Genomic DNA, 72,089 nt, shown 5'->3' on the forward strand with positions numbered 1-72,089 from the left:
CTAAAGATAGAAATCATTAAAATACTGTAGTCTGTCTTAAAATGTTTATTATTTTATTACAACCATGAAAAATATATTGAATGACTGTTAATATTCCCTACCAAGGATGTCGTGTACGTTTATTTTACCTTCCCAGACATTTTAGGCTGTTTTCACTTTTCCCCCCATGAACGCATTTATAATCTTTAACTGAGGGTTTATTTCCTCAAGACAAAGTTCTAGAAGTGGAATTACTCGATTTAATCCGTTCCCAGACACCGGTAATGACGTCCATGATATCACTCCCCCCAACCACCATTGGCAGTGTAACACCCCATAGCGCCTCCAACCTGTCCCCGACAGAGGGACTGCAGCACCCGACAGCTCCCACAGCTCGGCCTCCACGGCGGGTGGTGCATCCCCAGACAGTGCCCGCAAACGCCCCACCGCCGCTGGCAGTGCAGCTCGGGATAGTGCCCCGACCCGCCCCCAGCCACGACGAGCGCAAACCCAGCTGGCGCCCGCAACCCACTCCCCTGCGCGGGCAGCGACGCCCCACAGAGCACACAACCTGGCCCCCAACACAGGCAGTGACGCCCTCGGTAGCGCCCACTGCCAACGGCAGGGCGCCCCCAACCCGCCCCCTACGCAGCAGCCGGTGCGGCCTGCGATGGCGAACCTGTCCCGCCACCTTTTTACCTTTCCGGCTGCGCTGGAGTCTCCCTCGCCACCACCAACCGCAACAGCCAGGCCAGCCATGACACTGCAGGCTGCAGGCTCCAGGCTCCAGGCTCCGGCATGCGGGGCAGCAGGCTGGCTAGTTCACCTTCTGCTGTAAACTAGGCACCAACCTGAGTATCTACTCAGGCCGACCGAGAAAAGCCTGGAACGGCGGAACCGCACCACTTTACTTCCTTTATAGACCGCGTTCATGCAAACGAGGTGCTTGGACTACTTGTTCTGATTGGATGAGAGAAAAACCTCTAGGTTTACTCTAATTGGGCCTTATTTTCATGTTCTGACTGGATGAGAGCAAGTCTTAGGCTAACCAATCAGAACACGAGAAACAAAGAGCAATCAGCGTAGAGGTTTCTCTCATCCAATCAGAGCATGTAGTCCGGAAACTTCCTTTGCGTAATCTCGGTATGTGAAAGTTGCTAAGGGGAAGTTTAATCATTTCTGGCCCTTCTGGGTCAGCGCGTCTGGCTGCTCCGGGCTCCTCCACGCTGGAGGCCGGAGCCTGCAGTGCCGTGGCTCGCCTCGCTGTTGCGGTTGGTGGCAGCGGAGGAGCCTACAGCACAGCCAAAAGGATAAAAAGGTGGCAGGATAGGTTCGCTATCCCAGGCACACTGCCTGCAGCGTTGGGGGCGAGTTGGGGGCGCCCTGCCATGGCCAGTGGGCGCTATCCAGGGTGTCACTGCCCGTGTTGTGGGGACTGGTTGGGTGTGTTATCTAGGGCGCTACTACCCGCGAGGAGGAGAGAGGGTTGGGGGCCCTATGGGGAGGGGTGCGCTGCCAGTGGCTAGGGGTGGGTCGGGGCACTATTCCAAGCTGTACTGCCAGCAGCAGTGGGGCATTTTGGGGGCACTATCCAGGGATGCACTGCCCATGGTGGGAGGCTAGTTGGGGCAGCTATCAGGTGCTACAGTGTCCTGGTTAGCGACAGGTTGGAGGCACTATCGGGTGTTACACTGCCCACGGTGGGTGGGGGGTGTGATATCCAGGGCATCATTGCCTGCTTCTGGGAGCCGGCTGGGGGCACTATCCATGGCTGCATTGCCCACAGCAGGGAGCAGGTTGGGGGCACTATAGGGTGCTACATTGCTGGTGGCGGGGAGGGGGTGTTGAGGGCGATATCAGGGACTACACTGAGGCAGAGGTGGGGGTTGTTGGGAGCGCTGGGGGCCAAACTGCCTGTGGAGAGGGGATGGAGGGTTGGTTGAGGGCGCTAGTGGGGCTGGATACACTGCCTGAGTTGGGAGGGGTGGCGGGCAGGTTAGGTGCTATTGGGGGTCTGCACTGCCTGGCAAGGAATGGGTGAGTGTGCTATTCGGGCCACATTGGTTGTGGAACCGGCAGGTTAGGTGGGTGTGCTGTTGGGGGTTACCTGCACTATCCGTGGCTGTACTGCCTGAGGTGGGGAAGGAGTTTGGGGTGCCATCTGCACTGTCGGAGGCAGGGAGTGGGTTTGAGGGTGCTATCCTGGGCTGCACTGTTCCCGGCGGGGAGCAGGTTGGGGCGCTATCCCGGGTTGCACTGCCTGCGGTGGGAGCGGGATGGACACCATGTGGGGACATCTCTCTGCCTGCAGCAGGGGTCTGGTTGGGGGCGCTATCTGTGGCTACACTGCCCATGGCAGGGAATGGGTTGGGGGTGCTATCCCGGGCTGTGCTGCCCATGGCAAGGGGGAGGGTTGTGGGCACCATCGGGTGCTGCAGGGTCTAAGGCAGGGGCAGGTTGGGGGCTGCCGTCAGGTGCTACACTGCCGGCGGTGGGGGACGGAGTGTTGGCACTAACCTGGGGCTAAACTGATGGTGGCGGATAAGAGACTCTTTTGGGGGCTGCACTGCCAGCGGCAGGTGGCGGAGGTGTCAGTGACAGTGGTGGTCTCTGAGAGAGGAGTGGTCCTCCACTCGCCAGACTCCGGACTCTAGAGGGCCATCTCCTGTGTGGCGGGCACACGTTTCCATGAAAATCCTGAGCACAGCAGGGCGCCGAGACCCGCCATGGTTCCCAGGCCCGTGCTCTCTCTGTTTTGTGGAGACCGTCTGGGAACCCTAAGTACACAGTAGCAGACAGCATGGGGTGACAGGGCCCCGTGGTGGAGGCCTCTGGAATGGGAACCTGCACTTTGGTGGGGAGGGCTGGCTGGGGCTGAGTTTCTGCTGCTCCTGCTTCCAGAGCGCAGCCCGGTGGGCCCAGCAGTTCCTGTGGAGTGGGAAGCCCAGGCACCAAGGTGTCTCCAGGCCCCAGTTCCTGGCCAGCTTGGGCCAAAGGAGAGGCTGGACTTTGGAGCGTGGGTGTGAGTGCCTTAGCTGAAACCGGCCCCTGCCAGCCAGTGGCCAGCATGACAAGGTAGGGCTCTAACACTAGCACTCTTCGCCTCCTGTTCTAGCCTTTTCTGGCTTTACCCATCCAGCTGTTCCTTGCCGGGAAAAAAAAGAGCCACCTGCCGTATGCTGGAGGCTGGATCCTGTGGCACCACGGCTCACCTCGCTGCAATGGTGGCAGTGATGGACACTGCAGAGCACTGAAGACGTAGGAGGGTGGCTGGCTGCCACCAGGGCAGGGACAGGGCTGTGGCGGTGGCCAGGTGGTAAGAGCCTTATAGGATGGGCCACTGCTTTGAGAGCAACAGCAGTGGTATTGGCATCAGCGGTAGTGGTGGCAGCAGCAGCAAGTCTGGGGGCCGTGAAGGCTGGTAGGAGCACTGCGGGTTGGCCTGGCTTGGGGTGGGTCGGAAGCTGTGGGTGCTGTTCCGTGGGCCTCTGTGGCAGCAGCAGATTCGCAGCCAGGACAAGGAGTCTTCCCTGCTTCTCCTGCAGAATCTGGAGGGCGCCCTCCACCTGCTGGAACCTAAGCCAGGCATCAGTGGCAGCATTGTGTCATTAATAATGTTTGGGGGGTGACTGTATCTTTTTGCTTGTTTTTTTTTTTTTTTTTTTTTTTTTTTTTTTTTTATTGAGATAGTCTTGGACTTCATCAAATTTCATGAATCAGTGAGAGGTGGAAAGGTATAATAGGCCTCCTGATTCCCTTACCTGTTCTTTTTCCTTTCCTCCAGTCTAGTTTTTCGATTCCTAATCGTTTTCTTGTCTTCATTTCTTATGCAACAGCATCTGTTCTTGCTTCTCTTCCTCCTCCCTTTGTTTTTGGTATCCCAAGCAATGGCCTTCACAGACAACAATCCAAAACTGAGTTAAAAATAGGAGGACTTTTCAGTGTGTTGTATTCCCCCCAGATGGAGTCTTGCTCTTTTGCCCAGGCTGCAGTGCAGTGGTGTGATCTCGATTCACTGCTACCTCTGCCTCCCGAGTTCAAGCAATTTTCCTGCCTCACTCTCCCGAATAGCTGGGATTATAGGCATGTGCCAGCCAGCTAATTTTTTGTATTTTTAGTAGAGACAAGGTTTCACCGTGTTGTCCAGGTAGGTGCTGGTAGCTCTGCTTCCTTACGTGTCTACACAGTGACCGGGCCAGTGTGAAGGCATGGGTAATCCACAACTGTCATATGGAGATTACTAGTTTATTGATATCTTGCAAACTCCACCAGCCAAAAAATTTAAGTTATTGAGATCTCAGATTAAAGAAATGTTATTTCATACATTTTCCAGAGGAATTCTACTTTTCTCTACCCTTCCAAACAGCAAAATCTAGAAGATACTCCAATGGGGGGTTTCAAACTGAGTGGTAAGTTTTAGGTGAGTTCAGATTCAACCAAAGCCTTATTAACCTTTAATTGCAGCATTTAACATCTTTGAGGTGTCACCGTACATATGAAATCTGATTACACGGCACAAGACTAGTCAACCTGTCAACACAGTGCAGCTGTTAATGTCACAGCTTTGGTCGTTTATAATGCAACCATAAAATGTAAAGATACTCGGTCTTATGTGAGAGTTTTCTGCTACTGCTGTGCAAAACTTAAAAAAAAAAATTATCCAGGCCTAATTAATGAGATACCAGCAGATGCCATGTGGCAAATGAGCAGAAACCCTGCCTCCTATTAAGAGTAAGAAAGGCAGCAAGGCTAGGAAATACCATTCTGTCGTTGTGGTCCCTATTCCTTACACCTCCACATACCCCCTCTTCAGTGTGTGTCCCACTGCTATTCATCTAACAGCCCGATTAAAACCCCCTGGGTGCTCTCCAAGTAAGAGGGGTATTTAAGGTTTTGCTCAGTGCAGGGGTGATGTCTAAATGGGTGGATGAATGGACAAACTGACAAAGCAAGGGACGAAAGGGAACATTCCAAAACCATATTTAATAGAACTTTCTTCATGACACCTCTCGGAATGTAAACACAGCTTGGCGTAGCGAAGTTCCATCTGATGGCTAAAGAGTATGACTGCGTAAGGCAGTTTCTTGACACCTACCCACCCCTAACAGATTTTCCTAAAACTCTGTGGAACAACCAAGGAGAAGGTGTATTCCTCCCTTTCCAGAGGTTCCTCTTCCTGGAAGATTATTTCACAAGCACTGGCTCCTGAAAGCAGCAGCCTCCCCGTCAGCCATTTTGGCACGAGCAGTTACAGCAGCACGCTTTGGAACCTGTCCTGACTTGAGTCTGAGGTTTGGAAGGGCATGTCCGTCTACTTCCATTTCACAGAGGGTCAGTGGTGTCTAGTGGCCCTGCTGTCCAAGGTTCTATCCTTTGATCACAGCGATTGGTCTCAGTTTAATGGCTTTCTTGCTGATTCCAGCATCATGGCAGGTGTTCACCACATCAGTCACATTCTTATAGGACTCAGGAGCCTGCAGGAGAGGAATTAAACATTGTACAAGTCCACTGAAAATGCGGTCTTTGCAAGCACCAAACTTCACTTGTGATTAAACAAATGCACACTAAAATAATACAGGGAGTTTTTTTGCCTATCAAATTAGCAAACATTTAAAAAATGAGTAGGCCTGATGTTGGTCTGTGGTAGCTTCCAGAACACTTTCATCTTGTTTTATATTTTTTTGTGTATTTTTTGAAACATCTCCAAAGAACATGTATTACTTGTATAACTAGAAAATGTGTAAATGTAATTAAATAAAACACACACCGGTACCTGACTGGAAGGAAATGCACGAAACCATCATATGTTAGGAGTAATTATCTCTTCATGGTGGAATTACTGGCAATTTTAATTTTCTTTCTTTATATATTTATGCAGTTATCAAAAATTTTTGGAATGAACATCTGGTACCCTCAAAGTAAGTTATAAAATTCATATATGTATAAAAAACTGTATGTGTGCATGTGTATATGTGTGTATATATGTGCAACTACACTCACATACAATTTCTGTGACTTTCTAGTCACATTCCCAGCCTTCCATCCTACCCATACTGCCTTGCCACCGTTAGCACTAATCTCCTCACACACTCACTTTATCTTTATTCATGTCAATTCAAGCTTAGGCCAACCAGACTGATTCCCATACTGTTCTGTACATAATTCCCGTTTCTATCCCATCTCCCATTCCCTTCCAATGTCTGAAACCTTCCCACTGTGGCCTCTGGAACTCCTTCCAGAAGGAGCAAAATCCCCTCCTTCCCTTTAACATTCCCTTCACCTTCTTGTTTTACTGAAACATGGATCTTTCTTGAGGATATCACTTTCACCTCCAACTTTCTGAAGTGGCAGCTGTTTTCTCTCCCAAACCAGGTCAAGCCATTGGTCCCAGACGTGAGACAGGTGGCTGTTTTTTGGCTTGTTTCTATTGTCCCTTTCTCCCTAGGCACTCCCAGTTTTGAATCTTGCAGTCATTACATCATACCACAAACTATCTTTGGCTACAGTTATCTGTGGGAGCCTCAATCACTCCCTAGCATTACTTGATTCTAGCTCCTGGCAATCAGATAAAATTCCACTGGGCCAATGACTCTCTCTCTCTCTCCTAGATGAGTATTTCATACCTTTTCTCAGATCCTTACTGTCACTTGCTGACCTTACTATGTAATACACAGAAAAAAAAAAAAAAAAGCCAGAATATTCATAAATGTGCTCACTTTATCTTCCCCACATATCTGTATCTATACCTTCTCTCCTTTTTTGACAGGGTCTTATTCTGTCACCCAAGGTTGAGTCCAGTGGCACAATCACAGCTTGCTGCTGCCACCAACTCCTGGGCTCAATCGATCCTTTTGCCCCAGCCTTCTAAGTCATTGAGACTACAGGCTAATTTTTTTATTTTTATAGAGATGGGGTCTTGCTTTGTTGCCCAGGCTGGTCTCAAAACTGCTGGCTTTAAGCAATCTCACCTCAGCCTCTCAAAGTACTGGGACTACAGACGTCAGCCACTGTGCCCAGCCTCTTCTCTCCTTTTATAAAGGATGTATTATTTGTGCTCCTAGCAAAGACCAGCCCTATTAACTTGTACATCAGACCCTATCTCTATTCAAGGACACTTCTCCAGCAATTTCCTCCCTCTTTCCTGCATCATTAATTTCTCTTGTAGATTCTTCTCATTAACATGAAAACACGTTTGTCAGATCATGTCACAGGATTTCTGTTCAAAATCCTCCAAAACTTTTCATTTTAATCACAGTAAATGCAAAAGTCCAAATGCTCTGGCGCCCCCTACCTCTCTGACCTCATCTCCCTCTGGCTTGCTCTTGTCATGCCTGGCCGCCTTAGGCTGCTTCGGCATAACCTCGGCGCACAGATTTTGTGCTTGCTGTTCTCTCTGCCTTGAACGCTCACCACCAGATACCCTGGTAGCCTGTTACCTCTCTCTCTTCAGGTCTTTGCTCTCTTGTCACCTCACTGAAGTCTGCTCCAACCATCTGTTTAAAACTGTCCCCCTCCCCACCTTTCCTTACCCCCTTTCCCTGCTTCATTATTATTTCACAGAACTTGTATGGTCGTTAACACACTGTATATTTTGTTATTTGGAAAGCTCCACAAGGAAGGGATTCATATTTCTTTTGTCCACTGCGTTATCTCTAGCACACAGAAAAGTACCTAACTATAGCAGATGTTTACTAAGTGTTAGCTGAATGAGTGAATGAAACAATCGTGTTGCAGGTGAAAAAAACAAAACCAAACAACCAAAAATCCAAATGTGAACTGTAGTCATTCTGGCTGATTGAATTCTAAATGTTTTCTGTTTTCTTCTTTGCATTTTCCAAATCTTTTAAATTAAACATGTATTATTTAGGGGAAAAACTAATAAGTTATTTAAAAAATAAGTCTTTGTCATACTCTGAGTCAGTAGTTCACTTTCTTTCTTTCTTTTTTTTTGAGATGAGTCTTGCTTTGCCATCCAGTCTGGAATGCAGCAGCACAATGGCATAGCTCACTGTAACCCCAAACCCCTGGGCTCAAGCTATTCTCCAGCTTCAGTCTCCTGAGTAGACAGGACTACACCTGCCTAATCTTTGCCCAGACTGATCTTGAACTCCTGGCCTCAAGAGATCTTCTTGCATTGGCCTCCCAAAGTACTGGAATTATAGGCATGAGCCACCATGTAATTCCCATTTTTGAGACTTTGTTCTAATTACTAAAACAACTGGAAAAAAGCTTCATGCATGAAGATACTCATTAAAATTTAATTTATAGTAGCAAATATTTGAAAGCTACTTAAATGTCTACTACAGGGAAAAAGATACTCTGGTAGAATATTCCGCAATGATTTTAAAAGGTGGCACAAACAATTTCATAATATTGTTGCTAAATTTTTAAAAGAACTACAAAATGTATATTAATTATAATTATGACTAGCTTTAAAAAAAAGCATTTAGGAAAAAAGTATGACAGTAAGTATTTCTTTTTCTTTTTGAGATGGAGTCTTGCTTTGTCGTCCAGGCTGGAGCGCAGTAGCATGATCTTGGCTCACTGCAAGCTCTGCCTCTTGGGTTCAAGTGATTCTTCTGCCTCAGCCTCCTGAGTAGTTGTGATTACAGGCATTCACCACCATGGCTAGCTAATTTTTGTATTTTTAGTAGAGACGGGGTTTCACCATGTTGAGCAGGCTGGTCTCAAACCCCTGACCTCGACTGATCCACCTACCTTGGCCTCCCAAAATGCTGGGATTATAGGTGTGAGCAACCACACCCAGCTGACGATAATAAGTATTCTAAAAGATAAGGTAATAACTATGTCAGGGCACTGAGTTTCTGGAAGGCTTTCTTTTCTCTTAAATCTTTAAGAAAGAAATGATGTTGCTTTTAATTTAAATATGTACATATGTATACACATATATACAGAATTTAAACAAAATCTGTTCTCCTGTCAATAAAACTTTCCCCAAACATTTATGCCTTCCTTTTCAAACTTGCTTTCAAATTGAAACCTAGGTATACAACTGTATAAAAGCAAGAGTTAGCTCAAACTACTTTTGAAAAGGTTAATATGGAGATGGAGATTATATATAAATAGTGAAAAATCATTCTTAAGGACTTGGCTCGTAATTTAACTCTAACCAAAAGAAAACAAAATATAAAACTGAAATAAGATAAACCAAAAAAGATATGCCAAAATTGAGGTCATAAAAAAAAATTACAACCCAAACAATTTCAGTTAGTAATACCCCAAACTGCTATCTCTGTAGACTGGCATAAATTACAAATGGGAAATAATGAATATTTATCAAAATTTCACTTACCTCTTCCATAACCAGTTTGGGTGAAGCAACACGGATTGCAATTCCCATATCTGCCAATTTGTCTAAGACATCCTGGAAATCTAAATTACGTCGAGATTTTGCTCGGGACAATGCACGGCCCTAGAATGGGAAAGGAATGAACTTTACCTGAAACCCTAAGATTATATGCCCTTTCCTTGATGTTCTCTTAAACTAAAAAGGAGCTTAAAAACCCATCTTTTTTTACTTTATCAAACTGATAACATGCCTTTTGTTTTAAGCCTCCTCATATCCTTTTGGATTTTGGACCACAGAATTCTGTTGGGAGGCTGTCCTGGGCAGGGCAGCATCCCTGGCCTCTATCCCCTAAAATGCCAATAGCAACTCCCACTAAACCGTAACAATAAAAAAATGCCTCCAGAAATGGCCAATGTCCCCATGGGGGTAGGGGGTTCATCTTCCTGTTGAGAACCACTGGGTTAAAATTAGGAGTTGGGAGGCAGCTAGAAATGAGAAACAGAGAAAAAAGTAGGGTTAAGGTACCTTTGTGAAGGTCTGTCCTACGAGAAGGTATTCTAGACAGTTTCTCTTTCCCATTTCAACACTGGGTCAACACTCTGGATGGCTTAGAAAAGGGGCTGTCAAACTACAGTGGATGAGCCAAATTTGGTCTACCATCTGCTTTTTAAAAGAAACGATTTCATTTTTTGAGAAACGGTCTCCCTATGTCAGCCAGACTGGAGTGAAGTGGCATAATCATAACTCACTGCAGCCTTGATCTCCTGGGCTCAAGCAATCCTCCTGCCTTAGCCAGGACTACGGGTGTGTCACCACACCTGGCTGATCAAAAAATTTTTTGTAGAGACAGTGTCTCGCTAATGTTGCCCAGACTGTTCTTGAACTCCTGGCTTCAAGTGTTCCTCCTGCCCTGGCCTCCTAACGTGCTAAAATTACAGGTGTGAGCAACCATGCCTGGTCTAAAAGTTTTAAGACAACACAGCAGTGCCCATTTACACAGTGCTTAAGGTTGCCTCTGCACTGAAATGGCACAACTGAATAGCTGGTACAGAGACCATCTGGTCCCCAAAGCCAGAATATTCATAGTCTGGCCCTTTATGGAAAGAGTTTACCGACCCCTGGGCTTAGAAGATGAGAGGCAGTGTTTTGAAATGCGTGTGTGTGTAGACTGCACATAGGCTCTAATTTGCAAACAGGGCCTATCCTTCCAATCCTGAGTGGACCTACACAATAGGAAGGGGTAAATTAAACAAATGAGCAGGTCCAGTCAATCACTGAGATAAACTGTGCTATTAACATCAGTTAAAGTTCCATCACTTTAAACCAGTTACAGTAAGCTCAGCTAGTGTGATAATTTCCCAGTCTGGATTTTCCAGACTTGCGGAGGTAAGAAACGGTCCCTAACCCTACCAGATATCACTTAGGTAGAGACACTAGGTGGCCCTGTCAGTTCACTAAATAGTATACATTATGAGGAACAATTTGAAGTACAAGACAGGATAGACCCAAGTCTCAATTCTGTTAATGTTCAATCGGCTACGTTTACCAGTCGAAATGGAAAACAATAGCTAAACTGAAGAGAACATTTCTAAGGAAGTTTCTGTTTTCCTTACCGCTCCATGACAGGTTGTTCCAAAGGTCTCAGTCATGCCCTGTTCAGTGCCAGTAAGAACATAACTACAGGTTCCCATGGTGCCACCGATGAGCACTGGTTGTCCAGTGAGCTGAGGATGCACATAAGCCAAACATGTTAACAATCAGAAAAGCATAAGCTTTTTAGTCAAAAAATTTAAATTTTCTTCTGCACTGTAGAATTGCAGGAGAAACCCAGACCTCTAAACATGCAGCTTGTAAACAATTATTAAGATAGTACTTTGATAATTCAGAAGTGAAGGAAGAGGACAAGAGTGAAAATGTGAGGACCAGTAAAAATGCAGAAGAGTCAAAATAAGAGCAAAGCGAAATCCAAAAGTGTAGGGAAGTGTTACTAGAACAACCATCCTGAGGAAAGGGATTTTCTTCTCTGTTTTGGGTTTCTCATCTGTAAAAGGAGCAAGCAGACTACGGAGTCTGACTCCACCACAGGCAGACACCAAGAGGATAGGAGGAATGAAACAGGCTGAGTTTACTCTGCCTTCTATAACTGAGTTACTCCCGTCTTCCACTAATTCAAAGGCCTCAATTCACAGCAGTGGAGTGATACATACTTCATGAGCACGTTGTAGTTAGCACGTGGCACCACTGCAAGCACGGACGGGGGAGGAGTTACTGCTTCAGAGAAGACTGGGAATCGCTGTTCTCATGGGTGACACAGTATTTTACTTTCACAATTGCTGCTTTTCGGCTTAAATGTAATTTACATTTGCAACAATCTAAATCATACTCCCGCTGCTTAAAACCACAAACACAGGGCTACATACTTGGTAATCAACAGCAATGAGTGGATGGTGAGGTGGGAATGCGCGGGTGGATCCCTTCCTGTGTACCAACAGTGTCCGTTCCTTTCCGTCCACCACATGCTGCTCCACTTTGGCAATGTTGTGCGAAACATCATAGATCACGTGGAGGTCCAAGTCATCAGGGGTTGTGTTGAAGACCTTGGCAAAAGCCTAGGAGAAAATGTAGAAGTTAAAAGCAGCCAGAACTTCAGACTGATCTTCAGCTCTTTGTGACTTACCTTATTGATTTCAGGTAGTCTGTTCTGAATGGGGTAAAAGATTTAATCATTCAAAAATAGCAGTAAGATTATCTTTACGTAAAGGACAAAAGTTGTCTTTTAGACCACACAGCAAATGCTACCACATCATTTTCCTCTTTGGTTAAAAAGCTGCCTGGCTATATTTGATCCCACCCTTCAAAGTTGCTTCTTCCCCAGCCTTCTGAATCATAGTCAGTGGTACTCCTATTCTCTGTGCTGTTCAAGACAAATTCTAGGAGTAATTTTGATTCTCTTCTCTCATTCCTTATGCCTGATACTCTGATTATTTGGTTTAAGAAGACACCAAAACCAAACACCATAGGCTTTGATTGAACTGCACTACGTTTTAGAGCACTTAACTTCATCATGAATGACTCAGACAGAAAAGCAACTTCAACTGTACCTGCCGGGTTAAGAAGGTCATGGAAGAGCGGTTGACCCAGGCATAGTTCCCAGCTGCTGCCATTCCCTTCAGGTAGTCTTGACCCTCTGGGGAAGCGATTCGAGCACAGGCCAACTGCCGATCATTGACTATAATCTTGTCTCTCTTCATGGCCTTCTCCATAGCTACCAAAGCATCTGGAACGAGAGCAGCAAAGTCCAAACCAGTTAGGTTTCCCTTAAATGAAGAGTTCAGATTTACTGCAGAAAGGCAGGCTACATTCAAACTCATTCCACAAAAAAACAAGTGAAACACAACTTTCCCTTTGTTTCTGAGTTCATCTATTTGCTCGGCCAAGATGAATGTAAGGATCTCTTAAGAGCACAGTGATAGTATATGGGACACAAAGTCAACATTCGTCCTCTTGGAACTTGAAAGAGAATGGGATGTGTAAACAAATAACCACAATATGATCTCAATTACTCCTTTCTCAGTATGCGAATGAATGAGAATAGTAGTAGTAAAATACATTGTGTCACCATCATGGTTAACCAAATTCATGACAAAGTGCAGAGAAGCACGCAGTGGAATGCTCTGGAATACCCTGGAATACCAGTGGACACTTCATACATCTGCTAGATTAAGTAGTCTAAAGGGTCAGGCTGGCACAAATTATTAAATTCTCACACAATAAAATGGACTAGAGGCTGATCTGTAACATGACATTTAAAGCTTATAGCAATTTCCAGGTGTCTATATACCTTTTCATTGATACATAAACTCTTTCACACATCCTCCAAGCTATCCGAAAGGACCTATCCATGATTTCTCTGCTTCCTGCTTCTGTTCATGCTGCCTTTTTGTCACCAATGTTCTTTGTGTATAATTGTCCAAACTGTTCCTAGCTCATGGATACCATTTGTAAACTATGAAAGCTCAACACTGGATCCATGAAGCCATCTCCAAAATCTTTTTCCTAAATGTGTTTTGCTTGTCTCCCCTATATTAATTGCCACCTTTTAATATTTACTTTTCCTTTTAAATGAACATGACATGACAATGTCATGAGACAATGTGAGTACAAAGTATCTGCCTATTTCGTCAGCAAATCCACCGTAACACCTAATGTTGCAGAGCAGGTATATAATACATACATCATTTGCTAAATGAATGCCTACTTCATAAATTCCACTGTTTAAATATTTGCTTGCTCTTTCTTGGCCAGATAGTAACCCTTCAGAGTAAATGTAACGATAACTGCAACTAACGTGTATTGAATGCTTACTGTCAGACACTGATTTAAGTGCTTTACATATATTAACTTTCCATGATAATCCCATATAAAATAATTATTATACACATTTTTTTTTAAAAGAAAGTTATAGCCCAGTGAAGTTAATTTGTTTGTTATTTAATTGTTGAGGACTCAGGATAAAACCCATGCAGTATATTTCAGGGTTTTTGTTCTCTTAAATTTCTATCTGGTTGCCCATAAAATGCACATTTTGGTATGAAGTCTAGAATCTACCTGTGGCTACTTGGTGGCCCAGGCCTCTGCTTCCACTGTGGATCATCACACACACCTGTCCCTTATGGTCGATGCCCATTTTCTTAGCAGCATACTCATTGAAAATCTCATCCACAACCTGGATTTCTGCATAATGGTTGCCTGCTCCCAGGGTCCCCAACTGCAAATGTAAAAATGATAACATAGTTTTTATTCTAGTTTTTGTTTTAATCTATTTAAAAACCAAAAAGATAAAAACAAACTAACAGCAGAATAACAAATAGCGTTCCAGTAACAAAAAAATTCCTAAGCTGTCCAAGTGCCTCATTTACAATAGTCTACACAACAAAATAACGTAGACTAACTCCTGAATTTTATTATATCTTTATATGCTTGGTATACACATATAAAAAAACACAGAAAACCAAACACTGCATGTTCTCACTCATAAGTGGGAGCTTAACAATGAGAACACATGGACACAGGGAAGGGAACATCACATACTGGGGCCTGTCGGGGGATGGGGGGAAAGAAGAGGGAAAATATTAGGATGAACACCTAAAGCCTGTGAGGCTTAAAACCCATATGGTGGGTTGATGGGTGCAGCAGACCACCAGGGCACATGTATACCGATGTAACAAACTTTCACGTTCAGCACATGTATCCCGGAACTTAGAGTAAAACAAATTAAAGAAAAAAGCTTCATTAAAAAAACAAGCTTTTAAATGGTTCATGGGATATTTTAAACATCACAAAGAGTCAAATTTTGGGATAATGTTGGTGAATGTTGAAACTTAGACAAGATCCAAGTTCAAACGGTTTTTAAAACACCTATGAGTTCATGGACATCCACCATGAACATTATCTATAACTGAAAGAACATACACGACAACTAGAGCTGATATCAATAGATGATTTAGAGAGCCAGAGAATGTCAGTTCTGGAAGTGTCTTTAGAGGGTGCCTAGTTTTTTTTTTGTTTTTTAATTGCATTTTAGGTTTTGGGGTACACGTGAAGAACATGTAAGATTGCTGCATAGGTGCACACCTGGCAGCGTGATGTGCTGCCTTCCTCCTCTTCACCTGTATCTGGCATTTCTCCCCATGCTCTCTCTCCCCAACTCCCCACCCTCCACTGCTGTCCCTCCTCTATTTCCCCCTAACAGACCCCAGTGTGTGATGCTCCCATCCCTGTGTCCATGTGTTCTCACTGTTCAACACCCGCCTATGAGTGAGAATATGTGGTGTTTGATTTTCTGTTCTTGTGTCAGTTTGCTGAGAATGATGGTTTCCAGGTTCACCCATGTCCCTACAAAGGACATGAATGCATCATTTTTGATGGCTGCATAATATTCCATGGTGTATATGTGCCACATTTTCCCTGTCCAGTCTATCATCGATGCTTTTTTTTTTGAGGTTGCCTAGTTTTAACCATCCCAGTTTTCTAGAAGAAACTGAGATCCAGAGAAGACAGTCTTGCCCATGTGTCACAGTGAATTAGTGGCAAAGCCTTCAGAACTAGCTGTAATTTCAAACATCTAGTATATTCTTATCTCATGGATACCATTTGTAGACTGGCAAAGTATATATATATATAATTTTAACATATAAACCTTATAAATATATTCTATTTTTCTCCCATTCACTTCGAATTCATTATTTATTTTATGAAAATTTGCAAGCTCCTGATTGCTCTGTCACCCAGGCTGGAGTGCAGTGGCGCGATCACAGCTCACTGCAGCTTCAAACTCCTAGGCTCAAGTGATCTTCCTATCTTAGCCTGTGAGCAGCTGGGATTACTGATATGTGCTTTTTTTTTTTTTTAATTTTTTTAGAGACAAAGTCTCCTTACGTTGCCGAGGCTAGTCTTGAACTACTGGCCTCAAGCAATCCATCCTCAATGGCCTCCCAAAGCAGGTGGGGGTCACCGCATCCAGCCCTGATAGTTTTTTTTTTTTTTTTTTTTTTAATATAAATGAAGCATAAACAAATTTGTATTTTTTGATATACCATAAAGAAACCTGGGAATATGTTTGCTAAATGTAAGATATAGATTTTTTTCCCCCAACAAAAACAAAATATGAGAAAAAAATGAACAGGTTGCCCCTCCAAAGTGCGTTACCTGAGGAAGGCCTCTTTTCTTAGCCCTTGGAGAGACCTTATTGGGGTCAGCTTGCAGCATCCTTCCATACTCCTCACAGTGCTCCTTGTCTTCAGCCCAGGCATACCCTTCTCTTAAGGACCAGTCCACCCCCATCTCCAAGGCCTCCTCCAAGTCTCTGGGTGAGTATAAAAGGTGCTAGTCACTTCACAGCAAAGGCAGATCAAAACCTAAGGATGACCACATCTTTAAAGGGCAGAGGAAAACTGGACATTTACTATCTCCTGTGTTCCTTAAGTCAGATACAAAGTTTAAGCTCTCCATAACTGGTTTTTTTTTTGAGGAATGCAGTCACATAAATAATTGCAATATAAAATAGTAAATGCCTTATTAGCTATGATTCTAGTTCTACTTGACACTTATATGGCTCTTTGTTAATTTTCAAGTCTTTTTTATATTCAGTTTGCCTCTCTGATCCTGAATTCCATGAGGCAGTGATTAAGCAGACAAAAAAACAAAAAAACAAAACAAAAAAACCCCCAAAACTTTGTAACCTTAACAAGCTATCAATCTCTACCACTAATTCGACCAAGTACACAACTTGATTAATAATTTATAAAGAATTGTGGTCAAATAAATGAAGGTATCTAGAATTCCTCAAACAACACAGGTTAAATTTTTTTTTTTTTTTGAGACTGAATCTCTCTCTGTTGCCCAGGCTGGAGTATAGTAGCATGATCTCGGCTCACCACAACCTCTGCCTCCCAGGTTCAAGCGATTCTCCTGCCTCAGCCTCCTGAGTAGCTGGGTCTACAGGTACACCCCACCACACCCGGCTAATTTTTTGTATTTTTAGTAGAGATGGGGTTTTACCATGTTAAGTCAGGATGGTCTCGATCTCCTGACTTCATGTTCCACCCACCTCAACCTCCCACAGTGCTGGGATTACAGGTGTGAGCCACTGCGCCCAGCCAACACAGGTTAAATTTTAAGCTCTATTCACATCTTCACAAAAGTTCTGAGTGACTTACTGCACCTCCATTTTGAAGCTGAGGTACACATACATTAAACCCCTAGTGGGAACAAACTTTAATCTTCATCCAAGGTCCAGCTGTCTTCTAAAACACTGGCAGGAAAAACTAGACTTTTTCAGTGTTCTCTCCCCACTACCCTAGATGACAGCCCATTTCAATATTATTATTTTTATTATTTTTTACTGTTCCTTGCAGAGCCACGCTACCCCATAGGCAGTGTGCCCAGAGTAGCCTCATTTCAGTATTATTTGGACAAAATTCCTATGTAAAACGTTTGCAAAGATGTCTGAAATTTATTTGTGTGTTCCAAGTACCAAGTATGCTTTTAAAACTGGGGCTGCCTGTCAGGGATAATGCGAAATCACAGACCAAGTATCTTTCAAGTGTATCGATTATACTTCGTGTGTGTGTGTGTGTGTGTGTGTGTGTGTGTGTGTGTGGTTTTGGTTGGGTGGTTGGGAGGAGTTTGTTTATCTTTCAAATTTATGTGAATTTTGCATTTGAATCAAATGTGTACATAATCGGAAAAACATGTTTTTAGCTGTTACGTAACATTTTAGCTGTTACGTAACATTTAGCTGTTACAAGTAACAGCTAAAAACATGTTTTTCCTATTATGTACACATTTGATTCGAATGCAAAATTCACATAAATTTGAAGGATAAAGCAAAACATTAAAGAAACATACCTAGCATACTATTCTGCTATTGAAGTACTCTGCAAAATTTAGGGTACACTGTTTTGCCTAAGCTATGACACAGTAAAGTCTATGGCCATCTGAGAGATACACTATAGCATTATATTTAATTCTCTACTTACCCAAAGAACACATTTTGCTATCATTCAAAAAGGAAGGTTGTGGTTAAATAGGCTAATGACAAAAGGCAGTGGGATTCAGAATATAGTTTCTGAAGTCAAAGTATCTTTGGTTTGAATACTGCTATCACCTACTAAGATTAAAAAAAAAAAAAATGGAGACAGAGTCACTCTGTTGCCCAGGCTGGGTTGCAGTACTGACATCGCAACACACTGCAGCCTTGAACTCCTGGGCTCGCAAGGGGTCCTACCACTTCAGCCTCCTGAGTAGGTGGGACTACAGGCGTAAGCCACTTGCCCAGCTAATTTTTTTTTTTTTTTTTAGAGACAAGGTCTCACTATGTTGCCTAGGTTCGTCTTTTACTCCCGGACTCAAGCAATCCTCCTGCCTTGGCCCCCCAAACTGTTGGGATTCTGTAAACCCAACCACGCCTGGCACTAAGCTTATTACCTCTCTAAACCTCAGTTTTCTTTCTTGTAAGTTAGGGAATATAATAGGGTTATTGTCTACATGAAGTGATACAATCAATGCTCAGTGCCTTACACATAGAAAGTGCTTGATAAACGTTGGTGGATATGATTTTATTATAAATACTACTCTAATGTCAAAGGCTGTTACAACATCAGTTGAATAATGTCTCCAAAAAATGCGCTGAACCTCCTGCTGAGAAAACAGTTCTTACTACTTCCTGAAAAGTAACGGAACAATCCTCATCTCTCCAGTGTACTGCACTGGAAAGGAAGCTGAAGGTCATGTGGTTACTATCTCTCCCATTCCATTTACTGGAAATGTGTGCTCTTACTTGGCATTCATTGGGATGACACCTTTTGATCCTACCCCAACAGGAATGTGGTCAAACATAGCTTGGGCAAGTTGCTCCTTCACAGGCTGGACATCACTTTCATCTAAATTGGTTCTTAGCAAGCGGACACCACAGTTGATGTCAAATCCGACACCACCTACAAAATAGAGAAAAGTTCGCAAAACCAGGTGGTCAGGCACTGTTACCTTCAGTTTCTCACCATTAATATGGGGCTGGAAAGATACCCACTCTTTTAAAGATAACTATGTTTTAAAGTAGACAACAAAGTGGTTCTCTGTAAAGCCTGATGACGCCAAGATAATCTAAAGTAAGATATACACTAAAGGCACTTTATGGGCCAGGGAGGCGGCAATGAACAATGAGTAATATGTAAAACAAGAGATCAAAATGTGCTTCTCTTTTTTCCTGACTACTGCTATCAGGGATTGATGAATTTTTTCAGTCTTTACAAATAATCAACTTTTGACTTTGTTGGCCCTTTCTATCATATATCTTTATATTTCATTAATTTTACTCCTAATTATTTCCATCTTTCTACTTTTTTAGGGTAGAATTTGTTGTTCTTTCTTTAACTTTCTAAGATCACTGATATTCCAGCCTTTCTTCTTTCCTAGTTTGCGCATTTAAGGCTACATGTTTCCATTCAAAAAGGACATTAACAATAACCTCAAATTTTTAGACATAAGGACTTTTATTTTTTGAGGCAGAGTCTTGCTGTCACGTAGGCTAAACTCTTATTGCAGCCTCTACCTCCCGGGCTCAAGCAATTCTCTCCCCACAGTCTCCTGAGTAGCTGGGACTACAGGTGTGTGCCACCACACCTGACTGACTTTTGTATTTTTTGTAGGGATGGGGTTTCACCATGTTGCCTAAGCTGGTCTCAAACTCCTGGGCTCAAGTGATCCTCCTGCCTCAGCCTCCCAAAGTGCTGGAATTACAGGTGTGAGCCACTTTGCCCAGCTTGTAAGCATTTTTTAAACCATTTACCCCCAGCTTGAGAGATAAATGGCAAATAAAAACTGTATATATATATAGGTATACACAATGTACGTATATATTGAGAAATAATTACCACAATCAAACTATCACACTCATGATCTCACCGTTACCTCCCTTCTGTTTTTTCTGGTGAAAACATTTAAGATCTATTTTCTTAGAAAATGTCAAGTATACGTGTGGGGGAGGGGATGAAGATGGTGTTCAAAGAACAGGACCCCAGACTCAGAGCTTCTCAGAAGACAGAAGGTGGGCTTCTCCCTCTTGGGATCAGGCACTGGAGCCCTCTGCAGGTCACTGGCCACCTGGCCTCACACACTCCCAGGCTGGGCCCTGTGGGTCTGTCCCATGAGTGGTTCTTTAGTATGGGCCAGAGACCCTGGGGTGGGAGTTAGGGGGAAGACCATTTCAGGTCTGTAAGATTCATTTTATAATACTAAGACATTATTTGCCTCTTTTATTCATATTCTCCCATGACTGTACAGTGAGATTTTTCAAAAGCTATACGACATAACATCTTTGTTCTAATGGATAATGAAGCATGTACTTATGTATTCCTGTCTTAAAATTTTTGTTTTAACTTCTAATAAGGTAAACATTGATGAGTCTTTGAGCTCAATCCTCAATAATTTGTTTGAGAACTGCTGGTCTATATGACTTCAGGGCTTTGAAATTTGACACCTGCTTTACGGCTCAGCATGTGGTCAGCTTTGGTAAACTCTGTACTGCTTGGCTGCATAGCAATGCATGTGCACATAAACATACAACCACACATATATATTAGAGGTCAAGGTGTCAAGTTTGTTACTGGATCATTCAAATAACGTATATTCTTACTGACTGAAATTTGCAGTCACCTCAAAACAGCCCTACATGTAGGGCTCACCTATCTGGACCTTTTTCTTCTTTTCCTCTAGATCTTGACCATGCAAATTCTTATTGCCTTAGCAGATTTTCTGTCTTCAAACAGATTTAAGAAAAAATATTTTATCTAGCCTTTCTCATTATTTTCAGCAAGGGATTGGTCTGAAACAACCTAGTCCACCACTGCTAGAAGCAGAACTCTCAAGATGTCATTTAAACTTCGTTCATAAATTGACACTCTTTAACAGCAATTACTTCTGGTATAGAATGTTTTCATTGAAAGCACCCCATAACCACAACAGAAGGCGTATACAACCTTCTGTACATCACTGAATTACAACGATGATATTACTGAATATGTTCTATGTGCTTAGCACTGTTCTAAATATTTTAGAGCTGAACTCATCTACTAATAATGTGTGGTCATTAACGCAAACCTGTCCATGAGGTAACTGAGTTATAAAGATTAAAAAAACTTGCCAGTTTGCTTAATACTGTGACATCTGGTAGAAGCCTCCCAAAATTTTCAATAAAAATATGCTTTGCTTGATGTTTTAATAGCCTCTCAGTATCCACAATTAATACTTGCAGTAAATGTCAAAGAAAAAAATGACAGAACATGATGAGACTGACTCATGCATATGGGAAGAAGTGCTCTGTTTCCCAAAGGCTGTGGCCCATAGAGAAAAGCTACACACTTAACAGCAGACATGCACAGTGACCTTACCTGGGGATACCACTGCTTCAGGGTCATTCATATCAAAGGCTGCCATATTTCCAATGGCAAACCCATATCCTGAATGGACATCAGGAAGCCCAATAGATCGCTGAAAGAGAATTAGAAAATAAATATAGCGGTTTTGAACTGCCACCTGGTTGCCTGACGGACCCGACACTGATTCTCAAGCTGCAGGCTGAAGCTTCCTAAATCAAGATTGTTTTCACAAAATCTCTATTGATGGAAATCATTAAGAACACCTAATCACAAAGCTAAATACAGTGAGAAAAAAACCTTTTTATAAGTTCTAAATGTTAATTAAGAAAATCCAAAACAGAAAAGCCTCAAAAAAATATGATACAGGAGTAACAAATACTAAGCTTAATGTACTATTACATTAAAAAAAAAAATCTTAAGACATTGACAAACTGTGGTTTGTCAGCTTATGAAGGGGAAAATTAACTGATTTATGTAGGTCATTAGTTCAAGTAATCACAGACATGTAATCCATTTGATGGGATAAAGGCTGTAAACTTTCTACACATAAAGCCTAGAAAAGGTACCTGACCCAGGAAGAATGCAGGTCAAACATAGCATATATGAAGATACCAGACCCTAACAAGTTCCTTATATGCACAAGCCATACGATTTCATTCCCCCTACCAAGTGCCCAACATGGTAACTGGCATAAAGAGGACCTCAAAAATGTCTGCTGAATAGATTCATTTTCAACATCCACCTCTAATGATAGAATATGAGTGCTAGACTGTGGTGGGGGCTTGTGAATAGCTATTGTGTCCTCTCTGCCTCCCCTCAGTCTTCACCCTTAAACTTCTTTCCATTTCTTCTTCAGTGATCCTCTTGATAGAGCCACAGTGAAACTTACAATGGTGGTACACTGATCCAGGAATAATGATGTTACCATGATAAAGAAACAAGAAAACATAAAAACGACTTCTAAGGTTCTTGAACACTTATAGATTCTAGCCAAAGGCATCCAAAACTGAAATGCCATCCAGATTCAATTATTTCTTTAGGTCCATGGTTATTTCTTTTTATTTTTTATTTCTAGAGACGGGTCTCGCTGTTGTTCCGGCTAAAAGGATAGTGGCGTGATCACGGCTCACTGCAGTTTCAAACTCCTGGGCTCAAGCAATCCTCCCACTTGGCATTCTGAGTAGCTGGGACTAGAAGCATGTGACATGGCACCTGGCTAATTTTTTTTTTTAGAGACAGGGTCTTGCCGTGTTGCCCAGGCTGGTCTTGAACTCCTGGGCTCATGCAATCCTTCTATCTTGGACTCCTAAAGTGTTGGAAGTGGATAAGCCACTTAGCCTGGCTTCATGGTTATGTCTGGCTGTCCAGTGGTCATTGTCTAAATGACATCACTATCAGGTATGGCCACTCATCCATTCAATGGACTTTGAGAAACATAAATGATTAAAGCTCTGAACTCTGACTCACATGAACAATTCCAGGCAGGGCTGCCACATTGCCAATCTGTTTCATGGCTGGCAGGAAGCCACCAACACCTGAAGACAAAAATTGAGTGTTAGAAAAGATGACATGATTTTTAGCATTAATTATATTCACATTTCTAGACTGTAAAACCTGAAGAGGTAGTCATTAGGGCTACTAAGACAACAGAGGCTAGAAGGATGTTTGACATGCAAGATGGAAGAGAGCTTCTTCAAGAAGGAAGTACATACACAGAAAAGATAGTCACAAACATGCTGTCAGTGTTCTGTGTATACCATGAGAAAGTTGCTTGCAAATGTTGAATTGGGAGATGTAAAATATAACTACCAAATTTTACGTTATTAATATTCTAAAAAATATTTCAGTAGTTCACAGTATTTATAAAGAAAATCAATGCTGGTTTGTTCTAAGTGACAAAGGGCTATGTGGAAGAGCTGCAACACTGCACTGAGAATCAAGGAATATGCGGCTGCAGTCCCATTTCTGCCACTTGGCAGCTGTGTTATTTTAGACAACTGAGCATACCCTGGTTGGGGAGGGAGGGCTTTAGCCTGCTGATCTAGAAAATGAAAGGGCTAACAGATGATTTCTGTATCATCACCATTAGATTATCACAAAGCTTTACGCATTTTATCTTTAAACTTTGCTGCAGCCCTGCAAGACAGATGTAATGATTTTATGATGAAATAACTGAAGTTCAGTAATTAGTGTGCTGGTTAAGAACACTGTCTTTGAAATCAGACACTCCTGGATCTGAATTCTGGCTCTGTCACCAAAAAGCTATGTGACTTTGGGCAAATTAAAATTATTTAACGTCACTGAGCTGTGACTTACACATCTGTAAACTGTAAATAATATCTTCCTTTTAGGGTTACTGTAAGTATTACATGAGATAATCTATGGAAAGCACCTAGTAAAATGCCTGGTACATAGTAAGTGCAAAACAAATGGTAGGTTGTGCTATTACTGTTCAAGGTTAGCTGAACTTGTTCAAGAAAACGAGTTCCACCCTGTTTCAAATCGTTCTATAACGCCAACCGTCTAACAATGTGATCACAAATAAGTAAGTTATTTTGGTCTTATATTAAGTTGTAATCACCCCTTGATAAGATTTTAAAATTACAATTACTTGAGTTACCACTGTTCAGGCCACAGGAAGGCACTACTACACTAACACAAGGGAAAATCTAATGCACTTACCACCACCTCGACAGGCATTCCTTAATTCCTCAAACATCAGTTTCTCCAGAGCATCATTCACATAGAAAACGCCTTCAACCTGGTACCAAAGAAAGTGAAAAACAATGTTTGAATACATGTATGGCAAGCACAGGTACTGGACAGAATATACTGTATGTAATATTTTCTGTACTTTATGAAACACTTTCACATTACTTTAAGCATGTAGAAAACTTCCTATCGAAGACTATGAGCTGCTCCCATCTTAAAATACACCTTAAGAAAAATGTTGCAATGTTCAAAAACTGTTTTGTTTATTCTCATAGTCTCAAAGCCACATTTAAGAATTTAATAGATCAAACATCTTTCTGTGTGATTAAGAAAAGCCTTCCAGCTATGCTCTCACACAGCCCAAAGGTCTTAATCCTCAGGCTTCTAAAACATCAATGGATTTTTAAAAATAAAAACAGAAACAAAAAAACCCAGATGAATAAAAAACTCAGGTTCTCATGAAGTCATCTGACCGTAGTATACTTATTCTGTGTTTAAGTCAATAGCAAATTACACTTTATTGTGCTCTAGTGATGACTTACAAATCTCTAGTTAGGTTAATAGTGAGAAGAAAAATTTAACATGCAGCTATGTAGTTGTGAGCTTAGTTCTATTAGCTATATAATTTAAAAAAATAATCTATAGGCTGGGCGCGGTGGCTCACGTCGGTAACTGCAGCACTTTAGGAGGTGGAGGCAGGTGGGTCATGAGGTCAGGAGTTCGAGATCAGCCTGACCGACATGGTGAAACCCCGTCTCTACTAAAAATACAAAAGTTGGTCATGGTGGCACGTGCCTGTAATCCCAGCTACTCAGGAGGCTGAGGCAGGAGAATTGCTGAACCCAGGAGGGGGAGGTTGCAGTGGGCAGAGATCGTGCCATTGCACTCCAGCCTGGGCGACATAGCAAGACTGGTCTCCAGAAATAAATAAATTTTTAAAAAACTATGTAATTTTAAAGCTTGACAATAGAGGTGGAACACAAAAGGCAACGGACGACGTACTTAAGTCACCCGCTAAGTAACAATAAAGAGCAGAACGTTTTTCTCACAGGTCAGATATTTTGAAGCTGTCCAGTAATAAAGAACCAAAAATTTAACACTTAATCAACAGAATGTAGTTTTTATCAGAAAGATGACTTTATCACCGCTGCATAAATAACGATACCCATTGATGGAAAATGTTTCCAGTACAATTTCTTAGGGGTCACATTTATTAATTCACCAAACATTCACTGAGAATTTACTATGCGTGAGGCACCGTCCTGGGCACTAGGGGAGACACAAAGGATATGACAGGATCTTGCTTTCAAGGAGCTTCTAGTGCACAATACAGCCCTTATACTCAGATAAGAATATCAGAGTGTAATGAGACAAGTGCCATAATGTAAGTACACAGTGCTATGAAAAAGTCTGATGAGGATGTGGCTCAACTGTCTAGGAGGAAGCTGGGAGAGGCTTCACAGAGATCCTGCCGAGCTGGCTCTTTAAATACAAGAGACATTCACTGGTGCAGCAGAACATCTAGGAACTGAACACAAAAATGACATAAAGATGGGAGGGGAGCATTTTAAGGGAACAAAAAAATTTTTAGTGCAACATGTGGGTCTTGGGGGAGAAATGAAGATTTAGTAACAGAGATGATTATCAGTGTGAAATTCACTGCTCCCATGAGGATGAACGCACAATTCATTCTTAGACGTCAATTGCGTTTTAAGAGCAATGCATCAACATTTCAAGTCTCTATTCCCAAAGGATGGGTGGTAGTAAAGTGCTGCATACACACTTAACCCAGAACTGCCAAGCAAAATTAGACTTGCCCCTAGATAAAATGAGCAGCACTGTGAGCATCAAAGGTTCAGTCAGAACACCTGCCAGACAATGACAGTCTGTTATTATATCGTACAGACGATCATGTCATGTGTGGTTTTTTTTTTTTTTTTTGGAGACTCACTCTGTCACCCAGGCTGGAGTGCAGTTAGCATGATCATGGCTCACTGCACCTCAGTCTCCCAGACTCAAGCAATTCCCCTGCCTCAGCCTCAATAAGTAGCTATGACTACAGGTGTACACCAACACGCCTGGCCAATTTAATTTTTTTTTTTTTTTTTTTTTTAGAGACGGAGTCCCACTATATTGTCCAGGCCAGTCTCGATGTCCCAGGCACAAAGGATCTTCCCGCCAGGCCTCCCAAAGTGATTACAGACCGTGAACCACTGCCAGGCCTCCCAAAGTGATTACAGACCGTGAACCACTGCGCTGCCCCCAAGTTAGATTTTCTATTCCTTCCTTCAGGGTAATCGGTTTCCATACAAAGGAAGTGGCCAAACAGGAAACAGAACATGTATTCATCTCTGTGGGCTTTTTCTACCCTCAGTGTAAGTGACCTGCCAACAAGGGAAACTCAATACACTTTGATTCTGAATGAAAGAGTGGAGTGGCTATTGGGAACCGTTTACCAAGACGGACTTGGCACCTTCGGGGATTTCAAAAACTGTTTAAAAATAAGTTGCGAAACTTCACAAATGTTTTCTTTTTTCACATTAATAAAAAGTATGAACACAGACGGTGATGAAGCCTGAAAGGCAACAGAGCCCAGGCTTTCAACTATCTGATGATCCTGAGCCCTCAAGTCTCCATCTGGGACGTCAGAGGAAAAAGTAGTGAACCAGGCATCAAGTCCTGGCTAAGATTCTTCCTAGGTGGGTAGAGGAAGCTGTGTCACTGACAGATCCTCGAGGTCCTTCTGTGAAGCGACTATTAAAAAAAATCCCTGCCCTGTGCTACTGCAAGAAATGACATGGCTTTATTAAAAACCAACATGGAAGACTGAATACTGAAAACTTGGTTCAGTGACCAAAGGTCCGTAAACGTTGTATAAATAACCAGCATGACTCAGAGGAGGTGAATTCCAGTCCCAGCAATGGGACCCGGGGCTGGCTGTCCCACCTCGGGAGTCCCACCTGAAGTTTCTGAAGATCAGGAACGTCAACGAAGCGTTTACGCGGCTGATCTATGAAAACGCTTTGGAAACCCCAATTTCGTATTTATTTGGCTTCCCCATATACATCGCTCTTAGGCTGTCCTCGTGGTTCGGGGACCTCTCCTGGCGGGAGGTCCTGAGCCCTCAAGTCTCCATCTGGGACATACGGGCTGGGCGGTCCCAGAACTGTGAGGGGAGAAGGAGGGGATGAGGTAAACTTTGCAAGGGACGGGGGCGGACCCAGTGGTCGAGAGAGGTCCGGAGGGCGCGCTGGACGCTGGCCGGGCGGGAGAAGGAGCAGGGAAGGCCCAACCGTTTGCTCTTCCGCCTCACCTGCATGTTGGGCACGAAGCCCTTCTTGATCCTCCAGCAGTTTTTATTGATTTTTTCCAAGAACTGCAGCTCATCATTATAGTTGCGACTCATGGCGGCGACCACGGTAGCTAAACGCGCTCCGCTTTGAAGAGCCGCCGCCGCGTTGTCCGGCTTCGCTGCTTTCCAAGAACCACAGCGCAGGCGCGACCGGCGACGCAGCAGGATGAGCGACGGCAAGCGTCGAGGCTCGAAACTCTTCAGGCCAATGTCGTTCCTCTGGTTAAGTTACACTGCCCTCTAGTGTTTCCCTTGGGGATCTTATTTATTTATTTATTTTGGTTTAATTAAATTTAGGTGCGTACTGTATCTGGCATTTCTCCCCATGTTATCTCTCCTCTCCCTCCCTTTGCGATCTTTATTAGTCAATTTCCCCTAAGCTACAGCTAAGCGAAATCTAGGGGTTTTTAGTTTTGTTTTGGAAATGCTTTTTAGCAGCTTATGAAAATACCTTGAGTCTGGGTCAGGTCCAGTGCACCAGCTTGGAGTTTATACCCCGGGCAGGGAGGGGAAACAGATAAGCCGGCAGCTAAGAAAGAAAACCTGTTTGAATAAATACCATAGCTGAACATTTATGTTTCAGAATGAATCTGGATATACATCAAATAACTTTTTTTTTTTTTTTTTGTCAGAAAGAAGCATCCCAAAGAATGAAGTATGATAGCTTATCATTTATTCCAACAAACACTTGTGGGTGCATCTATTATGGCCAGCTATGTAATACAAAATGATCAAATCACAGCCCTTCTGGATCACTAGAACTCCCAGTCTAGCCTCCTTTAATGATCAAGACCTCTTTGATCATGCTTGCATATGCCATGTCTCTTGTTCATAGTGATAAGCGAGCTTTAAGTGATTTCACTTTCGAGTTCTGCCTCACGTAAACAACTGCAACTTCGGGATTAGAAAGACTTGGATTCAATTTCTATTTGTGCCATTTATTGGCTTGGTGTGATTAACCTCTCTTATCTCTGTTTCGTCATCCCTAAAATGGGATCATAATTCTTTCTTGAGTAGAAGACTAAATGAAGTGAGACTGGAGGGGTAATCAGCACAGGGCTTGGCACATGGCAAACACTCCATACACAACGCTCCTCCTTCCATTCCCCCACTAGACTGAAAGTGCTGCAAAAATAGTTTATGGTTGCCATTCATTTCTTACATTATCTACACTGGTTCTGCTTTTCTTCTCTTCTGCCCCGATTTCTCCCTGTTGATTAGGTGCTTTGACACATTAATATCATGATCAATTATGGATCGTTTGGGTTTAGTACTCTGCACTGCCATTTCATTGAATCTGCTGAGGGTGAAAAATCCTAAAACTTGAAGTGATGCAACTTCGAGAGTTTCCTGTAGTTACCCTGTTTATTTTTGGAAAGATTTCAGAGGTAAAGAATTCTCTTTGAAAATCAAGCCTTGACATCTGTACAACCTCGGTCTCTTTGCTTTTTTTATGTCTTATTGTATTTTTAAAAACTTCAGGGCAGGATATTTATCAAATTTAAAAAAGCAAGATTGAAATCGATAGAAAACAATTTTAATTAAACACATAAGACAGTAACAGTGAATACAAAATGTGAAATCCAATATGTAGACAGGGGAAAATCCACGGAGGGCCTAAGGGATCTCCACTGAGAATGACCAATACAAATATAGGCTTACAGTTTCTTACCTACCTGGTCAGAAGTACATGCCTAGCTCTTGTCCCAAACAAACGAACAAACACAAAGGCACACACAGCATACTTACACTCACATTCAGACACCTCTATTTAGCCCTTTAACACAGTCTGCCTTAATCTAGGTTCCTGAAGGCTTGAGAAAGAAAACTTTCTGCTTAAGCAATTCACAAGGGCTTTACAATTCTAGTGTGTAGTGTCTTCCCCTTCTGGGTTTACAGTAGTTGTGGGATTAAGAACCATTTACTGCCTGGGGTGAATCGTAAACCAGCAATCAAGGGGCTGACTTCCCCCTCCACCATCCACTTATCAGGTTCAGACCTTCCCAACGATGGAAACTTGGATGCTGCTTTGAGGATGTTTCATACTTCAGGTCGGTGGAAATCAAAAGGAACCCCTGAAAAGAATGTGGCAATGAAGATAATGTCAAACCTTGGGCATGTCAGGGTTTGTCTGAGGGGTGAGGAAGAGATGGTTTCTTTTTCTGTCGTTTTATTTTTTATTTTTGAGACCAAGCCTCACTCTGTCGCCCAGGCTGGAGTGTGGTGGTGCAATCTCGGTTCACTGCAACCTCCACCTCTCGGGTTTGAGTGATTCTTGTGCCTCAGCTTCCTGAGCAGTTGGGACCACAGGTGTGCACCACCATACCTGGCTAATTTTTGTATTTTTAGTAGAGATGGGATTTCACCATATTGGCCAGGCTGGTCTCAAATTCCTGACCCCAAGTGATCCACCCACCTCAGCCTCCCAAAGTGCTGGGATTACAAGTAGAGCCATCATGCCCGTCTAAGAGATGGTTTCTTTACCGGATCCTACAGAGTCAGGCCCTCCTCTACCCTTGCCCTGCTTTGTGAACACCCCAGACAAAGGAAAGGCCATTTTGGAGTACTGTCACCTGATGTGACTTAGCTATTTAGAAGCAGGGAGGTGAGAGGGCATGCACAGTAGCATAGAGCAGCAGCCCCCAGCCATTTTGGCACCAGTGACAGGTTTCATGAAAGACAGTTTTTCCACCGACTGGGATTGGGGGTTGGTTTCGGGATGAAACCGTTCCACCTCAGATCATCAGGCATTAGTTAGATTCTCACAAGGTGCGTGCAGCCTAGATACCTCCCATACGCAGTTCACGGTAGGGTTTGTGCTCCTATGAGAAGCTAATGCTGCTGATGATCTGATAGGAGGCGGAGCTCAGGCGGTAATGCTCGCTCCTCGGCCACTCGCCTCCAACTGTGCAACTGGATTCCTAACAGGTCACAGACCCAGACAGGTCCTGGGCCTGGGTATTGGGGACCCTTGGACTGTATGGGATTGGAGAATTTCTTTAGAAACATATTTCCACCTCCCTAAACAAACAACAATGCCAATAAGAAAGAAAAAAAAAAGGTATTCTGAAGTTAATTCATAAGATCAGCTAGAAAACAGTTCGATCCCTGAACTCAGAGGTGTGTCTTTGGTTCAGGAAAAAGTCACCTGACTGGGAGAATCAGAAGAGCCAGTCCTGTTCCCAGCCACGCTCCTTTCCAGCTGCCTGAGCTGCTTCTCTCTGAGTCCTACTTTCCTCATCTGTAAAATGGGACTAATAATCCCAGCCTTACAGGTTGTCTTATGGAATAAGTAAAATAAAGCATGCTAAAGGGCATCTTCTTATACTGTGAATTTGGCTGCTAAGTGAAATTGATCTTGGTCTGATTTTTAAACTCAATTGTAAATGCTTTCTGTTAATTGTTATTTAAGAGTTAAACATGTTTATAAAATTCCTTCGTCTGGGAAAAAGCAAAGCAGGGCAAAAATAAACAACAACAAAAACAAGCAAAACAGGAGCAGGCTTAGTCTACTATGAAAAGAAATGGGTCAGTTAAGAGGCGAGATTTGCATTCTTACCTCAAGAACTTCAATATCTGAATTGACGAATGAAATTTTGTGTGGATTGGGCAGTGGAAATCCTTGCTGCAATTTTGCTGAAATGTAGAACAAGATGTAAAATAATTGGGGACAAGCACAGAGGGTTTTTTTTTTTTTTTTTTTTTTTTTGAGACGGAGTTTCACTCTTGTTACCCAGGCTGGAGTGCAATGGTGCGATCTCGGCTCACCGCAACCTCCGCCTCCTGGGTTCAGGCAATTCTCCTGCCTCAGCCTCCTGAGTAGCTGGGATTACAGGCACGCGCCACCACACCCAGCTAATTTTTTGTATTTTTAGTAGAGACAGGGTTTCACCATGTTGACCAGGATGGTCTCGATCTCTCGACCTCGTGATCCACCCGCCTCGGCCTCCCAAAGTGCTGGGATTACAGGCTTGAGCCACCGCGCCCGGCCTCAACACAAGAGGCTTTATAAAGCTTTTTAGAAAGAGAATGACTGATAGCTTTTTTTTTTTTTTTTTTTAAGACAGAGTTTTGTTCTTGTTGCCCAGGCTGGAGCGCAATAGCATGATCTTGGCTCGCTGCAATCTCTGCCTCCCAGGTTCAAGCAATTCTCCTGCCTCTGCCTCCTGAGTAGCTGGGATTACAGGTGCCCACCACCATCCCTGGCTAATTTTTTTTTGTATTTTTAGTAGAGATGGGGTTTTGCCATGTGGGCCAGGCTGACCTCAAGTGATCTACCTGCCTCGGCCTCCCAAAGTGCTGGGACTAAAGGCGTGAGCCGCTGCGCCCAGCCCAGACAGCTTTTTAATAGTTGATCTTTTGATTGTCTCTGGTTCCACATTTGCATTCTCTCTGATAATGTCCTTAGAATTTTCCTGGAAGAATTGCTCATTAATCCTTGATCAATAAAAATGCACCTACAATTATGTTCATTTGGACAGCAGAGAAATGCTGTCCATTTTTAAACTGCCCAATGTATGTTGTGAAAATACCTGATTAGTGAGTCTTAAGAACATTTGGTGTCTAATATAAAAAATATTTTCACTGGCCAGACTCAAGATGCTACAGTTTATGAATAACTGCTGTGCAAGGAGAAGGCCCAGGATTGTCATTCATGAAAACTGTGTCTATCCAGTTAGGGGTCCTTGCGTAAGAACGACATAAAAATCCTGTAGGGAAAATGATCTCATTTCCAGTTGACTGGAAGGAGATTCTTTACTGCCTAAGGAGCGTGGTTTCAATCTCCTTAACTTAACCAGAGTTAGCCAATCTTGCTGAGTTTGCAAATAGAATTGCTAACTGGGCTTGGACCTAGAATAACTAACTGTGCAACCATGTCATTGATGGTACAAACTTTGGCTGGCCTGGATTCATTATAACATGATAGATGTACAAGCTTCAGGCTGGAAAGTCCCAAACAATCCACAGTGCAGCTGATGCAGATGTTAGATGTGAGCCGATGTTAGTCACATTGTTTCCCAATAATCCCTTACCATTGGCCAGTGGGAGGACTCCAAAGTGAAGAATAGAGGACAGAATATTTTCAAACCTCAAGACCTAAAATAAAAGAGGAAATAGAATCAGTTGCCAAATCGGGCTTTTTTTTGCTCTGTTACCCAAGCTGGAGTGTGGTAGAGATTCTCTCCAGCCTTGAACTCCTGGATTCAAGCGATCCTCCTGCCTCATCCTCTCAAGAAGCTGGGACTACAGGTGTGCACCACTACAACTGGCTAAGTTTAATAAAACAATTTTAGAGGAAGAGTCTCACTGTGTTGCCCAGTCTCAAAGTCCTGGGCTCAAGCGAACCTCCCATCTTGACCTTCCAAAGTGCTAGGATTGCAGGTGAGAGCCACCACGCCTGACCAATCATGGGTGTTTCTAAAGGACTATGCCTGGTTTGGATGTGCACTTTCCCAGAACTTATCAGGATAGAAAGCAATAACTAGGATCTTCTCAGAGGGATATACTAGGTTTGTAGAAAATCATATTACAGGGTTTTCTAACTTTTTTCCTCTTGAGGATGGACACTTCTGCTTCCCTCTGCAGTGGATTTTGGTGATAGTAAATTCAGAGGGACCACATGGTGGCAGCAAACGTGGCAGCTCAGATGTCTACCAAGACAATCAAGAACAACTATTAATTTCTCAATTAGCAATCTTCCTTTTACTTACTGGGAATCTCAGCACAGGAGTTCTCTTGTATTACATCATGCCCAAAGCTAATGCCATCCCCAGAACACCCAATTTATCTTTTTAAAATTATTTTATTTTATTTTATTTTATTTACGTTTTTGAGATGGAGGCTCACTGTGTCACCCAGGCTGGAGTGCAGTGGCACCATCTCAGCTCACTACAACTTCCGCCCCCTGGGTTCAAGCAATTCTCATGCTTCAGCCTCCTGAGTAGCTGAGACTGCAGGCACACGCCACCATGCCTGGCTAATTTTTGGATTTTTAGTGAGACAGGATTTCACCATGTTGGCCAGGCTGCCACAAACTACTGACTGCTGATCTGCCCACCTTGGCCTCCCAAAGTGCTGGGATTATATGTGTGAGCCACCACGCCTGACCCCAATTTATCTTTAATAAACTATGATAGTCGTATAATGTAAGCAAAATGTTTGATCTTGGGAAGATTCAGGTATTAAATGGACTACAATGAACACTAATTCATCAATGAACATTTTTTGAGCATCATATACACTTAGCAATAATAAGAACATCTTTGCAGCTTAAGGGTGTCTTTAAAGTCAGACTTCCTGGGTTTACCTCTCGTTTTACCACTCACTAACTATATGATGTTGGGAAAGTTACTTAACCTCTCTGTGTCTTAATTTCTTCAACCATAAAATAAAGATAATACTACTAATCTCATAGGGTTGTTGTCAGGATTAAATAAGTTAACATTATGTGAAACGCTTGATGTATACCATCGTCATTTTTTTCTAAAATGCTACAGCACACTCTGCTGTTGATACTAAGCAGTTAAGCTGGATCTTCCTGGAAGCCCTGGGCTCATTTTGCCTCCTCTCTGGACTCAGGAAGTACTATTTGTGAGGCAGTCAGCTATGCATTCCCATGGACGACAGTCTGTCATCTGTGAAATAGCTATGCTCTGGGGTTGCTAACCAGCAGTGCACTAGTCAATAATATTTTAGACCTCAATGTCTGGTATGAAAGGTATGACTTATTTTCAAGCTTATTAACATTGTTACTCCTGGCTCCTAATCTTCTCAACCTAAAAATCAGGATGCTTTCCTAAAATTAAACAAGGAAATATCTTAATTTTTTTTTTTTTTTTTTTTTTGAGATAGGTCATAGCTCACTGCAGCCTCAAAATCCCAGGCACAAGGAAACCTCTCGCCTGAGCCTCCTGAATAGTTGGGGCTATAGGAGTGTGCCACCAAGCCTGGCTAACTTGTTTTATTAGAGATGAGGACTTTTTGTGTTGCCCAGGTTGGTCTTGAACTCCTGGCTTCAAGTGATCCTCCCACTTGAATAGTGCCCATTAACTAGGCACTAATCTACTGAGACATATGTACATCTCATTTGGCTTCTTGGTTAAATTCTCTTTTTGGCTTTTTTCTCCAGATCTATTCCTGTCTTGTAACTGTTTCTGTTGAACATGGCTGAAAGGGACCAATGTAGAGCTCAGGCTGTGGCTTCAGAGGGTGGAAGTCCCAAGTCTTGGCAGCTTCCAGGTTGGTATTGAGCCTGTGGGTGCCCAGAAGTCAAGATTTGGAGTTTGGGAACCTTCGCCTAGATTTCAGAAGATGTATGGAAATGCCTGGATGCCCAGGCCAAAGTTTGCTGCAGGGCGGAGCCCTCATGGAGAAACTCTGCTAGGGCAGTGCAGAAGGAAATGTCAGGTCAGAGCCACCACACAGAGTCCCTACAGGGCACTGCCTAGTGGAGCTGTGAGAAGAGGGCCACCATCCTCCAGACCCCAGAATGGCAGTCCACTGACAGCTTGTGCTGTGCGACTGGAAAAGCTGCAGACCCCCAATGCCAGCCTGTGAAAGCAGCCAGGATGGAGGCTGTACCCTGCAAAGCCACAGGGGCAGAGCTGCCCAAGACCATGGGAACCCACCTCTTGGATCAGCATGACCTGGACGTGAGACCTGGAGTCAAAGGAGATTATTTTGGAGCTTTAAAATTGGACTGCCCCACTGGATTTTAGACTTGCATGGGCCCTGTAACCCCTTTGTTTTGGTTACAGGTGTATTTGGAACAGCTGTATTTGTCCAATACCTGTACTCCCATTGTATGCAGAAAGTAACTAGTTTGTTTTTTATTTTACAGGCTTATAGGCAGAAGGGACTTGCCTTGTCTCAGATGAAACTTTGGACTGTGGACTTTTGGGTTAATGCTGAAATGAGTTAAGACTTTGGGGGACTGTTGGGAAGGCATAATTGGTTTTAAAATGTGAGGACATGAGATTTGGAGGAGCCAGGGGAGGAATGGTATGGTTTGGCTGTGTCCCCACCCAAATCTTAACTTGAATTGTGTTTCCCAGAATTCCCACATATTGTGGGAGAGGCCCAGAGGGATGTAATTGAGTCATGGGGGCTGGTATTTCCTGTGCTATACTCGTGATAGTGAATAAGTCTTACAAGATCTGATGGGTTTATCAGGGCTTTCTGCTTTTGCTTTTTCCTTATTTTTTCCTGCCGCTGCCATGTAAGAAGTACCTTTCACCTCCCGCCATGATTCTGAGGCCTCCCCAGCCACGTGGAACTGGAAATCTAATTGAATTCCTTTTTATTCCCGGTTCAGGGAATGTCTTTATCGCCAGCATGAAAATGGACTAATATGGTGGGAATTCACTTTTGTAGTTTGGCCTCAGAGTTTATGTATGAAACTATTATGCTACACTGCCTCTTGACATAAAAATGGCAATAACTGAAATAGTTATTGTGAATATGAAAACACAGAAGTGACAATAACTAGTTTTTGTAAATATGAAAACAGTGGCCACTATGGCCTACTATGTAGTCAATGTACTAAGTGCATTTCTTGTATAATCTCAGCTAATCCTTTCAACACCCCAAGGTTGTAATTTCTAGCTCCTTATCTACTTGCCCCGCCTATTCTGATTTCCCTTTCTCTACAGCGTTTTTTTTAAGTACACACAATATATATTTGTTTGTTGTCTGCTATTCTCAGCCTGTCACACACATGTAAGCACAATCACACACACTCTGGAAAAGGATTTCCCAAGAGTGGCACTCTGCCACTTTGGGATGGAGAATTCTTTGTTGTTGAGAGCACTGTGAGATGTTTAGAAGCATCCCTGCCCTCTACCCATCAAGCATCATTAGCATCTTTCCTGCCATCCCAGGCCATGTCAAACAAAAATGTCTTCAGACATTGCCAAATGTTCCTAGGTGAGAATCACTAGTTGAGAACCACTGCTTTAGAATGTAAGTACCCTGAGGGTAGAGATTTTATGTGTTTTGTCTAAAACAGTTCCAGCCTTAATAAGTATTTGTAGGTAAATGAATGCTGTTAATTCTAATAATTAACATTATGTAGTGCTGCCCATGAACTAGGCACTATTCTATCAGGGCATTCTGACACCAAAATCCACATAAATTCTCTGTGATAGTGGCATCCATGAATGTATGAGGTAGTGATTTAGCTGATCTTCCTGAAACTTGAGGGAAGGGGGATTTCAGGTTGAATGTTGGGGTGCCCTCTTCCAATCAGGAAGTCACCAGGCTGGGAATACCCCTCCCACAAAGGGATCCATATAGGCAACTTTGACCTAATTTTAGGAGATGGGCAGAAAGTGTTCAAAAAGTAAACCCAATCATTGCCTAACAATTTACATATTCCTTTGGGATTCTTGTCTATAAATTAACTCTAGAGGATTATTGTATTGAGAAAACAGGCATTCCCTGAGAATGCCTGTTGTTCTAGCATTATACAATGTCCCAACAGTCTTCTGAGTTTTTTTAAAAAAGTATTTCTGTATAAATAAAAGTAAACCATAGAGTTCCTCTCTTGAATGGTTAATGGGCTCAACTGTTGAGTAGCTACATACAGAATTTCAAAGTTAGGTCCTACAGTTATGGAGAAATCAAGGACTCCGAGGCACAGAAAACAATCAACTCGCTGTTATATGTAGTAGGAGAATCCTCATTCTTCCAGTGACAGGTAACCCCAAGAGCTCGGACTCCTACCTCAATATTGCTGCGATTGGACTCTGGCAAAGCGAGGCGGAATCTAAAAGAAAGCAAGAAAAGTTTAAAGGAGGGTAAATTTAAAAACAACAGTCTTAGTAGAAAGAAACCAAAAAGAAAGAGGATATTTTTAGTTTGAAAGTCACTATTTAAAAAAACACACAAGGCCGGGCATGGTGGCTCACACCTATAATCCCAGCACTTTGGGAGGCCAAGGTGGGCAGATCACTTGGGGTCATGAGTTTGAGACCAGCCTGGCCAACATGGTGAAACCCCGACTCTACTGAAAAAATGAAAAAATTGGCTGAGAGTTGTGGCATGTGCCGGTAAGTCCCAGCTACTTAGAAGGCTGAAGCAGGAGAATTGCTTGAACCTGGAAGGCGGGGACTACAGTGAGCAAGCCAATATTACGCCACTGTACTACAGCCTGGGTATCAGAGTCCCTGTCCAAAAAAAAAAAAAAAAAAAAAAAAAAAGATAAAGATAAAACACACACACACAAATAAAATTGGGAAGACATTGAATTCTATTACATCTTCTATCTCTATATTTTGCTGCTTAAGAAGCAGAGCAGGAATAGTTTAGGGCTTGGAATGGTAACCAGGGTGGGTACCCCAAGTATGTTTGCTATACAGGACTTAATATGGGCAACTTGGAATGTAGAACAATCTTTTTTTTTTTTTTTTTTTTTCCGAGGCGGAGTTTCGCTCTTGTTACCCAGGCTGGAGTGCAATGGCACGATCTCGGCTCACTGCAACCTCCGCCTCCTGGGTTCAGGCAATTCTCCTGCCTCAGCCTCCTGAGTAGCTGGGATTACAGGCACGCACCACCATGCCCAGCTAATTTTTGTATTTTTAGTAGAGACAGGGTTTCACCATGTTGACCAGGATGGTCTCGATCTCTTGACCTAGGGATCCACCCGCCTTGGCCTCCCAAAGTGTTGGGATTACAGGAGTGAGCCACCGCGCCCAGCCAGAACAATCTTAAGAAACAATTTTCAGCCTTCTAGCTCTGAACTCAGCCTTGTAACTTCCCTGAGCCCTTATAATCCCAGTGTACTTGATGCCAAATCCTATGCTCAGTCTAGGCCACACCCCTCAGAAGGCAGCATTACTACTCACACCGTTTTTCAAGCTGTTCAATTGTAGCACATAAGGGAAGCATTAGCTAAGAAATCTGTCTGATGTGAAAGGTACAGTATAATTGTTAGTAAGATGCCTGGGTTTGAACCCCATTTCTGCCTCTTATTAACTCTATAGATTCACTTAATCTCTCTGGATCTTAATTTTCTCAACTATGACATATGAATAAGAATATGTGAAATGACTGTAGTTAACATAATATATTGTATAGTTTCAAATAGCTAGAGGGAAGATAGAACACCCTGGACACAAATAAACGACAATGTTTGAGATAATAGACACACCAATTGCCTTGATCTGATCACTATACATTGATACATATTGAAACATCACTATGTACTCCATGAGTATGTAAAATTATGATATGTCCATTAAACAATAAAAATAAAAAAGAACAATACCTGCCTCACAGGGCTGTCATGAAAATTGAATGAAATGATGCACATAAAATGCTTAGAACTGTACTTAGCATATCCTTATCACTTGAAATATGAACCATTTTTATTGGGACGAGAAATGCTAACAGTTAGAACAGAACATAGTGTCCTTGATATTCTTTTTCAAGTATCAACAGAGCACTTGCTGTAGGTCCAAGTAGAGGGGAGCCCTCCTCCCTGACCCCTCTCCCAGCCTGGTAAGACTGAGTTACAGTGTGTCCCATTGCTTGATATTTTATGGGTATATTCATAAAAACTAAAGCCAACATTGTCTGTTTTCCCATTTTGCCAAGGGCTGATCCCTAAGTAATCCTCCCAATATACACACTTGATTATTCTATGCAATAATAATAGTACTATGAAGAAATAGTAATGAATAAGGAAGATGCCTTGATTTTGCAGATGGAGAACTGAGGCTGAAAGAGGAGAAATATTAATGGCAGATTTGTTACTGGGACTCAGATCTCCTGAGGCCCATCCCAGAGCTCTCTTTTTTGCATCTTGCTTTTCCTCTTAGCTTTCTATGGCTCACTTCTGTTCACTTCTGCATCAGCCTTCTAACGAGTCTCCCTGTATCCAGTCTTGACCCTCTCCAATCCAACTTCTATACCATCCCAGTGTGAGCTATGTTACAGGCATGTCTGATGGAGACACTCTCCTGATCAAAATTCTTTAATGACTAGTGATAATGTAAGTGCCTTGAGGGTAGAGATTCCGTTTTGTCTAGAACAGTTCCAGGCTCAATAAGTATTTGTAAGTAAATGAATACTGTTAATACTAATAATTAACATTATGCAGTGCTGCAATAAAGTCCAAGTCACTTACATGGCACATGAGCCTTCCTGCGCCCTGGCTCCCACTTTCTTCTCTGCTCTCAACCCATCGTTCTCTACCTCGAATTTTAACCTCAGTAACTCTGAACCACTCAGTGCTATGCTGTTTTATTCATCAGGTGCTATATAGACCTGAGGTTTAAAAAAAATATATTGGCTTCAAAACACATACCAAAAAATCTTGAATAATTAAAATTAGTACATGCCTACAAAAAGTAACATTATGGCTATAAGTCACTGCAACTCAACCCTGTCATAGTTAAATATCATTTATATTTAATGTGAACTGTATTTGAATAAATGCAATATATCTTCGGCTGGAGTCTCCATGCATTAGAAGGGCTACGGCCAAAGAAGACCTTAACAACTGATAGACTTCCTCTTTCCCCGTCTCTTTGACCAGATACCTGATACCTTTTTTTTTTTTTTTTTTTTTTTTTTTTTTTGACAGAGTCTTGCTCTGTCAACCAGGGTGGAGTGCAGTGGTGCAATCTCAGCTCACTGCAGCCTCTGCCTCCTGGGCTCAGGCAATCCTCCTGCCTCAGCCTCCCAAGTAGCTGTGACTATAGGTGTGTGCCACCATGCATGTCTGCATTTTTTGTAGAGGTGGGGTTTGACATGTTGCCCAGGCTGGTCTTGAACTGCTGGACTCAAATGACCCTCCCACCTCATCCTCCCAAAGTGCTGGGATTACAGGCATGAGCCACTGTTCCTGGCCCTGGGTTAACTCTTTGTAATCTCTTAAGATTTAACTCAGGGTTGCCTCCTCTAAGAATCTTTGTTACTGCATTTAAAAAGTGGGTATTCAGAGTAGAGGTAAGATTGCTCATACTCAACCAGTGTCATGTTTGTGCAAATTAGGCTTTGAGATTGTTTCAGAGTGACGACTGAGAATCAGAAAGAGAGACAACTATATCTGGTAAAGAACAAAAGGAATATCAGTGGCATGGAGGCTCGAACTGATTGTCTCCATGGAAAACGAGCACCAGAATCTGTAGAGCATCTATGAAGGCAGTTCTGATGAAATATGAGGGGATTCCTCCTTCTGGTTACACCACCTCTTACGATGGGCAAACCTATTCCAGTTTAGAAATTCAGCCTGCACCTGAGAGTTTTCCTTTCATTCCAAGTCCAAGCCATGCCTGGCCACCCCAAGACCGCCTGCTATGGGTGAGCTTGTCTGGGATTTTCTATGAACCTGGCTATCCTTTCCTCCTATGGACATACTAATTCTGTCTCTTTCCTAGTTCTCTAGGCATACTTACCGGTTTCGAGTACTGATGAATGCTTTTCACTAAATGCAGAGCAAAGAGCAAAAGGTAAGCAAAGAGTAAACTCTCCCAGCACCCTCGGAGGCTGAGGCGGGCAGATCACTTGAGCCTGGGACTTCAAGACCAGCATGAGAAACATGCAAAAACCCAACTAAATTAAAAAAAAAAAGTTAGCCAGGCAAAGTGTGGCATGCCTGTAGTTCCAGTTCCTCAGGAGGCTGAGGTGGGAAGATTGTTTGAGCCCAGAAGGCTGTGGTTGCAGTGAGCTGAGATCACACCACTGCATTTCAGCCTGGATGACAGAGTGAGACTCTGTCTCAAAAAAAAAAAAAAAAAAAAAAAAAAAAAAAAGGCAAACTCTCCTTGCTCGCTGGTGCTGAAAAGCAAGTAAGCTCAACTCAGGCCACCAGGTGGCACCCGATTCCAGTCCCTTGACCTTTTATCCGCTGCCAGGTCCCTAACTGTTACTTAAAGTCCTGCTACTGGAAACTGATTCTTCCTGCAGAACCCTGGAGTCACTGGGGAGGAAGGGAGTTCACATAGCCCTACTTTGCAGACACATAAAAGTGTATCCGCCCAGCACGGTGGCTCACACCTGTAATCCCAGGAGGGTGAGGTGGGCAGATGGCTTCAGCTCAGGAGTTCAAGATCAGCTTGGGCAAAATGGTGAAACCCCAACTCTACAAAAATATAAATAAAAAATTAGCCCAGTGTGGTGGCATTCACCTGTAGTCCCAGCTACTTGCAGAGCGGAGGCAGGAGAATTGTTTGAGCCCAGGAGGTTGAGGCTGTAGTGATCCATATTTGTACCACTGCACTCCAGCCTGGGTGACAAAGTGAGATCCTCTCTCAACAAACAAACAAGCAAACAAAAGTGTAGTCTATTTTCACTGTACCCCACAAATATGTACAATTATTATGTGTCTATTAAAACACAAAACTTAAAAAAGTTTTATAGAAGAATTATTGCCCGGATTGAAACCGGAGCTAAAGTGCAAACTCTTAAGCATGGCAAAGGCACTTCTGGGTGAATAGCAAATATGACCTAATGATAACCAGGTGTCAAGGTTAAGTGTCAAGATCGAGTGCCACAGCACTCAGCATTATTCCTCCAACTCTGTGTCCATGGCAGACGTTGAAAATCAATCCCACCACTCAGCACCTTTTGAACTTTTGTTTATGTCTTTGCCCCCTGACTCTGAACTCCTTGAGAGCAGAGATCCAGTCTTAATTATCTTTGTATTCCCAGGATTGAGTACAGAGCTTGGTACATTTAGGCATTTAGTGTTCACTTGTTCATTGATTGAGTCATCCAGCAGTTATCTATTGAACACTTAATATGTGTCAGTATTGCGACAGGTGCTAGAGATAGCAGCATTGCTAGCAAAGCTAGACACAGCCACTGTTCTCAAGTAGCTTACAGCCTAGTGGGGTGGCAGTCATTAATCAAATCATCCCACTAATTAAGGATTAATTACAATTGAGATAAATGCTCTGAAGGAAAGAAACAATTTCATGGAGTCCAAAGACAAAGGAACTTGACCTCACTTGGTAGATGTAGGAAGATTTCCAGGGGAGGGCTGCTTGAGCTGAAATATGAAGGATGAGTAAGCTTCAAAAGGCAAAATGGGGAAAGGAGTGGGGAGGGTTCCAGGCAGGGGTTGCAAAAGTCCCATGGAGGGAACCGAGAGCTGGGAGAGCATAGCAGGGGCATGCGAGAGGCAGACAGGATTGGCCAGGCTCAGTTCCTCTGGCTGTGTTACAAGTTTCATCTTTATCCTCACAGCGAGAAATCCATGAAGGTATTTTAAGACAGGAGATGGTGTCTGTGTTTTGTAAAGAACGCTCTGGCTGCAGCCTGCAGAAAAGATTGGCGGGCCAAGAGGCTACACAGACTCAGAAATGTGTGAGGCAATGTGAAGAATTTAACTTCTATCTATAATTATGAGGGATGGCAACAAGTCATTTGTAGGAGGTAATTAGAGAATGACACAAAGCAATGTATATTCAGGTGCTTCTTCATGGGTTTACATACCACACAGACTTGCTGCAGGAATTCTAAAAATGATGTGAGGCTGGGCGCTGTGGCTCACACCTGTAATCCCAGCACTTTGGGAGGCTGAGACGGGTCAGGAGTCAGGAATTCAAGACCAGTCTGGTCAACATGGAGAAACCCCATCTCTACTAAAAATACAAAAATTAGCTGGGCATGGTGGTGCGCCCCTGTAATCCCAGTTACTAGGGAGGCAGAGGTAGGAGAATCGCTTGAACCCAGGAGGTGGGGGTGACAGGGTTGCAGTGAGCTGAGATCACAACACTGCACTCCAGCATGGGCAACAGAGTGAGACTCCGTTTTAAAAAAAAAGAGGTGTGAAAAGATGAAGAAACCAGCATAGGCTAGAGTTGTGTGTGTGAGCATGCATGCGTGTGTGATATGGGGCATATCATGGGGGGAAAGCAAGTTTCCCTTTGACAGAAGACTGTACACCCCTCTAGCATGCCCCCTGGCACCTAGTAGTGTTTCTCCCACCAGGCTATGGACCTGGAAAATAGAAACCATTGTCCTTCAGTGTTAAAAACGGTGCAGAGACATAACAGGTGCTCAGTAAATTCTTCCTGAATGGATGTATGGATAAATGAGCAGATGAAGAACACGGGTTGGGTAGTATTTGTTGAAACTGGCGTCACTTTGAAGGTGAGCCAGTCTAAAGCAGAATGGTCATTTTAGTGAGCTGAGGAAGATAAGGTTGGCTGACTTGAGAAGTAGGAGCAGTAGATGAAGAGCTGGAAAACCTCGGGGTGTGGATTTAATCCAGTGATGAAAGTTTTAAGGGAAAGAATGTGTTGAACCCATTCCACTATTAAAGGACCTTCTTGATGAGTAAGAGTTATCAGATGTTTGAATCTCATTGTTTCCTGCAGCCTGGAAATTCTGGAAGAAGCTTCCATTTGGGATTTCCTCCTGTGGCAGGGGCTACCCCACTGTGGCATTCTTCCGCCATGGCTTCAAGAGTAGCTCAGAGGAAGGGTAGAGTTGGGATCAGCCCAGATGCCAAGTCTGAGCTCCACTGACCTGTCCAAAGCATCATTGGGAAATGTTTATCTGCCCAAGCTTGAGTAGACTTAGGTAGTAATTCCACCTGCTTGTAGTCAGCGATATTTGCATTCTGTGACTATGTTGCTTGGGAGGAGTTGTGGGGTGTGTGTGTGTGTGTGTGTGTGTGTGTGTGTGTGTGTGTTATACATGTGTGTTGATGGTGGAGTTCAGTTTGAGAGTGTACAAAGCCTCAATCAATGCAATGTTAAAAGAAAAAGAAACTCCAGAGTTATAAATGGTTCAACAATAATGTGCATCTGATTGCCTTGAGCTTTGCATGGGATTAAGAAAAGAGGGTTAGAATTAAGTCATCTGGATAAAGACCCCAAAAGGGAAAGTGTCATTTAACTTGGCCTCTGAAGTAACCTAAAACATGTCTCCCATATGGACCAAACTGTGCTGAGGTTGCCTTCAAAGAGAATTATGTTTGGAACAACTCTCAATTGTAGATGGAGCCTTAAGAGTCTGGTTTAAAACTCCACAGCTTTAAAAACCATCCTGACTTGTCATGTCTCTTGAGATCAATTTCTCTCTCTTATTTGGTCAAAATTTGATCTTAGAATGCGGAAAGAGAATGAAATACTAGTACTATAAGGAAAAAATACTTCTTGATCAATGACTACATGCTGACTCTTGTACTAAGTGATTTACATACATTATCTCATCCACCCATCCAACAGCCTTATGGAGAGGTGTTCTGTTTTGCTGATGAGGAAACTGATACTTAAAGAGGTTAAGTAACTTGCTTAAGGTCACACAGGTAGCAAGTGGCAGAGGTAGAATTCAAATCCAGATATGCCTGACTCTGGAGACTGTGCTCTTAACTAGACATGCTCAAAGGACTCAAGTGCATTATTAGAATTCCTAGCTTTTACTTTCTTTACAATTTCCTCCCCTTGATTCCTTGATGCAATGAGAAAAGTGCTGTGTGTTTTTTTCTATTTCACCACAACCAGTGTTTTCTTTTTCTTTTATCAATGCTGATTATTGAAAAAGGCCATGCTGCCTGTTTCAATTTAGCGTGACTCCATACTCATAGGATTCCTCTTCTGGGGAGGGGTATTTATCTCCTAAATCTTTTTTTTTTTTTTTTTTTGAGATGTAGTCTCGCTCTGTCACCCAGGCTGGAGTATAACGGCATGGTCTCAGCTCACCGCAACCTCTGCCTTCCAGGTTCAAGCAATGTTTTTTTTGCCTCAGCCTCCCAAGTAACTAGGGCTACAGGCACCTGTCACTATGCCTGGCTAATTTTTGTATTTTTAGTAGAGATGGGGTTTCACTGTTGGCCAAGCTGGTCTTGAACTCGTGATCTCATGACCCACCCGCCTCTGCCTCCTAAAGTACTGGGATTACAGGCGTGAGCCACCGCAACCAGCCAATTTCCTAAATCTTAAGTCTTATTTTCTAAGTTGTAGCTCTTTGCTATATCAAAGACAGTATACGGTGGTAAGTAAGATGTACAGCGTACAGGGATGTACATCTAGTCTAGATGTACAGCGACAGGGATGTACATCTAGTCCAGATGTACAGCGTACAGGGATGTACATCTAGTCCAGATGTACAGCGTACAGGGATGTACATCTCGTCCAGATGTACAGCGTACAGGGATGTACATCTCGTCCAGATGTACAGCGTACAGGGATGTACATCTCGTCCAGATGTACAGCGTACAGGGATGTACATCTCGTCCAGATGTACAGCGTACAGGGATGTACATCTCGTCTAGATGTACAGCGTACAGGGATGTACAGCGTACATCTAGTCTACATGTACAGCGTACATCTAGTCTAGATGTACAGCGTGCAGAGATATGTACATCTAGTCTAGATGTACAGCGTGCAGAGATATGTACATCTAGTCTAGATGTACAGCGTGCAGAGATATGTACATCTAGACTAGATGTACAGCGTGCAGAGATATGTACATCTAGTCTAGATGTAGAGCGTACATCTAGTCTAGATGTAGAGCATACATCTAGTCTAGATGTAGAGCGTACATCTTGTCTAGATGTAGAGCGTGCAGAGATATGTACATCTACTCTAGATGTACAGCGTACATCTACTCTAGATGTACAGCGTGCAGAGATTTGTACATCTAGTCTAGATGTACAGCGTACATCTAGTCTAGATGTAGAGTGTGCAGAGATATGTACATCTAGTCTAGATGTAGAGCGTACATCTAGTCTAGATGTAGAGCGTACATCTAGTCTAGATGTGGAGCGTACATCTAGTCTAGATGTGGAGCGTACATCTAGTCTAGATGTACAGCGTGCAGAGATATGTACATCTAGTCTAGATGTACAGCGTGTAGAGATATGTACATCTAGTCTAGATGTACAGCGTACATCTAGTCTAGATGTACAGCGTACATCTAGTCTAGATGTACAGCGTGCAGAGATATGTACATCTAGTCTAGATGTAGAGCGTACATCTAGTCTAGATGTAGAGCGTACATCTAGTCTAGATGTAGAGCGTACATCTTGTCTAGATGTAGAGCGTGCAGAGATATGTACATCTACTCTAGATGTACAGCGTGCAGAGATTTGTACATCTAGTCTAGATGTACAGCGTACATCTAGTCTAGATGTAGAGTGTGCAGAGATATGTACATCTAGTCTAGATGTAGAGCGTACATCTAGTCTAGATGTAGAGCGTACATCTAGTCTAGATGTGGAGCGTACATCTAGTCTAGATGTGGAGCGTACATCTAGTCTAGATGTACAGCGTGCAGAGATATGTACATCTAGTCTAGATGTACAGCGTGTAGAGATATGTACATCTAGTCTAGATGTACAGCGTGCAGAGATATGTACATCTAGTCTAGATGTAGAGCGTACATCTAGTCTAGATGTAGAGCGTACATCTAGTCTAGATGTAGAGCGTACATCTAGTCTAGATGTAGAGCGTACATCTAGTCTAGATGTAGAGCGTACATCTAGTCTAGATGTAGAGCGTACATCTAGTCTAGATGTAGAGCGTACATCTAGTCTAGATGTACAGCGTGCAGAGATATGTACATCTAGTGTAGATGTACAGCGTGCAGAGATATGTACATCTAGTGTAGATGTACAGCGTGCAGAGATATGTACATCTAGTGTAGATGTACAGCGTGCAGAGATATGTACATCTAGTCTAGATGTACAGCGTACATCTAGTCTAGATGTACAGCGTGCAGAGATATGTACATCTAGTCTAGATGTAGAGCGTACATCTAGTCTAGATGTAGAGCGTACATCTAGTCTAGATGTAGAGCGTACATCTAGTCTAGATGTAGAGCGTACATCTAGTCTAGATGTAGAGCGTACATCTAGTCTAGATGTAGAGCGTACATCTAGTCTAGATGTAGAGCGTACATCTAGTCTAGATGTAGAGCGTACATCTAGTCTAGATGTAGAGCGTACATCTAGTCTAGATGTACAGCGTGCAGAGATATGTACATCTAGTGTAGATGTACAGCGTGCAGAGATATGTACATCTAGTGTAGATGTACAGCGTGCAGAGATATGTACATCTAGTGTAGATGTACAGCGTGCAGAGATATGTACATCTAGCGTAGATGTACAGCGTACATCTAGCCTAGATGTACAGCGTACATCTAGGCTAGATGTACAGCGTGCAGAGATATGTACATCTAGTCTAGATGTACAGCGTGCAGAGATACGTACATCTAGTCTAGATGTACAGCGTGCAGAGATATGTACATCTAGTCTAGATGTGTACATCTAGTCTAGATGTTTAGCGTACATCTAGTCTAGAAGTACAGGGTGCAGAGATGTGTACATCTAGGCTAGATGTACAGCGTGCAGAGATATGTACATCTAGCCTAGATGTACAGCGTGCAGAGATATGTACATCTAGCCTAGATGTACCGCGTGCAGAGATATGTACATCTAGCCTAGATGTATATGTACATCTAGCCTAGATGTACCGCGTGCAGAGATATGTACATCTAGCCTAGATGTAGAGCATGCAGAGATATGTACATCTAGCCTAGATGTACAGCGTGCAGAGACATGTACATCTAGCCTAGATGTACAGCGTGCAGAGACATGTACATCTAGCCTAGATGTAGAGCGTGCAGAGATATGTACATCTAGCCTAGATGTACAGCGTGCAGAGATATGTACATCTAGCCTAGATGTACAGCGTGCAGAGATATGTACATCTAGCCTAGATGTACAGCGTGCAGAGATATGTACATCTAGTCTAGATGTACAGCGTGCAGAGATATGTACATCTAGCCTAGATGTACAACGTGCAGAGATATGTACATCTAGCCTAGATGTACAGCGGGCAGAGATATGTACATCTAGTCTAGATGTACAGCGTGCAGAGATATGTACATCTAGTCTAGATGTACAGCATACATCTAGTCTAGATGTACATCGTGCAGAGATATGTACATCTAGTCTATATGTACAGCGTACATCTGGTCTAGATGTACAGCGTACATCTGGTCTAGATGTACAGCGTGCAGAGATATGTACATCTAGTCTAGATGTACAGCGTGCAGAGATATGTACATCTAATCTAGATGTACAGCATACATCTAGTCTAGATGTACAGCGTGCAGAGATATGTACATCTAGTCTAGATGTACAGCGTACATCAAGTCTAGATGTACAGTGTACATCAAGTCTAGATGTACAGCGTGCAGAGATATGTACATCTAGTCTAGATGTACAGCGTACATCAAGTCTAGATGTACAGCGTGCAGAGATATGTACATCTAGTCTAGATGTACAGCGTACATCAAGTCTAGATGTACAGCGTACAGCAAGTCTAGATGTACAGCGTACAGCAAGTCTAGATGTACAGCGTACAGCAAGTCCAGATGTACAGCGTGCAGAGATATGTACATCTAGCCTAGATGTACAGCGTGCAGAGATATGTACATCTAGTCTAGATGTACAGTGTACATCTAGTCTAGATGTACAGCGTGGAGAGATATGTGCATCTAGTCTAGATGTACAGCGTGCAGAGATATGTACATCTAGTCTAGATGTACAGCGTGCAGAGATATGTACATCTAGTCTAGACGTACAGCGTACATCTAGTCTAGACATACAGCGTACATCTAGTCTAGACATACAGCGTACATCTAGTCTAGATGTAGAGCGTGCAGAGATATGTACATCTAGTCTACATGTACAGCATACATCTAGTCTAGATGTACAGCGTGCAGACATATGTACATCTAGTCTAGATGTACGCCGTACATCTAGTCTAGATGTACGGCGTACATCTAGTCTAGATGAACGGCGTACATCTAGTCTAGATGAACAGCGTATATGTAGTCTAGATGAACAGCGTACATCTAGTATAGATGAACAGCGTGCAGAGATATGTAAATCTAGTCTAGGTGTACAGCGTACATCTAGTCTAGATGTACAGCGTACATCTAGCTTTAAGTGGTAAAGCACTTAAAGCGGGGACCGTTTTAGCTGTGTATTCTGAAAAACTTGTCTAGCATTCAAAGCACGGACAGTTTTAGCTGTGTTATTTTCAAAAATACAAATACAACCCTTAGCTGTATCTTGGAAAATAATACAAATACACCCCCAAGCTGTGTTATTTTCAAAAATAGAAATACAACCTTAGCTGCATCTTTGAAAATAATACAAATACACCCCCAAGCTGTGTTATTTTCAAAAATACAAATACAACCCATAGCTGTATCTTGGAAAATAATACAAATACACCCACAAGCTGTGTTATTGTCAAAAATACAATTACAACCCTTAACTGTATCTTGGAAAATAATACGAATACACCCCCAAGCTGTGTTATTTTCAAAAACACAAATACAACCCTTAGCTGTATCTTGGGAAAGAATACAAATACATTCCAAAGCTGTGTTATTTTCAAAAATACAAATACAACCCTTAGCTCTATCTCGGAAAATAATACAAATACACCTCCAAGCTGTGTTATTTTCAAAAATACAAACACAACCCTTAGCTGTATTTCGAAAAATAATTCAAATACACCCCAAAGCTGTTTTATTTTCAAAAATCCAAATACAACCCTTAGCTGTATCTTGGAAAATAATACAAATACACCCCCAAGCTGTGTTATCTCCAAAAATACAAATACAAACCTTAGCTGTATCTCGGATAATAATACAAATACACACCGAAGCTGTGTTATTTTCAAAAATACAAATACAACCCTTAGCTGTATCTCAGAAAATAATACAAATACACACCTAAGCTGTGTAATTTTCAAAAACACAAATACAACTCTTAGCTGTATCTAGGAACATAATACAAATACGCCCAAATGCTGTGTTATTTTCAAAAATTCAAATACAACCCTTAGCTGTATCTCGGAATATAATACAAATAAACCCCCAATCTGTGTTATTTTCAAAAATACAAATACAACCCTTAGCTGTATTTCGGAAAATAATACAAATACACACCCAAGCTGTGTTATTTTCAAAAATACAAATACAACCCATAGCTGTATCTCCGAAAATAATACAAATACAACCCCAAGCTGTGTTATTTGCAAAAATACAAATACAACCCTTAGCTGTATTTTGGAAAATAATACAAACACACCCCCAAGCTGTGTTATTTTCACAAATGCAAATACAACCCTTAGCTGTGTCTTGGAAAATAATACAAATACACACCAAAGCTGTGTTATTTTCAAAAATACAAAAATACAGCACTTAGCTGTATCTTGGAAAATAATACAAATACACCCCCAAGGTGTGTTATTTTCAAAAATACAAATAAAACCCTTAGCTGTATCTTGGAAAATAATACAAATACACCCCCAAGCTGTGTTATTTTCAAAAATACAAATACAACCCATAGCTGCATTTTGGAAAATAATACAAATACACCCTCAAGCTGTGTTATTTTCAAAAATACAAATACAACCCTTAGCTGTATCTTGGAAAATAATAAAATACACCCCCAAGCTGTCTTATTGTCAAAAATACAAATACAACCCTTAGCGGTATCTCGGAAAATAATACAAATACACCCAGAAGCTGTGTAATTTTCAAAAATACAAATACAACGCTTAGCTGTATCTAGGAAAATAATACAAATAAACCCCAAGTTGTGTTATTTTCAAAAATACAAATAAAACCCATAGCCGTATCTTGGAAAATTATACAAATACACGCCCAGGCTGTGTTATTGTCAAAAATACAAATACGACCCTTAGCTATATCTCGGAAAATAATACAAATACACACCCGAGCTTTGTTATTTTCAAAAATACCTATAAAATCATTAGCCGTATCTCGGAAAATAATACAAATACACCCCCAAGCTGTGTTATTTTCAAAAATACAAATACAACCCTTATCTGTATCTTGGAAAATAATACAAATACACCCCCAAGCTGTGTTATTTTCAAAAATACAAAAATATAGCCCTTAGCTGTATCTTGGAAAATAATACAAATACACCCCCAATCTGTGTTATTTTCAAAAATACAAATATAACCCTTATCTGTATCTTGGAAAATAATACAAATACACCCCCAAGCTGTGTTATTTTCAAAAATACAAAAATATAGCCCTTAGCTGTATCTTGGAAAATAATACAAATACACCCGCAAGCTGTGTTATTTTCAAAAATACAAATACAACCCTTAGCTGTATTTCGGAAAATAATACAAATACACCCCCAAGTTGCGTTATTTTCAAAAAAACAAATAGAGCCCTTTGCTGTATCTCGGAAAACAATACAAATTCACCCCCAAGCTGAGTTATTTTCAAAAATACAAATACAACCCTTAGCTGTATCTCGGAAAATAATACAAATACACCCCCAAGCTGCGTTATTTTCAAAAATACAAATTCAACCCTTAGCTGTATCTTGGAAAATATTACAAATAAACCCCCAGGCTGTGTTATTTCAAAAATACAAATACAAACCTTAGCTGTATCTCAGAAAATAATACAAATACACCCCAAAGCTGTGTTACTTTCAAAAATACAAATACAACCCTTAGCTGTACCTCGGAAAGTAATACAAATACACCCCCAAGCTGTGTTATTTTCAAAAATACAAATATAACCCTTAGCTGTATCTCGGAAAATAATACAAATACAGCCCTAAGCTGCGTTATTTTCAAAAATACAAATACAACCCTTAGCTGCATCTCGGAAAATAATACAAATACACCCCAAAGCTGTGTTATTTTCAAAAACACAAATACAAGCCTTAGCTGTATCTCGGAAAATAATACAAATACACCCCAAAGCTGTGTTATTTTCAAAAATACAAATACAACCCTTAGCTGTATCTCTGAAAATAATACAAATACACCCCCAAGCTGTGTTATTTTCAAAAATACAAATAAACCCTTAGCTGTATGTTGGAAAATAATACTATTACACCCCCAAGTTGTGTTATTTTCAAAAATGAAAATACAGCCCTTAGCTGTATTTCGGAAAAGAATACAAATACACCCCCAATCTGTGTTATTTTCAAAAATACAAATACAGCCCTAAGCTGTATCTCGGAAAATAATACAAATACACCCCGAAACTGTGTTATTTTCAAAAATACAAATACAACCCTTAGCTGTATCTCGGAAAATAATACAAATACACCCCAAAGCTGTGTTATTTTCAAAAACACAAATACAACCCTTAGCTGTATCTCGGAAAATAATACAAATACAACCCCAAGCTGTGTTATTTTTAAAAATACAAATACAACCCTTAGCTGTATCTCGGAAAATAATACAAATAAAGCCCCCAGCTGTGTTATTTTCAAAAACACAAATACAACCCTTAGCTGTATCTTGGAAAATAATACAAATACACCACCAAGCTGTGTTATTGTCAAAAATACAAATACAACCCTTAGCTGTATCTCGGAAAATAATACAAATACACCCCCAAGCTGTGTTAATTTGAAAAATACAAAAACAACCCTTTGCTGTATCTCGGAATATAATACAAATACACCCCCAAGCTGTGTTATTTTCAAAAATACAAATACAACCCTTAGCTGTATCTTGGAAAATAATACAAATACACACTCAAGCTGTGTTATTTTCAAAAATACAATGGCAACCCTTAACTGTGTCTTGGAAAATAATACGAATACTCGACCAAGCTGTGTTATTGTCAAAAATACAAATACAACCCTTAGCTCTATCTTGGAAAATAATACGAATACACCCCCAAGCTGTGTTATTGTAAAAAATACAAATACAACCCTTAGCTCTGTCTTCGAAAATAATACAAATACACCCCCTATCTTTTTTTTTTTTTTTTTTTTTTTTTTTCATGAGATGGACAGAGTCTAGCTCTGTTTCCCTGGCTGGAGTGCAGTGGTGTGATCTCGTCTCACGGCAACCTCTACCTCCTGGTTTCAGATGATTCTCCTGCCTCAGCCTGCCAAGTAGCTGACATTACATACTCCCAGTACCATGCCCAGCCAATTTTCTGTATTTATTTATTGATTTTTGAGATGGTGTATTACTGTTGCTGTGTCACCCAGGCAGAAGTGCATTAGTGCAATATCGGCTCACTGCAACTTCCACCTCCAGGGTTCATGCGATTCTTCTCCCTGAGCCTTCTGACTAGCTGGGATTACAGACCTGTGCCACCACGCCCGGCAATTTTTTTGTATTTTTTATAGAGATGTTGTTTCTCCACAATGGTCAGGCTGGTCTCAAACTCTCAACCTCAGTTGATTTGCTTGCCTCAACTCCCCATAGTGCTGGGATTACAGGCGTGAGCCACTGCACCTGCCACTCCTAGGTATTTTGGTTTTCTTTCTTTTTTATTTTGAGATAGGTCTTGCTCTGTCGGCCGGGCTGGAGTGCAGTGGCCTGACAACTACTCACTGGAACCTCTGCCTCCTGGGTTCAAGCAATTCTTGTGCCTCAGCCTCCCAAGTAGCTGAGATTACAGGTACCGGGGTTTCACCATGTTGGGCAAGCTGGTCTCGAACTCCTGACCTCAAGCGATCTTTCTGCTTCGGCCTCCCAAAATGCTGGGATTACAGGCATGAGCTGCCATGCCTGGCCTTTCTTTTTTGAGATGGGGTCTTGTGCTGTCTCCCAGGCTGGAGTGCAGTGGTGTAATCTCGGCTTACTGCAACCTCCACATTCTGGGCTCAAGCAATCCTCCTGTGTCAGCCTCTCAAGTAGCTGTGACTACAGGTGTGTGCCACCATGCCTGGCTAATTTTTGTATTTTTAGTTGAGACGGGGTTTTGCTAAGTCGTCCTGGGTGATCGTGAACTGCTGGACTCAACGTGATTTACCTGTCTCGGCCTCCCAATGTGCTGTGGTTACAAGCATCAGCTATTGTGCCCAGACTATTTTTCACTTGTGAGTAAATACGAAACTATGTTAAAAATAGGCTGCACCATTTTATATTCACATATGGTATTTAAGGATGGTGATTTCTCTCTGACCTTGCTAACACTTGTTATTTTCTATTTATTTGGATTATAGCCTTTTGAGTGTGTGTTAAAGGAGTTTATCATTGTGGTTTCCATGTAGATTGCCATAATGAGAGTTATACTGATCATCCTGTTATGTGCTTGTTTTCCATTTGCATGTCATATTGTTGAAGTGTGTGTTCAGCTGTTTTTAGATTTTGTAATTTGGTTGCTTTTGTTGTTGAGTCAGACAAATTATACACTGTGGTTAACAGACTGTTGTTAGATATATAATGCACTGTGCGCTGTCTTTTCACTTTCTTTTTTTAATTTGAATTGGAGTCTTGCACTTTTACCCAGGCTAAAGTGCAGTGGTGCGATCTTGGCTCACTGCAACCTCTCACTCTTGGGTTCACATGACTCTTGTGTCTCACCTTTCGAGTAGCTGAGATTACAGGCTCCTGTTAACATGCCCAGCTAAGTTTTTGTATTTTTTTTTTCTTTTGGAGATGGAGTCTCGCTCTGACACCCAGGCCTGGAGTGTAGTAGCACAATCGGCTTACTGCAACTTCCACCTCCCAAGTTCAAGTGATTCCTCAGGTGAGCACCACCACGCCCAGTTAATTTTTGTATTTTCAGTAGAGACGCGGTTTCTCTATGTTGGTAAGGCTGGTCTCAAACTCCCAACCTGAGGTACATGCTCGTCTCAGTCTGCCAAAGTGCTGGATTATAGGCGTGAGCCACTACACTCCTCCAGTCCCAGGCATTATGGTTTTCTTTTCTTTTCTTTCTTTTTCTTTCTTTCTTTCATTTTTTTTTTTTTTTGGTGCGATCTTGCCTCTGTTGGCCAGGCTGGAGTGCAGTGGCCTGATATCAGCTCACTGGAACCTCAGTCTCTTGGGTCCAAGCAATTCTCCTGCCTCAGCCTCCAAAGTAGCTGGGATTACAGGTGCATACCACCACACCCGGATAATTTTCATATTTTTAGTAGAGACCGGGTTTTGCCATGCTGGCCAAGGTGGTTTTTAACTGCTGACTTCAAGAGATCCTTCTGCCTCCACCCCTCAAAGTGCTGGGATTACAGGTGTGAGTCACCATGTTTGGCCTTTCCATTTTGAGATGAGGTCTTGTGCTGTCTCCTAGGCTGCAGTGCAGTGATGCAATCTCAGCTTACTGCAGCCTCCACATTCTGGGCTCACGCAATCCTCCTGTCTCAGCCTCCCATGTAGCTGGGACTACAGGTGTGTGCCACCGTGCCTGGCTAATTTTTGTATTTCTAGTAGAGGTTGGGTTTTGCTGTGTCATCCTGGCTAGCTTTTAACTCCCGGGCTCATGTAATCCACCTGTCTCTGTCTCCCAGTGTGCTGTCATTATAGGCATTAGCTATCATGCCCGGCGTATTTTTAACTTTTTGAGGAATCAGCAAACTGTGTTAAAAATAGGCTGCAGTAGAGAAATGCAAATCAACACTACATTGAGATACCATCTCACGCCAGTTAGAATGGCCATCGTTAAAAAATCTAGAGACGACAGATGCTGGAGAGGATGTGGAGAAATAGGAACACTTTTACACTGTTGGTGGGAGTGCAAATTAGTTCAACCATTGTGGAAGACAGTGTGCCAATTCCTCAAGGACCTAGAAATAGAAATTCCATTTGACCTAGCAATCCCATTACTGAGTATATATCCAAAGGATTATAAATGGTTCTATTACAAGGACACGTGCACACGAATGTTCATTGCAGCATGGTTTACAATAGCAAAGACTTGGAACCAACCCAAATGCCCAACGATGATAGACTGGACAGGGAAAATGTGGCACATATACATAGAAAACGACGAGTTCGTGTCCTTTGTACGGACACGGATGAACCTGGAAAGCATCAATCTCGGCAAACTGACAGAGGAACAGAAAATCAAACACTGCATGTTCTCACTCATAGGCGGGTGTTAAACAGTGAGAACACATGGACAAAGGGAGGTGAGCATCACACACTGGGGTCTGTGGAGGGCATGTAGTGGGAGTTGGGGAGGGATATCATGGGGACAAATGCCCGATATAGGTGATAGGGAGAAAGGCAGCAAACCACATTGCCAAGTATGTACCTATGCGACAATCTTGAATATTCTTCAAATGTACCCCAAAACCTAAATCGCAGTAACATACATATTTAAACAAAAAAGGCTGCACTATTTTATATTCCCCATACGGTATTTAAGGATGGTCATTTCTCTCAGACCTTGCTAACACTTGTTATTTTACATTTCTTTAGATTATAGCCTTTCTAGTGTGTGTCAAAGGTATATGCCATTGTGGTTTCGGTGTAGATGGTCGTAATGGTAATGATACTGATCATCTTGTTATGTGCCTGATGTCTGTTTGCATGTCTTATTAGTGCAGTGTGTGTTTAACTGTGTCTCTATTTTCCTTTGCAGATGAAGTCTTGCACTGTTGTCCAGGTTCGAGTGTAGTGGGGCGATCTCAGTTCACTGTAACCTTCGTTACCTGGGTTCAAAAAAGTCCCCTGCCTCAGCCCCCTAAAGTAGTTGAGATTAGTCTCCTACTACCATGCCTAGCTATTTTTTTGTATTTTTCCTTTTTGAGACAGAGTGTAGCTCTGTTGCCAAAGGTGGAGAGCATTAGCACAATCTGTGCTCATTGCAACCTGTACTTAACGTGGTTAGGCTCAGGGTTAGGGTTAGGGGTTAGGGATTAGGGGTGGGTTGGGGTTAGGGGCATGTGGTGCATCGTCCCAGCGCCGGCTTGCGTGGTGTGGCGTCCAGGCCCTGGCGTGCAACACGCGGCATCCTGCCGGTCTGCGGGGTTGCAGTCTTCTCGGTATATATCTGTGGGGAACCGTGAGTGTGGAGCTGCATGCTCCATGGCACAGGCCTAGCGGGCATAGCCTCGCTACAACTCTGGGCCACGTCTACAGTGAGTAAATTCCTTCCTGTTTGCAGCCCTTCAATGCTTAGGGTCAGAGACTGGTAAGATCTCGGTATGGAAAACTGGACACCGAAAGCTCCTCTGAATCCTTCGCACCTAGGTTCTCCCCACCCGAGGCCCGGTGGCTGCAGTGCAAGTTTTAATAATCAACACTGACAAATCAGTGCAAATGTAGAAACTAACGTATCGTTAGGGTTTAGGGTGAGGATTAGGGTTAAGGGTTAGGGTTAAAAGTTAGAATTTAGGGGTTAGAAGAATTTTAGGCAAATTTGAAGGAAGGAATGATGCTTGAATCGTGCCTGAAGCACCAGAGTGAAAAATAGGGCTTGGGTCTTCCAGCTCTCAGCGGTGGCAGCTGAGTGAGGTTTCTCATTGGCTCCAGCTGGTCGACCGCCGGTTGTGGGGATGGTTCCCTCAGCTTCAATAGTCATACAGCCAGCTGGCAGCTGGGTATTTTGTCATTGACTGGTTGGTTGGTTAACGTTTTTAAGTCAGTTTGCATGCCTCGAAGTTCGGTTTCGTTTGCTTAGGGAAGACCTCAGGCTAACAGCTTTCCCCTTTTTTGCTTTAACATGTCAAAACCATGATTCATATTCATTTTACTTTCCTGGCATTAATAGAAGAAAGTTTACATTTTTGTTGTCATTCAGAAAGTTGGTTTAATTGGCAGCCTATTTGTGATGTTGCATAAAATAATGTGTGTTAATTATTAGCATCTTAGATTAGATGAAATATGTTAACTCTATTAAGCTTTGTTATTAAACCATAACAGGAGTTCAGTTGCTTTTGTTTTTTTTTTTTTCCTCCTAGGCTTTAACCATTTAAAATACACTCAAGCGTCTCCTAACAATGTGGATACTTTCTAAGAAATGTGTCCTTAGTGATTTCATCTTTGTGCACACACCATCAAGTGTCCTTGTAAAACCTGGATGGTGTAAGCGATATGGTATAGCTTCTTGCTTTCAGGCTACATACCATACCTGTATAGCTCATCTCTGTACTGAATGCTGTAGTCAAATGTCACACCATGGTGATTGTGGATTGTGATCCCTAAATATCTGAGTCAGGTCTCAGTCAAGTAGAAAGCTTATTTTGCCAAGGTTATGGACATACCCATGACACAGCCTCAGGAGGTCCTGACAACATGGGCCCAAGGTGGTCAGGGTAGAGCTTGCTTTTATATATTTTAGAGAGACATGAGACACCAATCAATATGTGCAAGATGTAAAGTCATTCGGTTCAGTGAGGTGGAACAACTGGAGGTAGGAAGGCGGGGTGGGGGGTGGTTCTATGTAAGAAGTAGATAAAACAAAAGTTGCATTCTTTTGAATTTTTTGATCAGCCTTCCACTGAATAATATTTAGTCTGTTCAGTGAATTTGCATTTTTACACATACAGTAGGGCAGAGGAATGGTGTGATCTTGGGGCAGCACACCCACCTCCTCCCTGGTTTAATCGATTGTCTTGCCGCATCCTCCCCAGTAGCTGGGATTACAGGCATGCACCACCAAGCCTGGGTAATTTTTGTATTTTTAGTAGAGATGGGGTTGCTCCGTGTTTGTCAGGCGGGTCTCGATCTCCCTACCTCAGATTATCCACCTGCTTTGGCCCCTCAAAGTGTTGGGATTATAGGCATGAGCCACCGTGCCTGGTCAGGAAGCTTATTTTGATTCTGATATTGTCAACTGTATTTCAGGTATAACTTATTTTCCTTGGAGCGTTAAATACTGCATTGGTATTGTATTACAGAAATAAAACACAGATCCCTTTTTATCACCTTCATTGCTAGTGATATTGACAACTAAATTTAGATGCATTCCAGAGTCTGGGTTTCCAGTAATTCTTAGCAATCCTCTAAAGGTAAATTACTTTTTCTCACGAGACACAGTGACATCTAAAGTTGCATTGATTGTCCTGCCACTTTTGTTTCTCTAGTTTCATCGATTACTTCAAAGCATCTTTGGGGGGATAACTTTGAGTAACCCTTTAAACTTTTCAGTATTAGAAAGCATCATCATGAAACATTGAATAATTGTGGTCACAAATTCCCTTTACAGTCTTTCTTTGAATATTTTTTTCCAGTGGCAAATATTTGCTTTTGTTGTATTGTAGCTAAAAGGAATGCTGGGAAACAAAACAAAGACAGGCATTCATTATAATAAGTGATTCAGTCACAATCAATTGCTATTTTAATTTTTTTTAAAGTTATCCTTTTGAAAGCGTCCTGCTGTAAATTGAAATAGTGTCCAAAATCTGAAGTCTTTCCTTGGTTCTAAGGTGACCAGATTTCCTAGAAAGTGAACCACACCACAAGAAAAAAATATATGATAAATATGTTTACATGGATGTGTTATTTTAACATAAATCTTGTAAAATAGGCATTTCATTGAAATTACATATGTTTGCATAAATTACTTTGCAGCATCATGAATGCCCTTGTTTTGAAAAGTAGGAGTAGTTAGTGTCAATTACTGCTTCTTATTAGTACAAATAAGTAAGGAGATGTTTTTAAAAATTACAATTTTTAAATAAAGGTTTTATTTTAAATTAGTTTTAGAATCACACCGAAATTGGGAGGAAAATGCAGATTTCCTGTGTAGACCCGAACTAGTTTCCCCTCGTATAAACATATCAACATGTATGAGATGTGTTGTTAACTATATATATATATATATATATATATATATATATTTGAGATGGAGTCTTTCTTGCTCTGTAACCCAGGTTGGAGTGCAATGACACGATACTGGCTCATTGCACCCTCCACCTCCCATGTTTAAGCGATTCTCCTGCTTCAGCCTCCCAAGCAGCTGGGATTACAGGTGCCCACCAGCACGCGTGGCTAATTTTTTGTATTTTTAGTAGAGACGGGTTTCGCCATGTTGGCCAGGCTGGTCTGGAACTCTGACCTCAGAATATTTACCTGTCTAAGCCTTCGAAAGATGTGGGGTGACAGGCATGAGCCACCATGTCCTGCCTACTATCAGTATATTTGCTTCGGTTAGGTATCTGTTCAGATATTTACCCAGTTTTAAAATCACGTATGTGTTTTGTCATTATCTTCTCGCATCTCTCTTTTCTTTTTGTTCTCTGCATACAGTTTTACACAGTAGAATACTTAGTTTTATGAAGTCCGTTATCAATATTTTCATGAATTGGCATTTGATGTTTTGTGTTACAAGTCAACACCAAACTCAACGTCATATAGATTTTCTTTTAGATTTTTTATAGTTTTGCATTTAAAATTACAGTCTCTGGACTATTTTGAGTAGGTTTTTGTTTTTCTTAATTTGTGTATATATTCATTTGATTCTACATGGCTTCCAAAGTCTTCCATCACCGTCTTTGGGAAGGAATGGCTACAGTGGGCTTCATTTTGGTTTGAATTTCTAAAATTATTACATTGAGTAAACTCAATATTGAATTTTATAGGTATTTCAGGACAGCCAGGCGGGGGTGCACGTCTGCTGAGAAACTGAGCAAGAGTATCTGTGCTGAGCTCTGGTGCCACCAGAGGGCGCACGAACCCACCCCTGACCAACTTCCCTCTGAGGTGCCCGAAGACTTCCTCGGGGCAGCACGACGGTGGTGTCAACTAAGTCTTGTTCATTGGTGAGTAAAAAGCTTCCTTTCTATGGCCCTGAGTGCAGAGAAGAGAGTCTTTAGAGTACTCAGCAAAGGAAGAAATTCGTCTAGAAAAGTGAAATCCCCAAATCCCATCATTACGACTACATCCTGATATCATTGTCAATATCCAGACACAGTGGCTGCTAAGATATGTCCTCACAGTGGCCTCTAATATAATAATCACACCGTGCCCTAACATTACTATGATATCCATACCGTACCCTAACACCAACATAATATCCACACCAATATAATATTCTAACGCTAATCTGACATCCACACTGTTGCTTCCAATGCTAATGTAATACTATCCGTATGGTTCCCTGATGTTAATGTAATATCTGCACTGTTCTCCAACACCAATATAATATGTACACTGTGCCCTAACACTAATATCCACACTGTGCAGTAAAACTAATGTGTCCACACAGCAGCCTCTAATACTACTAAGTATAATAATATCTACTAAGTGGAGTTGGTTGACATTGAGGCTTTTATAAGGGTTCACAGCTTTGGATGAAGAGTAGCCTCTATAGTGGATTTTGGTGACGTCTCTGCTTTTCTGGCATAGTATTGATATGGTTGTTTTAAAAAGTAATTTACTTTTTAATAATGTCATACTTCTAGGAAACTTCCAGTAGCAGTGCAAAATATAACCTGTTTCTTTTCTTAGAGTCCCCACCAGTTATTGCTGTGCCAGATTTGCAACATCCCACAAAATACTCCGGTATATTTTATCCAAAGTGTGGAAACTCTCTTAGGTTACCACCGCATAACCCCTAGATCAAGAAATCAGCATGGTTCCTACATGATAATTCAGTTCACAAACTCATTTAACTTTTACCTCTTGCCCCGCTTGGGAGTAAAATACGTTTTTTCATTCTGATCCAGTTTTCCTGACACTGTTTCCAAGACTTTCCTGCATATTTATGATCTTGACACATTTAAAGAGCATACAAGTTTTTGTTTGAACACCTGTTTTCAGGTCTTTGGGGCATATAGCTAGCAATGGAATCACTGAGTCATACGGTAAATCTACTTGCAACCGTTTGAAGAAACTTCAAATTAGTTCCCAGGGCTCATCCCTCACTTCTATCACATTCACAGAGAAGGCTTCCCTGATTATCTTATCCGACACCAACACCGCACCCCTGCTCATGCTAGTGTGCATTACACCCACATCTGATTTTGCTTTCCTTTCCTTTCCTTTCATTTTCTTTCTTCTTTCCTTTCGTTTCCTTTCTCCTTTCCTTTCCTTTCCTTTCTCTGGTGTTTTATTTTATAAGAACACCTTATTTTATAAGGACACTAATCTCATCAGGCCAGGGCCCAACCCTATGACTTCATTTAACTTGACTGACTTCCTTAGAGACCCCATCTCTAAATACAGACACACTGTGGGGTTAGGACTTGGACATATGAATTTGTGGGAGATACCAACATTCTATCTGTAGCACATGAAAACTTTTCAGAAATGTTAAATCTTGGGATTTACCATGAAACTACTGTGTCAGAAACCCTAGGATTTGGTCTCAAATATCTCTTTCAATCAGGCTTTTCGGTGTGTCTGAGTTTGAGACCCAATAAGAGTCAATACAGGAAGTGGATGGAGGGGAGATGAAAGAAGTAGATTGTCAGCAGAACGTGGAGAACTTTGAGGCTCAAGAATGCAAAGGCTGCTCTTAGTCAGTGGGACACCTAGAAGGAGAGGAGCTAAATCATTTCTTTTGCCATCTGTTTGTGGAAGGAAGGGGAGGAAAGAAAGGAGGAGAGAAGGAAAAAAGGACGGAATTAAGAGAAAGGGAAGAAAGGAGAAAGAGAGGGAGGGAATAAGAAAGGGACAGAAGAAGGCCTTTTGGAAAACAGTTTCTCATTTCCGGTGTTTACATTCTAAATACAGTAATGGAGAAATGGATAAATATGATATATATTATGAAAATCTATAGCTCATTCCAGGGTCAAGCCAGCAAAGGAGAAAGGGGAATCAGGGTAACTTGTAGATCTGTGCAACCTCCCACTGACAAAAATGTGGACGCTCAGATAGGAAGCTGATGTGAGGCACACATTCAGTTTTATTTATTTGTGCTGATGTTAACAGGAGGACATCTAAGTGACTGTGTTTACTAAGATAGAGATATAGCTAAGAGAGCAGTCAGTTCTGAAACTACCTTCAGAAGGTGATTACTGAATCTTGTGGATTCTCTGCAAGTTTGAGGAAGGGCACACAGTGAGAGAGGATAAATAAGGTCACAGAGAAAGCGACTGTTTCAAGGAAAGCAAAGACCCAGAATGAGGGTGAAGATGAGGGCAGGGTAAATCGCAACGACATTTAACTTTTTTTGCCAGTTAGCACCTCAAAAGGCATCCCGGTCTGAGCTCTGCAGAAGGGACGTGTTTGCAACTCATTGTGAGTCCTCTGGGTGAATCACTGACTGTGCCTATGAACAGGACCAACTGGCCAAAACTGTGAATTGTGATGACCACCACTGTTGTTAGGCTGAACCCTTGTTAAACAGGATAGTGGTTTTCAGTACCAGCTAAAAGAATTTTAAAATGTTGACCATTTATATTATTTAAGTAATGTGCTACCATTTATAGTCATTTATATGACATTAATATACCATTTATATCACATATGCCATTAAGTAAAATAAAGTCAACATTTATATTACTGAAGCAATGTGCTACAGAAACCCTAAAGGGGTTTCTGTAACATTAAATTGATGGCTCTCTAGTGCAGTCCAGAATCACCTGTAGGGCGTGTTGGGCCACAGATTGCTGGTTTCCACTCAGAGTTTCTTATTCAGTAGGTCTGGGTGGGGTCTGAGAATCTGCATTTATAATAAGTTCTCAGACACAACTGATGCTGCTGGTTCGGGAACCACAATATGAGAACTATGGTTAAGCCTCACGCCACAGCATTCCTATAGCAAGAGCCACCTGTGCTAATTCAGGGTAACTTGTTGGCTGCAAACTGTAACCATAGGCAACTTCTTTAGCAATATAAACCTCTAGATAAAAGAAACACTCGACAGTCATAGTAGAAACATATATGGTCAATGAAATATCTTTTTTCCAAATGGGAACATGTGTCTTACAGCCTCAAAAGAATATTTTCACCTAGACTGCACTAAAGTAACAAGATAAATCTGAAACTAAAACTTAAAACGGCCTTTATGAACAGAAACACTTTGACACCTCAGGTAAAGGGCTACATATTTCCCTCTCTATTTTCATATCTTAGCTTTAAGATGAAATGACATCGTCATTTTACTTATAATAGGAGAACCTACGAATAGGAGAACTTAAATAACATTGTCATTTGACTTAAAACAGGACAACCTAGAAACTTGATTCCCGCTTATTAGTGCAAACCAAAGGGGTTATTTCCAAATATTTTCAGTTTAGTTTTTGTTCATGTGTAATATAAATGATTTAAAAGCCAGGTTTCGGGGAAAGCTGCCATAAATGTGTTTAATAGTTGCTGCCTCAGCATCCATTTTCAGACCTGACCTAAGTTGTCTGAAGCCCAGTCTCACTGTATCCCCTCCGATCTGGGTAACCCTCCCCCTCCCTGAGTGGTCGTGATGCGGCCCATCCCGCTGAGTCAGAACCCACCCATCACACAGCTGCTGGTCATGATAAAACCTAATGGTCGACACCAGAGCCCTGTAAATAAGCCCAGCTCCACGTGTTCTCTTAAATCAGCAAAGCCACACCCTCACGGGAAAGCCCGAGAAGAAAGCTTCAGGCCCTCCCTCTGCTCTCTGGTTCCTCACGGCCTTCAGACTGCCCCTCGGGCTCCAGACGCTCCCCGAACGTCTCCAGGATGTGTAAGTTAGAGATTTCTTCTGTTCCTGTGTTTTGGTGTTGCCTCCTCCTTGTGCCTTACCTGACTGACGCCCCAGAGCCTGCCTTTCCTCCTGGCCAGGGCTCTCCTGGAGATGGGCTGGCTTCTGGCCTCCTTTAAAGAGAGACCTCGACCAAATTAGAGAGAAACCTAAATAAATAAATCACAACAGAAAGCTTGGTTTTTTACTTAAAATCCATATTTATAACATAAAATGTGTTTATGCTAGATTTAGAACACACTAGGCCTGTTCTAGCTCTAAATTGCACTGCTATCTTGTAGTATGCAGTTATTCCTCATTTTATTTTCCACTTGAAGTCATTGTATTTCCTCAGTTTATAAACACCTTGAATTCTTGAGCTGAAAAGACAGGGTAACTTGATAGGGCATCTCCCTTAGGAACCATAACCCCCAATGCAGAACAAATTAAATGTGCAAAACTGTGAGCACCATGTCCTATGTTATTAAAGATAGAATATAATGCTGAAAGGCAAGAAAGTCTTTATGAAGAAGTTTAAAGGAGTAGAAGAATGGACAGATGAACTGGAAATGGAAAGATCAGTTTTCCTTTCCTTTAGGAGTAAGCCCCTTTGGAAACTAGCTGGTAAATGTCACAGTCCCTTTAGATGGCAAGGTTAGTGAATACTAAGAAAACACTAGGGTACAAGTGTTCATCACGCAAAGCACACCTGTAATATTTCATCTGGTCTCTCAGTGACCCTAGAAGAAACAAGAGATGTTTTCAGATGTGGAGATTGGGCTTCAGGGTGAAATTAGGAGACTGGTAAGACTCACAGAGAGAGTCAGTGGTGGAACGGAGTTCAGATCCACATTCTTCCAACTGCAAGCACAGGGCATTTTCCACTAATCAGTGCACTAACCCAAGAAATCTAATTTTTCCAAACATTTAAAATGATGCTATGGCCATCTGAGTAAAACCACTTTTGGCCTCTACTTCTGATTCCTCATTACCAGCCTACCATTGTTTATCTGATATGGGCAGCAGAATTAAGATGTAATGAAGTCTAACAGAACCCCTCATTACCTGTGTACATACAGTAGTAACAGAGATGGTGATATCGTTTGAATGTTTGGGCCCTTCAAGTCTCATGTTGAAATGTGATCCCCAGTGTTGGAGGTAGGGCCTGCTGGGAGGGAGGTGTTGGCTCATCGGGCAGATCCTTCCTGAATGGCTTGGTGCCCTCCTCACAGTAATGGCTGAATTCCTGCTCCCTTCACTCACTGAGATCTGGTTGTTACAGTGTGATACTGCTCCCGTCTGTCTCTTGCTTCCTCTCTCACTATGTTAGGTGCCAGCTCCCCTTTGCCTTCTGCCATGGTTGTAAGCTCCCTGAGGTCTCACAAGAAGCAGATGCTGGTGCCATGCTTCTTGGACAGTCTGCACAACCATGAGTCTAATCACCCTCATTTCCCTATAAATTACCCAGCCTCAGGTATCCCTTTATTACAGCAATGCAAATTGGACTAATACAGATGAAGAGATAAAGTATTAATTTAGAAGATGTTTATATACATATATATATAAATATATATATATATACATATACATATGCATATATATGTATATATGTATATATGTTTAACATTCTCACTGAGACTGGGAGGTGTTAGAGACACATAATTGAAAACGAAATCTCCCCCCAACCAAGAAAACTTCTCCACGAAGGTAGAAGAGAAAGAAATACTATTATTACACTTTAATTTCCGGGGTACATGTGCAGAACGTGCATTTTGTTACATAGGTATCCACACGTCTTGGTGCTTTGCTGCATCTGATCCTCCCATCAACTACACTAGGTATTTCTCGTGTTATCCCTTCCCAATCCCCCTACCCCTGCCTGTTCCTCCCCACCCCTCCCCCACCACCCACAAGCCCCAGTGTGTGATGTTCCCCTCCCTGTGACCATGTGGTCTCATTGTTCACCATCCACTTATATTTTAGAAAAAAATATTATGTTTTAAGTTCTGCAATACATATGGAGATCATGTAGGCTTGTTCAATAGGTATACACATGCCATGGTGGTTGTTACTTCATCCATTGTCCCGTCATCTACATTAGGTATTTCTCCTAATGCTATCCCTCCCCAATTCGCCCACACCCTGCTATTCCTCCCCTAGCCCCTCAGCCCCTGGGCCCCAGTGTGTGATGTTCCCCTACCTGTTTCTGTGTGTTCTCATTATTCAGCACCCACTTATGAGTGAGAACATGCAATGTTGGGTTTTCTGTTCTTGTGTCAGTTTGCTGAGAATGATGGTTTTCAGCTTCATCCATGTTCCAGCAAAGGACATGAAGTTATTTTTTATGGCTGCACAGTATTCCATGGTGTATGTGTGACATATTTTCCTTGTCCAGTCTATCTATGATGGGCATTTGGGTTAGTTCAAAGTCCTTGCTATGGTAAACAGTGCCACAATAAACATACGTGTACACGTGTCTTTGTAATTGAAAGTGTTATAATCCTTTGGGTACATATCTAATAATGGGATTCCTGGGTCCAACAATATTTCTATTTCTAGATCCTGAAGGAATCACCACACTGTCTTCCACAATGGTTGAACAATTTACACTCTCAACAGCAGTGTAAAAGCATTCCTGTTTCTCCACATTGTCTCCAACATCTGTTGTCTCCAGATTTTTTAATGATTGCCATTCTAATTGGCATGAGATGGTACCTCAAAGTGGTTTTGATATGCATTTCTCTAGTTATCAGTGATGATGAGCTTTTTTTTTTGTTTGTTGGCTGCATGAATGTCTTCTTTTGAAAAGTGTCTCTTCATCTCTGTCACAAAATTTTTTGCCCATTCTTTTGGTTGCCAGTTCACTCTAATGCTAATTTATTTTGCTGTGCAGAAGTTCTTAAGTTTAGATCTCATTTGTCTGTTTTGGCTTCTGTTGCCATTGCTTTTGCTGTTTTAGTCATGAAGTCCTTGCCTATGCTTATGTCCAGAATGGTACTGCCTAGGTTTTTTACGGTGTTAGGTCTTATGTTTAAATCTTGAATCCATCCGGAGTTGATTTTTATATAAGGTGCAAGGAAGGGATCCAGTTTCAGCTTTCTGCATGTGGCTAGCCAGTTTTCCAACACCATTTGTTACCTAGGGTATCCTTTCCCCATGGCTTGTTTTTGTCAGGTTTGTCAAAGATCAGACAGTTGTAGCTGTGTGGTGTTACTTTCGAGGCCTCTGTTCTGTCCCGTTGGTCTACATTGGTACCAGTACCATGGTGTTTTTATTACTGTGGCCTTGTAGTACAGTTTGAAGTCAGGTAGTATGATGTCTCCATAATTGTGTGCTTAGGATTGTCTTGGCTATGTAGGTTCTCTTTTGGTTCCGTATAAAGCTGAAGGTGTTTATTTTCCAATTCTGTGAAGAAAGTCATTGGTAGCTTATGGGGATAGCATTGAATATGTAAATTATTTTGGGCAGTATGGTCATTTTCACAATATCGATTCCTCCTGACCATGAGTATGAAATGTTTTTATATCTGTTTCTGTCCTCTCTTATTTTCTTAAGCAGTGGTTTGTCCTTCTTTTTGAAGAGGTCCTTCACATGTTTTGTTAGTTGTATTTCTAGGTATTTTATTCTCTTTGTAGCAACTGTGAATGGGAGGTCACTCATGATTTGGCTCTCTGTGTGTCTGTTGCTGATGTACAGGAATGCTCATAATTTTTGCACATTGTTTTTGTATCCTGAGACTTTGCTGAAGTTGCTTATCAACTTAAGGAGATTTGGGCTGAGACAATGGGGTCTTTTAAATATACAATCATGTCATCTGCAAATAGAGACAATTTGACTTCCTCTTTTTCTAATTGAATAACCTTTATTTCTTTTAGCATGAAACCAAAGTGAGATGCACTTCTCAGGAAATCAGCTCAGCAGTTGCAAAGACAGAAAAAAAAAATAAAAAACAACTCTCACCTTTTTATATAAAAAGCAGATACAACCTTTAACATACAAATTCTCAAGGTAAGCAATAACTTGTCCTCAAGGGGACTTTACAGTCCCATTTGTCACACACCTTTCATTTTAAACGTTCTTAGCAATTGGGGTAACCGTCTCTGTTAGACAATTGGCTTTTCCAAAGAAAAAATAAACTTCTTATGTCTTTATAAAAGGAGGTTGTCTTGCAACTTGGAGTAAGATACCTGCGGAACTTACCCTCCCAGCCTCCTACTGAACCTGAGAAATGGAGGTGTTATCTTCCTTGATAATTTTCAAAGTGATGATTCCCAGGCTTTCAGAACAGCATCTTTGGGTCTTAAAACTAATGAGACTAAGTTATCTTTTAAGAATATTTACATACATTTCAATATGAGAAAGATGTACAAGCTTTCTAAAATAAACGCCCTAAGCAAAAGGTGCTTCTTTTCTTATTTTTAACATGGAGAATATATGAGTCAGTTAGTAATTATAGGCTTCTAACAAAATACTACAGATTGGGTAAGTTAAACAACAGATATTTATTTCCTCACTGTTCTTGAGGCCGAAAGTCTAAGACAAAGGTGCCAGTGGGGTTGGCTTTTGGTGAGACTGCTCTTCCTATCTTGGAGACAGTTACCTTTTCACTCCCTCCCATGTGGCCTTTTCCCCATGCACAGGGAGAGAGATCTCTTGTGTCTCTTTCTCCTCTTAGAAGAACACCAGTCTTATCATACTGAAGCCCAATCCTTGTCATCTCATCTAACCTTAATTAACTCTTTAAAGGCCCTCTCTTCCAATAAAGTCACACTGGAGGGTAGGACTTCCACATGCAAATTTAGTGTGGGGCACAATTCAGTCCTTTACATAGAGTCGAGCTTCTTATTTTTAGTTGGCCTTTGTCCTTATGGGAATAACAAGCCAGGCTGAGTCCTTCTCATCATGGGGCATGTATTGGAAGAAGAGATGATGAAAAGCAAGTACATTTATCACTTGCAAGTAATAATCAAGGAAAGAAACAGTGATGAGTGAAGGCCCTTGGCTCAAGGATGAGAAGATACCTGTGAGCTCCTGGTTAGCCAGGTAGTAAATCAAGCATTCCTGATGATTTGGAAAGAATGGAGCTAGAAAAACCAATTCAGGAAAGCAGAATCATCTAGATAGTCAGTGATATAACTAAGTCGTATATACTATTTAGGCCATCGATCAATAATTTATCAACATTCCACTTACATATTAGCTCATTTGTTTATGCACTCAACATTTAATCACCCCTAGATTCATTGTACACATCAGTATGGCTGAAAACTACCCAGATAATTTTTTCCTTCCTGCAATCACTTACTACCACTGTAGATTTTATGAAACTATTAATCAGGTTTGAACTTAGATTTCAATTTCAAGCTGTTGTCATGTTGATTTTACACAAAGAATTATGAGGTGACATGTCAGAATTCTCTTCCTACCAGTACAGTTCACAAAACCCATGAAACATTTATATGGCTTGAAGCATCATATGTGCTCAGTTTATGGTGAGAAAACAGTTATCTGCATTTCTTCCCAGTTTTAAAAAAACAACCATCAACTAATTGAAAAAGCATAACTCACTCAAAATAACGGAAAGATGGTCTAAATAAATTTACAAGATTATGTAGTCTGATAACATCCACAGATAGATAGTAAACTTACATCGAAGGAGTTTGGGATGAGTCTTCACTCATGAAGTACTGAGTTTCAGAACTCAGTACTTCCCTATTCTCAATGTATGGCCATTCTGTTGGTAGGGTGGATTTTCATCACTGGAAGCAGATGTTACACTGCTCCTCCCCTCAGGCAATCTGGCTTAGAGGAAGGCAAGTGAAGGCCAGATGAGACTGAGCCTGCACCCAGCTCCCCATGCCCATCCAACCCTCTGATTCTCTACCCTGCGCATCTTGAAGTCAAGTTAGGTATGTTTTAATGACTGTGTCATAGTTTAAAGAGATGAAAGCGATGATGATTAATTGTGCATTTGTTAAACCAAGTTTCAGACATGATTAACGTGGGCCCTGGACACCAAGCATGGGTGAATTATTTTAGTCTCAGGAAGACAGGTTTTGTAATGTATTTTGTATTAGGCAGAATGAGAAAGTAGAGAGATTGGAGAGTCCTAGATAAGCTGATAGAGAATGGGTAGGACCCCACTGGCACCTTCTCACCCTTCTCCTGACCAGCAGACTGCTGGTTAATCACGGCTTTGTTCTCGCCTAGCTTCCTACGTGGTTCATCAGTGGCAGTGAGGCACAATGCATTATCTGCTGAAACACAAAGAAAATGCTGATGCATTTCACATTTATTTCCTCAAGTCAATTGAACTTTCCCCTAAAATACGGTCACATTATTAATTACTTTAAATCTTGTCTTTGCCACATATTATGTGTAACATTGAGTAAGCAATTTAACTTTTCTACGTCTCATTCCCTCATCTGTAAAATGAGGTTGACAATAGTGTCCCCTGAGGGTGGTTGGTGAGAATATTAAATAAATCAATATATGTAAACCTCTTAGAACCATGCCTAGTGCATAACAAATACTTCATAGAAAGATTCTTTGTTATTTTATTTTATTTTCCACAAGTTATTGGGGTGTGCAGGTGGTATTTGGTTACATGAGTAAATTCTTTAGTAATGTGTGAGATCCTAGTGCACCCATCGCCTGAGCAGTATACACGGCATTGTATTTGTTGCTTTTGTCCCTTGTGCCTCCCCCCCTCCACCAAGTCATCGAAGTCCACTGTGTCATTCTTAAGCCTTTGTGTTCTCATAGCTTAGTTCCCGCATATCAGTGAGAACATACAATATTTGGTTTTCCATTCTCGAGTCGCTTCACTTAGAATAAGTCACCAATCTCATCTAGGTTATGGCAAATGCTGCTAATTTATTCCTTTTTTGGCTGAGTAGTATTCCATCATGTATATGTATGCCAGTTTCTTTATCCACTCATTTATTGATGGGTATTTGGGTTGGTCCCATGATTTTGCAGTCGTGAATTGTGTTGCTATAAACATGCATGTGCAAGTATCTTTTCTCAAATAATGACTTTTTTTCTGAGTAGATATCCAGTAGTGGTATTGCTTGATCAAATGGTAATTCTACTTTTAGTTCTTTAAGGAAATCCACCCTGTTTTCCGTAGTGGCCGTACTAGTTTATATTTCTTCTAGCAGTGTAGAAGTGTTCCCTAATTGCCACAACCATGCCAACATCTACTGTTGTTGTTGTTGTTGTTGTTGTTGTTGTTTTTATATTCTTTGATTATGACCATTCTTGCAGGAGTAAGGTGGTATTGCATTGTTGTTTTGATTTACATTTCCCACATCATTAGTGATGTTGAGCATTTATTAAATTATTTGCTAGCCATTTGTATGTCTTCTTTGGAGAATTGTCTATTCATGTCTTAGCCCACTTTTGGATGGGGTTGATTGAATTTTTCTTACTGATTTGTTTGAGTTTGTTGTGGATTCTGGATATGAGTCCTTTGTCAGAAGTATATATTGTGAACATTTTCTCTCACTCTGTGAGTTAA

General features: G+C 41.8%; 1 protein-coding gene and 2 long non-coding RNA genes across 3 annotated transcripts; 1 reads left to right on the forward strand and 2 right to left on the reverse strand.

Moving 5' to 3' along the window:
- The first annotated feature begins 1,172 nt into the window (after positions 1 to 1,172).
- On the forward strand, positions 1,173 to 9,298 carry LOC141582638 (uncharacterized). Its single transcript, XR_012515526.1, has 3 exons — positions 1,173 to 1,297; positions 3,095 to 5,897; positions 7,933 to 9,298. It is a non-coding gene; the product is annotated as an uncharacterized LOC141582638 (long non-coding RNA).
- Positions 4,938 to 27,436, reverse strand: LOC101042897 (RNA-splicing ligase RtcB homolog). The gene is made up of 12 exons (XM_074391284.1): positions 27,251 to 27,436; positions 23,908 to 23,986; positions 22,693 to 22,760; positions 21,238 to 21,337; positions 18,630 to 18,786; positions 15,998 to 16,154; positions 13,898 to 14,057; positions 12,391 to 12,566; positions 11,710 to 11,898; positions 10,903 to 11,013; positions 9,293 to 9,412; positions 4,938 to 5,453 (listed from the first exon to the last, which is right to left on the reverse strand). The coding sequence occupies exons 1-12, from the start codon at positions 27,341 to 27,343 to the stop codon at positions 5,346 to 5,348; spliced, it is 1,518 nt and encodes a 505-aa protein (XP_074247385.1). The 5' UTR covers positions 27,344 to 27,436; the 3' UTR covers positions 4,938 to 5,345.
- Positions 27,437 to 29,216: 1,780 nt separating this feature from the next.
- LOC141582555 (uncharacterized) lies at positions 29,217 to 37,055 on the reverse strand. Its single transcript, XR_012515426.1, has 4 exons — positions 37,013 to 37,055; positions 32,323 to 32,386; positions 30,849 to 30,925; positions 29,217 to 29,364 (listed from the first exon to the last, which is right to left on the reverse strand). It is a non-coding gene; the product is annotated as an uncharacterized LOC141582555 (long non-coding RNA).
- Positions 37,056 to 72,089: the final 35,034 nt, after the last annotated feature.

Source organism: Saimiri boliviensis, chromosome 21 (genome assembly GCF_048565385.1).
Source record: "Saimiri boliviensis isolate mSaiBol1 chromosome 21, mSaiBol1.pri, whole genome shotgun sequence".
Taxonomy (NCBI): domain Eukaryota; kingdom Metazoa; phylum Chordata; class Mammalia; order Primates; family Cebidae; genus Saimiri; species Saimiri boliviensis.

Excerpts from the sequence above, each read along its gene's own strand:
- LOC101042897 (XM_074391284.1), bottom strand. The coding sequence starts at position 27,343 with ATGAGTCGCAACTATAATGATGAGCTGCAGTTCTTGGAAAAAATCAAT. Across the intron at positions 14,058-15,997 it reads AGAAAAGAGGCCTTCCTCAG|TTGGGGACCCTGGGAGCAGG; the intron begins GTAACGCACTTT and ends TTACATTTGCAG. Across the intron at positions 12,567-13,897 it reads GGGCCACCAAGTAGCCACAG|ATGCTTTGGTAGCTATGGAG; the intron begins GTAGATTCTAGA and ends CTCTCGTTCCAG.